Genomic DNA, 72089 nt, shown 5'->3' with positions numbered 1-72089 from the left:
TATTTTTTCTCCCAAAATAAGCAGTATTTTTCCACAGAAAACATTTTTTTAATTCAGAAAAATGATTTTAAAAAATCGACAGTTTTTTCCCGCAAAAAATTTTTATTCATGTATTTATTTTTGTAAAAATAAAAATACATTTTAAAAAATATTTTTCTCTGAAAATTGGCATTTTTTTCAGGAAGTGAATCTTATACTCACTTTTATTGCAAATGTTGATCCTCAAGCGAGCAGGAGGGCTTGGAGGGGGAGGAGCGAGCCGTGTGGAGCGTACGCTGGCGTCTCGACACGGGAGCGTTATGCACGTTTCGAGGACATGTGTGCATGTGGGCGGGTCTGCATGGCGGCGCTGTTATTAAACCCCGTAAGTTGTACGGACTTGAAATTTCTCACACAACTCTACATAAAAGCCACCGTAACTTTTGCGTGTTTTGCTCAATCAAGGCCAAAAAGTGTGCGCACAATTTGAGCCACATTGGTAGAAAAACAAGCAAATAATTGTCCATTTTGCGTAATGACGATGCAACGTTTGAGGGTTTGTGTATCACATGCATGCTAGCATGTCTTCTAAGCATTCCTAACACAACCCATAGGGGGCGCCGCTAATGCCTTTTGCAGTGAGGACTGGAAGAACCTTCCTTTCCAACCTTTTTAATAGAAAGCGTGCTAGCACGGGACCAGGATTTGTCACGCCGACGAGGACTCAACGATCGCAATCATCTCCGCTGCGTTATTTCCCGTCTTATCGACGCTGCCGAGATTTCCCAGACGACGCGGCGCGGTTTCCGTGTCTCGCGTCTTGCCGCTAATCAACAAAGTTAATTTGTTCCCCTCCGCCGCCGCACTTATTTTTGTGAACGTTGGCTCCGCGGCAGCGCGCCATTTCTGCTGCCGCCTGCTAACTAGCCAAAAAAAAAAAAAAGCAAAATCCCCGGCGGTTTATCAGATGGGCAAAGCCGGCTTATTACACGGCGGCGTTCTTATCTGTCGTATTTGCGCTGCGGTGCTTACAAATGGGACTTAGTCTATCTGGCGGGGAGCTGATGAAGGGGGAAATGAAATTATTGCGATTACATCTGACCCATATGCTTCGCTGCCGCCTCTCTGTGTGTGTGTGCGCTTTATCGTCTCACACACACACACACACACACACACGCACACACACACACACACGCACACACACGCACACGCACAGAGCGATGGATGATGGCGGCGGTGACGCTTGGCCCCGAGAAGACGGCTAACAATATAAGAGGCACTTTTCTTGAAATTTGCTAACATTCCGTTGAACGTCTCTTCCTCTCACTTCTCGTCCGCGTCCTTCTGGGCGCAGCCGGCAACGAAACAAGGCGCTGTTAGCAACAATGAAGCTCTTCAAACACGTCGAATTACGTCATGAAAGACGTTCAGCTTCTGTGACTGGACCGTTTGGGTTGTCTCATGCTCGGAGGCTCGATGACAAAGTGCATGTCAACATATGCGCTAGCTGGAAGCTAACTGACATGATCACGTACCACGCACACGCTAGCAATTAGCGATTTTACACGCCGATTTCAAACACCTCTAAATATGACCATTTAGATTCCACTGTTCCATTCACACAGCTGATATAAACACTTTGTAGGGCTCAACAAGGGACAGGAGCGGCACATTCAACATCTTCATGACAGTAGACTACTAACAAATGTTGTTGGGTTTCTACTCTGGCAGCAGGTTTCACTTAGCAAATAACTACAGAGCATTAAACAATATTAACCCCACAACATTCAGAATAAAAGTGCAAAACTATTTTCATGTAATATTTTCCCGCGACCTGCTGAAATCTTAGCGGCACGGCCCAAACATGAACGGTTCCACTCTTTTGTGCTGCAAAACGGCAGTCGTTAAGATTCGACGACCGTATCTAATGTTAAGTGTCTATGTAAGTTTATAACTGTGATGCTGACACGCTTACTGTTGACATGCTAGCAATGCTAACACTCTAACGGTTAGCATACTAACACCTAACATGAAAACTCTACGTGTCTATGTAAGATTAAACCTATGAAAGTGGTAAAAATGCTAACATGCAAACATCAGCATGTTAACAACACGAACACGCTAATGGTTAGCATGCTAACACCTAACATGAAAAAGCTAAGTGTCGATATAAGTTTAAACCTATGAAAATGGTGAAAATGTGGTTAAGAGGCTAACATGCTAACTGTTAGCATGCCAGCAATGCTAACACGCAAACGGTTACCATGCTAACAACTAACATGAAAACGCTACACGTCTATTTAAGTTTAAACCTATGAAAATGGTGAAAATGCTAACATGCAAACATTAGAATGATAACAGTGCTAACGTTGGTATGCTAACACCTAACATAAAAAAGCTAAGTGTCGATGTAGGTTTACACCTGTGAACATGGGAAAAATGTGGTTAAGATGCTAACCCTCGTCCGTTAGCGTGTTAGCAATGCTAACACACTAACGGTTACCACGCTGACACATAACATGAAAACGCTAAGCGTCTATGAAAGTTTAAATCTATGGTAAATGATAAAATTGTTAACATGATACTGTAACATTAGCATGCTATCAATGCTAACATGAAAATGGTAAGTATCAATGTAAGTTAATAACTGTGAAAATGGTTAAGATGCTACCATGCTAAGCGTTACCATGCTAGCAATGTTAACACCTAACATGAAAACGCTAAGCGTCTATGTAAGTTTAAACCTATGAAAATGGTAAAAATGCTAAAATGCTAACATTAGCATGGTAACACCTAACATAAAACACCAAGTGTCAATGAAAGTTTATAACTGTGAAAATAATTAAGATGCCAACATTAGCATGCTTGTAGTTGAAAAAATAAGCATGACTTTAAATGTGTTAAAACTGAATAAGGATGGAACAAAGTCATGGGGGCTGGACTGAATAAATGGGGCGCTCCATCCAACAGAATTGACTGTGTATGAATAATAAGTATAAGCACAGTGGTAAGTGCAGTGCAGAAGGAGAAGAAAGAAAAGGTTTGTGTGGAATTTGAATAATAAAGTGTGATTGTCTAGTAGAATCCGTCCATCCAGACCAGCTTCTTCTTTGCACATGTCGTGCTTTACGACGGCGGCAATTTATTTATCCCATCATTAAGATGCATGGGGGGGCACTGATGGTAAACGGCCCCCGCGCAGCTCATCTGCGTAATGCGCGGCTAACCCCGCGCTATTAGCCCAATCCAGGGACTCTTGCACGCACGGAATGTTTATTGCAAAAGGCGTGGATGCTTTATGATGCACATAAACACGCCATATGATCCTTAACTCCCTCGGTGGGCATGCCGGTGCGCACCGCAATGATGACGAATGCGAGCCTGCGAGGTGCCCGGGTGCTGCTGGGTAGACGGCGGGCCAAGCGCAGTGAGTGGATAACTGCATCCAGGCCTGGTTTTCACTTAACAGCGGCACTCGTGTGATGCTAAGCCAGTACGTTCTTACTGTAAATGGCCGCTACTGCCTCGTATGGAACGTGAGGGTATAGCATATAGCCTGTCGTAACTTCCCCTGACCTCACTTGTAAACAAACGAGACATTTTGCATGCTAGCTGTACCAAATTCTCTGCGAAGAGGGGAAAAAAAACCATCGCGCACACAAAAAACCTTATCAGCCACCGCAGCATTTGAAAAGTGCAAAATGTTTGCCAGAGACCTCCGGGGCATCACACCGGCTGCTTGGAGCGTGTGCCCGAAAACAGCGCACCTTGCTGGGCCACGTCTGGTGGCTCCTCCCGCTCTATACTGTGGTTCTCCTGACCTCCGTAGCGGCACACCGGCTGATCGGAACGTGTCTGAATACAGTGCACCTTGCTGGGCCACGGCAGGTGGCTCCTCCCCCTCTATACTCTGGTTCTCCTGGTAGTAGTGATGTGGTAGAAGTAATGTCATCATATTTCATGAGGACTAATCAACAGGTAGTTGCTCAAATCCTAATTTGTTCCAGTCCTTCTTAGGTCCAGGTGTGCACAAACTACACTTTCATCAAAATTTTAAAAGTAGAAAAAAGTTAGCGGATATCGGCACCATACGGGTCTTGAAAAAAAGATATGCATCTCTAGTGCTAAAAGTAAAATGTGTTTATCAGCACCAAAATCATTTCCCTCACTCGTTTGCTCCACGTTTGAGAGAAGAGGCGCTCAAACGCTCGCTTTTCATGAAGGACGAACCTCCTACCCCAGGCTTCGCTACACATCTTAAACTGCAGCTCTGCCAACGATCCTGTTGCTCAGCTAGAGACGCGGGCAGTTTGGTGGTGTTGCGAATAGGCTAACCTAGCAGGATGTCTCATGTTAGCATCACATATGCTAGTGTCGTAGTATGTGATGTGTGGCATACACTACGCATGGCATACACTACGCATGGCATACACTACGTATGGCATACACTACGTATGGCATACACTACGTATGGCATACACTACGCATGGCATACACTACGTATGGCATACACTACGTATGGCAACGCAGGCTGATTGGCGGCGGTAATAAAGATTAAAAAAGTATATTAGCTGAGATGAATGCCTGCATTAGAGATGGGGGGCTGCACTTTAAGCAGCTGGAGGAAGGTTGCTGAGGGGGTGGGTGGGCGTGGTTTCATGTGTGTGTGTGTGTGTGTGTGTGTGTGTGTGTGTGTGTGTCATCTATATGTCAGAGCATCTGGCAGCACTAAAAAACACATCTACTTAATATTTTATTAACTCTATTGTGTGTGTGTGTGTGTGGTGGTGATGGGGGGTGGGGGGGGTCAGACGGTGTCACCCTCTACCAGAAAATGGAGGATCATCATCATCATCATCATCATCATCATGTATCTCCAGCCCGTTTGTTCCCGTGCTTGGAAGGCTTCAGCATCCAACATGATGATGGATCATTACGTACATTTTTATTTGTATTTTTACAAATGATCTCATCGAAAAGGCTTTGTAAGACATGCTAGCATACACAAAGTACACGAATACACGCCACACGCACGCCATCACAGTTTTGACGTATGGACAATGAGATGCCACAAGTCCCGCCCACATTGCGCTTGACGGCCGCCATGTTTTTCTGGCAATCTTGGCCACGTTTGACGCACACGTGCGTGTCAGTCCCCTGGGGGGGTGTACCAAACACGGCGTAAAGTTGCAAAGGGTTTTGTGTGGAACTGTGGGAGAAATTTCAAGTCAATCCGACTTACGGGGTTTAATAACAGCGGCGGCGTGATGTGATGATGCAAGCAACACGGCAGGGGTGCGCATTTTGTCACTTTTCCATCAAACACCGAATGATGGATTTTACGGCGCGTAGCGAAGCCTGCTTTTTTTGTGTGTCCAAGTCGTCCCCCGTCAAGCGGCGGGCGTGAACGCAAAGCAGCGCTTCTTCGGAGCGGAAGAGTTAGCTTCCGCATGCAAACACACACACCGGGATGGGCACCTACCAACCCCCCCCCCCACGTTTGTGCCAGATGTGCGGGCCTGCTTTACGAGGTGGTGCCAACGTGATGGAGAGGCGCACGCCATTAATCTCCTCCTTGGGGGGGGGGGGGGGGGGGGGGGGGGGGCTAGAGTGCAGCAGCAGCAGTGGGCCCCTCCCGGCTTCGCACACCGTCCCATCAATCGTCCCATCTGCCACCTCGTAAAGCCCCACCTCAACACTTTCTTACTTGACTTCAACTCCCAGCTTCATGAATCCTATTCATGCTCACAGGGAAATATGAAGGAAATATGAAGGAAATATGAAGGAAATATGAAGGAAATATGAAGATGTGACATGAAAACAAGACATAAACACACATTTTTATTTACTTCATGTCATTTAATGCAGGACCTAATATAAGCAATAACATCCATAAGAATTGTCGTTCAAAATAAATAATAAAGTATGAAATAAAAATAAAAATACATATTATTATAGATATATACTGTATATATATATATTTCATATATACTGTATATTTAACAATAATATTTATACAAATCCACGAATTACTCTAATTTATAGTATTAGATGTAATCAATAGAATTATAAAATATATTAAATATCATACTTATAATACATGTAATAGTATATGATATTACATATAAATTATAATCTCTATGTTTTACATCATATAATAAATGAATGTATTCAATACACAGTATACATGCAAACATATAAACACACTACATTTAAAAGATCTTTTTTTTAGACGTGGTGGGAGGGGACAGGACCATCGCGATGAAAGCGTGCAGGAGCTGCCGGGCGCATGCAGGAAGTCGCAAGCCCTGCTTGGCCATCGGGACCGACCGCAGCTGGTAGCTTCTCTCTTTCAAATGTTTTGTTTTATTCGGCTATCCTGACAAACAAACAGGAAATGTCTTTCTGATTAAAATTCCGACACATGCGTGGAAAGAAATGAAGGAAGGTTTGGACGGCTCGCTCGGTGACAGCATGGTCTCATTTGCATAATTCACCGTGACGTCATTTTTATGAAAAATGAGCAAAAAATATGAAAAACAAAACAAATGTTTAGAAATACAAAATGAACTTTCTTCTCTTGCTTCTTTTTGTTGTTTTTTTTAAATGTCACAAACAAGACGGAGCCACCTGCGATTGCTTTTAGACGGGAGAAGATTGTGACTAATTCCACCTGCGGAGGCTAAACAACAACTCACTAGCTCAGGGGTCGGCAACCTTTACCATCAAAAGAGCCATTTTGCCTCCTCTTCCAGTAAAAAAAAAAACACTCCACTGCTTCCAAACTTGTAAAAATGGTCATCTTTTTCAAATGTTACCTGTTACAAGCACATCATTCAACAAACACAAGTGCGCCAACATGTGTAGGCGTACCCTGAAATAATATAAACACTTAACTCTGTGAGTCTTGCTGAGTGGGTCCCATATGTGGTTCCCATATTTCCTGTTTATTTTTTAATTCGGGGAATAGATGTGACTTCTTTCATGTGTGACGATTCTTTCAAGTATTGTCCATCTCACGTGCAGCCCAGTGTTGCCGACATGGCGATTTTTCTCGCTAAATCTGCCGACTTTCCAAACCCTCTTGCTGACTAATTTTCTCAAAAGCGACTAGCGACAAATGTAAAGACTTTTCTTGACGTCGTTGGGAGACTTTTCTGGTATTTGGAGACGTGAAAGTGAAAGCACATACTGTATTGCTGTGAGCGGTGAGCGGCACACGGTCTGCCTCTCCTGGAGTCACCACATGACGATGAGGCTCCGAGCACGTACAGTAGCTGCGGCGCGCTCTCCTTATAGCGTACATGCTCTCGTTAATTACACGGTTTTATTTCACGGCGCAGTAACTTGCTTCAGACCCAACTCAAAACTCCCTCGCCTTTTTTTTCGCCTCGCGCATACACTAGCGTACCTCCCCCTCACTTGCTCATCCAATCAGCAGTCAGAACGCAGTCTCGATGCATTCACGGACTTGCGGTGAGTCGGATATATCACATCCGTTTCGAAAACGCACATTTGCCCTACTTGGGGCTGCAAGGAGGAGGCGGAAGAGTTGCCGACCCCTGCACTAACCTAACAACTCACCGGATGCCAAGAAAAAATCACTTTTCATCTCCAATAAACAAACACCCGACCGCACAGCCAAGGTCAACTTCCTTTTCACACTCCAACTTTGGGATTGTGTCTTTTCTTCTGTGATGATGATGATGATGATGCACTCTTCAGGTCCCGAGACCCCCCACTGAGCACCTGGGCTCCTCACAGTTTCCTCCTGGGGTTTCCCCAGATGGGCCCGGAGACAACACACCCGTCTCTGGAGCGCCATCGCTGGCACGGCAGCCGCCTTGGCAAGGCCGCCATGGACACCCAGGACAAAAGTAGAACTTTTTAGAGGTCACAGCCTCGCACCCGCCAAGAAGACCGTCAATGACGCTCTAAAGCAAGGGTGTCCAAAGTGCAGCCCGGGGGCCAGTCAAGATTGGAGATTGAAGAGTTGTATTGTCATGTGCGCAGGAAAACAGGCGGTTGTACCAAGCAATGAAATTCTTCTTCTGTTCATTCTGCTTGTTCGGCTGTATTTGTATCAGGACATGACACATCGTAAAGTAATGATCCAACTCAACATTTATTTTTAAAAACAGCAAAAATGAAAAAAAAAGGACTGGCAATTTAACAAGATTAAAGATAAAATATGAAGATATTATTAGCATAAAGGTGAAATGTATATACAGTACATCTATATCTATATCTATATCTATATCTATATCTATATCTATATCTATATCTATATCTACGTATATCTATATCTATATCTATATCTATGTATGTGTGTCATCATATGAGAAACAAACCAAACAAAGAGCAATTTTTGGAAACGTTATGGTAATAAAGCCAAAATATTAGGAGAGTAAGGTCAGAATATCGCAACAAAAAAAATGTACACGGAGAAAGTTGTAATGTGAGGAGAAAAAGCTCATATGAATAAAAAACGACATAGGTTGCTTTACAACAGGGGTCAAGAGAGCCATGGAAGCCACTTAGTTGGAAACGTATTTCCGTGAGAGCCAAATCATATTTTCTCAACATGGAATACAATTCCAATAAATGCGTGCATTTTTAATAAAGAACAACAATTTTAGAATAAGTATCTGAATGTATTCTTTTTCTAAACATTGCGATACTGAAGCTATCCAATAATAAATCAAACACTTTTTCCCATAAATGTGACTTCTGGTGCTGCATGTGTTGTTTGCACCGCACTGCATCTTTCTTTCTTTTCGCCATCTTCTTCGCCAAAAGGCTTTGTGCTGCAGAATGAGCTAGCTGAGTATTTGATTTTTGATTGAAAGGAGGGAATTTTACTTCTAGACTTGTCAATGAGCCGGGTAGTAATAATGGAGTTTGGCTATCTAACCTGGAAACTGTTGTAAGGACAGCTGGCTGCGGCTTTGGCCAACCACATTGCAATAGAAATGGAGGGATTCACATGCTTAAGCGTGTTTTATATTTTTAACACTGTGATTTCTGTAATGTTTTACTTTAGAATGTCAGCAAAAGCCGTAGGTTCCCTACCCCTGCTTTAAAAGAATGTAATAACAAAACTTTTAGCAAACGTACGTGCCGTGTCTTAGCATTCTTTACTCGCCTATTCATGAATAGCAGTGCTTTTGGACAATAGAACATAAAAACAACGATAAAAGTCTGACAGCGGCGACTCATAACCGTCACGAGCGCAGCGTGGAGCGTGGAAAATGGCCAAATAAGAAATAAATATCACAGACGACGGTGACAGATAGCTTCAGCCGCCTGTGGAGTCCATTTCATAAGTACGTACGTGGCTGTGCGTCATGAGGGTAGCTAGCTGGCTAGCTACCACGCCTCCCAAATTCAAGAAATGTTTTTTCCTCTCTAAGACACCAGTTAGCACACAAATCTTCCTCATGATCAAATATGGGAGATCTAAAACGAACACAAACTAACACCTACCGTTTAATGGTGCCCACAAGGTATGCTGGGTAATCCAGTGGCAACCCCCGCCCCCCCGATGCTACAATATGGACAATAAACCACTGAATATGAAGCGCGTGTGAATGCCCCAGCTTGTTTACTCCACATGCGTTCAATCAAGCCACCCAGCATGATCGCTGCAAGGAAAAAGCTCCCTTCTGACTATTCGGACTATTTCCCGTGTGACTCAAACGCACCACATTAGCATTGCAAGCCGTGTCGCAGCGATCATTTTCAACAGAAATCATTTGGAAACATCCAGCGGGTCGTAGTTTGCCCACAAGGCCAAATTCTGCTCCACGTGTACACGCTATGCTTCCGCTCCACGGCTAGCATCAAACATGGCGTCTTACCCACCCGACACGCAACAACTGCACGGTTAAAAGATGACAAAACCTCCCTCAAGGTTTCTTCTTCCATTTCTGAGCAAGCGCTCGTGAAGGAGTGATAATGAAAGGCGTCTAATACGCTGGGGCGACGCTCTGCACTGTGAAACAGGCGGCATACGGAGCAGCCACACAACGGTAAACATTCCACCGACGACACCGAACGTGAACGGGGCCGTGGCAAAAACACGCCAGGCACACAGGCGCCAAACGCCGCTGAAAATATTTTACTACCACACTCACAAACGCTCACAATTAAAGTGTCAAATCGCCAAATTTAAGATGACAAAAACACACAAGTGCCAAGTGATGAAATTTAACTGAAAAGCAAATTGGACCCATTGGTGCCAAGTGGTGCCATCTAAAAATTTAAGAGGAATTCTTTGTCATTTGTACAAAAATTTTTTTAAAAATTGAAGCCACCAAACCACATTGAAATGATGGCAAAATCTAGAGTTTTTGTGACAAAACAGCACCGTACTGTACGTCCGCCATATTGCTTACTGAATCCAACAGGAGTACCGCGAAGCGAGCGGCTATGAAGAGTGGCTATGTTTTGGTCGCAGTTTGTCGGTAAATTGGTGAAATGTCACTTAAATGGCCTGAGCACCAAACCGCATAGAAATTATTGTCAAATCTAGAGTTTTGTGTGACAAAATAAACAGTTTTCATCACTTTATGTCCACCGTATTGCATTCTGTGTCCAATGGGAATCAAACAAGGCGTGCGGGTATGTTTTGGTCACCGTGGGTTGGTTAGTTGGTTAGCCGAATTACATAAAAACGGTGGGAAAGCGTGCAGATGAAAGGATTTACTGCAGAGTGAATGTGGGGCGAGCCCCAGCATCAACATCAATATGACAGCATTCATGAAGCAGGAGATGCTTCACGTATTTTTACACTCATGTGCCAGTCAGCAATATGGAAATGTTAGCTAAAACATTGCCTGTGCAATTAATCTGTCCAACCACCAAACCGCATTGAAAATGCGGCAAAAGCAAATGTTTTTGTGAGAAAAGATACTGTTTTTGGCGTTGTACCTCCACCATATCGGATGCTGTGTCCAATGGGACTCAAGCGAGGCGTGCGACAATGTTTGGGTTGCTTTTTGTTGGTTAGCCGCTTAGCACAATGACATAAAAACTGCAATAAAAGGTGCAGATCAAAGGATTATTGCGACGTAAAGTGGCGTGAAGCTAGCCTAGCTATCTCCTGGTGAAATATGTGGCATCCCGCCACCTGCAGGTGATCATCCACCTGTGTCACAATGCTGGTTTTCTCTGCCCCCCCGTCCCCCGCCCAGCCATGGCTGTGTGATTGATTCGACAGTTTAGAAGAGCGACAGAGGTCACCAAGCTTGGAGATTGCTTTAGCCCTTCCTGCTCCTCCTCTTGCTTTTGCTTTTTTGTTTCCGTTCTGGCTTTCTCCCCACCTGGAGTGTCGTGAACCCTGTCCACGCTCCAACATCGAATTATATCTGGGACGTGTAAACGGATTCATATTCATGAAGGCACAGATGCTGAATTAACAACCTGGAGGGGGGAAGGAGGATGCCGGAGGAGAGGACATGTTAGGTGACCAAAATGCGGCCCCGGGAGACACTGGCGACCCATTGTTACATTTTTATTGGCCCACGTCAGAGTTTCCAGATCTAAAAGAACCTCACCAAATTTATACATGCACTGAGAAGAAAAACAAAGAGAAAAAAAGGCCTCAATGTTATAGATTTAGGAATGTAAATACATTTTAAATTCATGAATTCAATGGATTTCAAATTAAACTACATTTTTTTAGAAGTCCCAAAAATTTAATAAATAAAAAAAAATTGTAGATAAAAAAAATGTATTCAACAAATTTTTTGTTGGTCACAAGTATTTGTTTATCAAAATCATAGGTTGAAAAATGTATAAAAACAAATGTTTTAAAGTCACAAATATTTGTCAATTTATTAAAATTGGAGGCTGAAACATTTATAAAACAACATTTCTGAAAGTCACAAATAAATGACTGTAGACTGAAAAATGTATAAACTCAATTTTATGAAAAGTCACAAATATTTGTTCATTTACTAAAATTGTCGGTTGAAAAATGTGTAAAACAACAATTTTTAAAGTCACAAATATTGAAATGATTACAATTCTAGTTGAAAAATGTATAAACAATACATTTTTAAAAGTCACCAATATTTGTTCACGTATTCAAAATGCAGTTTGAAAAAAGACATTCATAAATAACATGTAATCTCCATTTACATTTGAACAGTCAAAAACATATCTATTTTTGTTCCTAAAAATCAGGAACACTTGATGAATTCATTGAAATAATGGATGACACAACTATTTAAAAAATTAGGTCAATAATTATAAATGTAGACTGAAAGATCAGGCTCGACTCTAAAGTTTGTCCAACTAAATACTTGAGAAAATGCTTTTATTTTTGATAATAAGTGGGTGATGTATTAGTAACAAAATGATGCCACATCATTTGATAGAAATGAAAATGATCACCCTATAGAGGGGGGAAATCAAAGACACCCCAAAAATGAAAGTGAAAAAATGATGCAGCACACTGGTCCATTTTGCTAAAATGTCATTGTAGCAACTCAAAATGATTCTCAGTAGTTTGTGTGGCCCCCACGTGCTTGTACGCATGCCTGACAACGTGGGGGCATGCTCCTAATGAGACTACGGATGGTGTCCTGGGGGATTTCCTCCCAGATCTGGACCAGGGCATAACTGCGGTACCTGGACGCATGGAGGAGATTCCAGGAGACAGGTAGTTACTCCAGGAGAGCTGGACAGGGCCGTAGAAGGTCCTTCAACCCTCAGCAGGATCGGTATCTGCTCCTTTGTGCAAGGAGGAACAGGATGAGCACTGCCAGAGCCCTACAAAATGACCTCCAGCAGGCCACTGGTGTGAATGTTTCTGACCAAACAATCAGAAACAGGCTCCATGAGGGTGGCCTGAGGGCTCGACGTCCTGTAGTGGGCCCTGTGCTCACTGCCCAGCACCGTAGAGCTCCATTGGCATTTGCCATAGACCACCAGCATTGGCAACTACACCACTGGTGCCCTGTGCTCTTCCCTGATGAGAGCAAGTTCAACCTGAGCACATGCGACAGACGTGAAAGGGTCTGGAGATGCCGTGGAGAACGTTATGCTGCCTGCAACATCATTCAGCATGACCGGTTTGGTGGTGGGTCAGTGATGGTCTGGGGAGGCATATCCCTGGAAGGACGCACAGACCTCTACAGGTTAGATAACGGCACTCTGACTGCTATTAGGTATCGGGATGAAATCCTTGGACCCATTGTCAGAACCTACGCTGGTGCAGTGGGACCTGGGTTCCTCCTGGTCCACGACAATGCCCGACCTCATGTGGCTAGTGTATGCAGGTAGTTCCTGGAGGATGAAGGAATTGATACCATTGACTGGCCCCCACGTTCACCTGACCTAAACCCAATAGAACACCTCTGGGACATTATGTTTAGGTCCATCCGGCGCCGCCAGGTTGCTCCTCAGACTGTCCAGGAGCTCATTGATGCCCTGGTCCAGATCTGGGAGGAGATCCCCCAGGACACCATCCGTAGTCTCATTAGGAGCATGCCCCCACGTTGTCAGGCATGCGTACAAGCACGTGGGGGCCACACAAACTACTGAGAATCATTTTGAGTTGCTACAATGACATTTGAGCAAAATGGACCAGTCTGCTGCATCATTTTTTCACTTTCATTTTTGGGGTGTCTTTGATTTCCCCCCTCTATAGGGTGATCATTTTCATTTCTATCAAATGATGTGGCATCATTTTGTTACTAATACATCACCCACTTATTATCAGGAAACATATTCAACATCATTTTTCCCCCAGTTTAGATCTGATGTGTTCCTCTCATTTTTTTTGAGCAATATATATATATAGTATTTTATCTTGTTTGTTTGTATTTAGTTTGGTATTTTCTTTTAAGTGCTTTCAACTTCATGATGGGGGAAAAAAAGGGTGTATACTGTACTTCCATTTTTCTTTTTTCTTTTGGACACCTCTGCTTTAGGTGACTGGAAGCAAAAGAAGTGAATAGTAATATTAAAAATGAATAATGGATGTAGTGGGGGGTGGGGGTGTTGGGGGGCACCAGGAGATGTTTCTCAAGTGGTCACATAAGGTGGAGGTGACAAACCGCTCACCTGAGATACCATCCATCCATCTTGAAGTGGACATAAGTGACAAACAAAAAGTAAAGCTGCGAGCGTGGTGGCGGTGGTGCCTCGGCGTGGTGGGAACTCCCGGGTGTTGGTGGTGTAAGGGGTTGGGGGGGTTGCAGTGGTGCATGGAAGAACAGATGGCCGCTCCCCGACGTGATTTATGAAATGAATAATCTTAGAATTGACACAAAGCGGTATACATCACCTGCATTTTAATAACCCCATTTCATTTCCCTCCCCCTGCGGTGGTGGAGCGCCCCGAGCGTTTGCATGCCAATGACGCCTTCATAACCACCGCCACGGCGGCCGTGTTCACCTGGAACTTATTTGTGGATCACCTCCACGTGTCAGGTGAAGATCAGCGTGCAAGGACGAAAACAAACCAAACAAAAAAGGCGGTAATGCACCTGGCCAGTAGTGGGCGATGTCATTTTGCAGGAGAAGCCAGCAATGAACCGCCGATCTCCCACACATAGCCGCAGGGGTCAGGAAACATTAACAGCTGTGGCTGTAGGCAACCTCCTGATGTTGTGAACGCTGCTCTAGCTCTGCATGTGCTTCAAAGTCATGAAAGTTCTGCTTATTGCGTACTGTTGTCTCCAATTAGCTCATCGGCACTGTTAATGCTGACGAAAAGAGGTCCTTGGACAGATTCAGATGGTAGAGATGAGGGGCTGTGGGATGGGGGGGATAGGAGTTCAGTTCATGAACAGCTGAGGGGAAAAGCTGTTCCTCAGCCTTCCCGTACGGCACTTCAGGGCCCTGTAGCGCCTTCCAGAGGGCGGCAAAGAGAAGATGTGGTGGAAGGGGTGAGTGATGTCTTTGATGATCCTTCAGGCCTTGCTTTGGCAGCGTGACCTGTAGATGTCTTTCAGCAAAGGGAGGGGGAACTCTGTCATTTTCTGATGCGTGCTTCTGTGCAGTTCGCGAACCACAGCAGGATGGAGGAAGTCAGTACACTTTCTATGAAGCAGTGGTAGAAGGTTTTCGGCAGACATGAGGAGATGTTGTTCTTCCTCAGGATCCTTAAAAAGTACAGTCTCTGGTGGGCCTTCTCCACTGCAGCCATGGTGTTGACGCTCCATTTCAGTTTGCTGCTGATGTGGGTCCCCAGGAACTCGAAACTGGACACCTGCTCCACTTCCTGGTTGCCGATACTCATCGGCAGGTGCTCCTTCTTCTTCTTGCTGAAGTCCAGTATGAGCTCCTTATTTTTTTGACGTTCGGGGACAAGTTATTTTCCGCACACTAGCTAATTGTTCGAGATGAGACCTACTACAGGTGTATCATCCGCAGACTTTATTATGGTATTTGTCGAGTGCATGGGTGAGCAGCCCCAGGTGTAGAGGGAGTACAGGATAGTGCTGAGCACACATCCTTGGGGTGCACCTGTAACAAGTGTCAGGGCAGGTGAGGTACGGGGGGGCCAAGTCTCACTGTTTGGGATTGGTTGGTCAGAAAGTCTTTGATCCACAGGCTCAGATGTTCATGGTGGTCCAGATCCTGTAGTTTCTGGATGAAAATGCAGTACAACAGAATTAAAAGCAGAGCTAAAATCAATGAATGAAAGCCTCGCATATGCCCGCTTCTACCCCAGGTGGGACATTGCTATGTGGCGCACAGACTTTAAGGCATCCTCTGTAGATCTATCTGCCCTGCAAGCGTACTGGTCCAAGGTGGGCGACAGAATCGTCTTCAGGTGCCCTAGGATGAGTCTTTCAAAGCACTTTGAGACGATTGGGGTTAGGGCCACTGGTGTGTAGTCGTTGAGGGAGCTGATGTGGGCTTGATTTGGCACCAGGATGATGGTAGTTGACTTAAGGCAGGCAGGGATAGTGGCATGCACCAAGGAGAGATTGAAAATGTCAGTTAAAACCTCTGTGAGTGTTTGAAAGCAGTCTTTGACAGGACTCGTTCAACCTCAAATTTCTGTAGCTTCTGGTGATGGTCTCTCAAACCTGGCGAAGAAATTATTTAATTCCTCTGCCAGCGATGTGTTGATGTGTTGGGTCTCTGCTGCTCCTGCAGTTTGTTCTGTGATGAATTCCCTGCCATACACGTTCCGTGTCCCTGGTCGAGAAGTGGCTCTCAATCCTCCCTCTGTAAGATGCCTTGGATGTTTTTAGGCCTCTTTTGAGGTTGTCTCTGGCCAGGGCGTACTGCCCCTGACTTGTAGGCTGCATCGCGTTCCTCCAGGAGGAGCTGGACCTCTTTTGTCATCCTTGGTTTCCTGTTTGGGAAGACACGGATCTGCCTCTCGATGGTAACGGTGTCGACACAGCTCCTTACATAAAAGAGGACTGTTGATGTATATTCCTCAATATCCTGGGTGCGAAACAGATTCCAGTCAGTTGCCTTCTAAGTAATCCAGCTGTAGCTGTGCAGAAGCTCCCTCTGGTCAGGTTTGATTGTTTTAATGGTGGGTTGGAGCCGTCTGACTATGGCACGGTAGGCTGGGATGAGAAACAGTGACACAGGATCTGACTGTCCAAGGTGTGGGATGGCATTGGTCTGTATGCTTTAGGGATGTTTGTGTACACACAGTCCAATGTTTTCTCTCCTCTGGTGGTACAAGTCACATGCTGTTCAAACCTTGGAAGCACAGCTTTAAGACTCACATGGTTAAAATCACCTGCCATGATAAAAACACCATCTGGATAAGCACTCTGAAGTTTATCTACAGTTGCTAGCATGCAGAGCTAGCGTTAGCATCTGGTGGTATATACAGTAGATGGCTATAATAACTCCTGGGGCAAATAGCGGGGTCTACATTTAACTGCCAAGAGCTCTAAATCCGATGAGCAGTGTCTTTTAATAATGGCAGTGTTGGTGCTGCAGCTGTTTTTAATGTAGACAAACAAGTCCGCTGCGGTGGGTCTTACCAGAGTCGCTGGTCCTAGTGGCTAGTGTGGCCTGCTAGCTTTGTTAGCTGTGTCTGGAACTCCGGAGTGTAGCCAGGTCCCACGGATGACCGTAACACAAATTTCCTGGACGAATGACCGTGATGATAAGCAGAGGCGTAGTTCATCCATTTTGTTGGCAACAAACAGGCTAGGGAGCGGTGGTCTTTCCGGATGCCTCAACAGCCCCGTCTCTGCTGGCGCTCCCACCACCATCTTCACTGCCAGCTGCTCGGTATTATAATCCACGGAGACGCCGGTGGTATGACTATCTCATCTGAAATGAGGTGGTTACGTAGCAGCGGGTCCTGTACAGGTAGTCGATGTAGTGTTTGTGTCAGGGATTCACGACTGTACTGTACTCGGAAAGTGTCCCTGGAGTATGATCAGAATCACAATCCTCGCGCCATCTTGCACTGCCACATGTTGCGAAACTTGTTTAATCCCTTTGCAGTGAATTTTTACTCATGGAACTTTTCGCCTTAACCTTCAGAATATCTATGGGGGTAAAGTTGAGAGAAGTGTTCAGCATATTATCGACCTTTTGAGTTAGATCTATGTGAGTGGAGCTCATTTATCATCTTTAAGACAAAGTTATGCAAGTTATTATCCTTTTTATATTTGTACTGCTTATATGCCCTTGCCCCCATCATATTAAACCCTTTTTCTCTTAAGAGAGTCACCTGAGTCGTCTGTGACATCAAAGAGTATGCGGTATTGTTCAAGAGACTTGTTTTCAAGTTTTTGTTTACATTAAAAAACCTAACAGGTCCTTCTGATTGCTAAGAGATGAGTAAAGTATCCCAGGTCCTCACCAAAAGCAACAAACCAAAGCCGAGGGGGAGCAGCTTTAAAATAGAGGGTTCAGCGTTGAGTGCAGTATAAATGGGTTATTCTATTGTGACAGGGCCGTCTCTGTGGAAACCAGTTCCTCTCGCCCCTGACTTCGAGGTGTCGGCCTTTTAACGGAGTAGTCAGGCCGGGAGGTGCGCAGGTTTGAAACTACTGTAAGTGTGGTCTTGCACCCTCGGGGTAACTAGGGTCTCTGAAAATGAACATGTTATGACTTGAATATAGAAGCCATCCTCCTCCTCCTCCAACGTCGTTATGGGAGGGCAAGAAGAGCTCCAAGGTAGGTCCCAATCCACCACGGGGGTCCTCCCAAAAACAGACGGCGGCGGAAGTTGGCGAGGCGTGGCGCACACGGCGAGTGTTACTTAGCGCTCATTGGCGCGGTCGCACCGCGTCCCGTATGGCGGCGTAGCGAGCAACAGCATGCAAACACCTTCTGGCCGCACAGATGCCACACGCTCACTTTCAGGGCGCATTCCAAAAAAATACACACACAAAAAAAAAGAAAGGTAGAGACGGAGCAGGAGGGAAAAAAACAAACATGCTGCTTGAATTGGATGCCCGCCATCTTTCATTCCCATTTCGTGATTTGATTGTATTAATGTGTCTACGTCTCATCTTTTCTTTCTCAAACGCTTCGACTTTTAGGAGATTTTCAAGATAATTTGAACAGCAATGATGGAACGACTGGACTTCCTATTGAGAAAAATCATTCAGACGCGTAATAGCCACGTTTCCGTCTCACGCTACCGTTGCTCATATTCTTTTTATTTCTAAAAAGTAAGTCAAATTGTGAGGGAAAATTTGCAATATTACAAGAAAAAAACAACAAAATATTACAAGGACAAAAAATAGTGTGAAATAGTGTGAAAATATGACAAGAATTGCATCAAAAGACATTTACAATAAAAACATCTGAATATTAGCAACAAAAAATATGACATGAAAACAGTCTATGTGTGATTATATGACAAGAACTTTTGTAAAAATATTCCATCCATCCACTTTCTATGCCGCTTAATCCTCATCAGAGTAGCGGGGGTATGCTGGAGCCTATCCCAAATGACTTTTGGTGAGAGGCGGGGTACAACCTGGACCGGTCGCCAGCCAGTCTTTTTGCTACGCTTTTTTTGCTCCGCCAACATTGATTATTGACGTTTTTGAATCGATTAATAATCGTCAATGTCCGCATGGCGATGCATCTAAGAATCGATTATTTCCCCCACCGCTGGTGGCTAGGCACACGTGGCTGGCCGTGTATTATTAAGTATAGTACTCGAGAGTAAAAGTATGTGGATGGGTACACATAACTGGCCATGTATGATGTAGTACTAGGAAGTAAAAGTATGTGGCTAGGTTCACATAGCTGGCCGTGGAGGCGCCTGTTATAAAAACACACAAGCGGATGGCGGGCCGCTTCCTGCCACGGCATCACGTCATGCGTTCCTTCTGTTTTCACTCACTTTCTACTATTTTCTTTGCAACCCCCCCCCCCGCCCCCCCCCCAAAAGAACAAGACGTCCAAAACACACTTGGTGTCAGCCAATGATTGTTGACTTTGATGCTCATGAATCAAGAAGGACGACCAATCAAAAACAAGACAGCCAAGTAGAACCTCGGTCCAACTGGAGCGTAAAGGGAGCCAGATGGGCTGGGAGGACGCCACCACCACAAGCGGAGATGGATCCCGTCACTCAATGGCCGTGTGTGTGTTTCCTGCCCCCCCCCCCCCGTGTACAAACGACAGCGTCACCTCGTTTGATGGCATCCATCAAAAGCCAAGCTGTGATCTTCACACGCCATCTCATTTAGCTCAATAAACTCCCTGGTGGCCTCACATGTGACAAAAACACTAAACACAACACACTTACACCGGCTACTGGAAAGAACGCCAGTCAAAGATCCTCTATACGACAGGAGCGCTTTGTTCTTTTTAGGAATGAACTGCATGCCACGTGGACGCAGGACCTTGCTGGGCTAAAAACAGACGTATCGCCGCTAATGGAAGGTTTCACTCGGATGCTGCGTTCCCATCTTGAGTGCTTTGCAAGCTGCACACTGACTACTCTAAGTACATTTCCTAGTAGTGTCCCTTAGCAAGACAGTGTCATGAAAAGCTGCAGATAACTTCCAGCGTACGTGACCGTGCCGTGGGCTTTGTTGGCACGCCGCCTGCTAGCGTCCCCGCATGGAGCTGCGGCCTCTTGCTACAAGCAGCAGCTGTCACTTGAAATCCCGCAGACGTTTGTGGGGTAGAAGAATGTTTTTCAGTGTGACCCAGCTGGTCAAGATCAAATGTTTGGCTGCTCTTGACCTTTATGCTTTCAACTGAAGGACATCCCCTCTGCCGTCCTTCCACGTCCGTGCCAATGGAGGCTCTTTCTTTCCCCTGCGTCAATGTGCCGTGCTCAAATATGATTCAATATTATTACAAAAAGGTCCCAATATGATAAGAAAAACTAGTATTCCAAGAAAAAACTCAAAATGTAAGAACAAATTAATATTGCAAGAAAAAAAAGTGTTAATATCATAAGTACGCTTAATATTACAAGAACATGTGAATATTCAAAGGAAGAAAATAATATTATTACAAAAAAGTCAAAATATTTTCAGAAAAAATAATATTACAATAGAAAAGCTGTGATACATGAAAAAAAAACAATTACAAGAACAAGTCGAAACATAAGAAGCAAATAATACTACAAAAAGTCTTCCTATAAGAAAAAAAGGACTTATATCATAAGAAAATATTACAAGCAAAAAATATAAATATAAAAAAAGTGTTAATGTAAGAAGTAATTGTAATATTACAAGGAAAACTATAAACTTCCAGAGAAAAATAATTATACTACAAGAATAACATTAAAATATTATTAGATACTACAATAATTTTTTAAAATATTTTATAAAAAAAAGTCCTAAGATAAGAAGAAAACTTAATATTAAAAGAAAAAATCTAAATATAAAAAAGTGTTAATATAATAAGTAAATGTAATATTACAAGAAAATTACAAATATTCAGAGAAAAAAAATATATTACAAGAAACAAATCTAAAAATACAAAAGTGTTAATATAATAAGTAAATGTAATATTAGAAGAAAAACTATAAATATTCAGTGAAATAAAAAAAAGTCCTTATATAGGAAGAAAACTTACAAGACAAAAATCTAAATATAAAAAACGTTTAATATGATAAGTAAATGTAATTTAAAAAACTATAAATATTCAGTGAAAGAAAATAGTATTACAAAAAATCTTTATTCGATATTACTTATTAGATATTTTTACAAAATAGTGTAAATGTTTGTAGAAATTACAAAAAAGTCTAAATATTATACAAAAAATAATATTACAAGGAAGGTGTTTTTAGCTTCTCTTTTTTTTGTGGGGGGGCAGGTTATGGTCCTACAGTGGGCTTCTGGTTTTGTGGGCGTGGCCGTGAAACGCAGACGGTGACAGATGACGTGGATGTGGAAACTTCACGGAGGTTTATTGATCTTATTCTGACAATGTTGGGAAATATCCGTGTGACAGCATGGACATTAAAGTGCACTCGAACGCCTCCTCAGCATTCTTCAATCCCAAACTTACACGCCTGCAAAATCTTAAGCTCACATTTGAGGGACAGAAATCTACTGTATGTGACCATGGAGACAAAAAGGCCAAAAAGTCAAGAAAAATCAGCAACAACAGCAGAGAAGGCTTGCAAAGAGTGTCGGCGGAGTGCCACAGAGTGCACGAGTGCTGGTTCGTTTAAAACGTCAAGCGGATGTCAGAGCAAGAGGTGGTGCAGACGTGCAGCGACCAACATTGGCGCATGACATCACATGACTCCCTCACTACACACACACACACACGCACACGCACACACAGGACGGCATGCATGAGATAAATTAGCAATGTGTGTTGGAGATACCCGCTGAGTTAATTGATTCCTTTGACTGACTCGAGTCACTCACTGTCAGAGAAGTCACACAAGCATTCGTGAGTGAGTGACTCTCCAGTCAAGTACCCATGAGTCAGTAAAACTCGATTTGTTATCAACCCATGAGTCTGTGAAATCCATGTCACGTCGAGCACGGTGAGTCGGTCAAGTACCTGTGAGTCAGTGAGCCTTGAGTCTTCATTGAGTCAGTAAAACTTGAATCTTTATCAAACCATGAGTTGTTAAAACTAAAGTCTGACTCAGGTCTTCTTCAAAGAGCCATGAGTCAGGAAAATTTGATTCTTTATCGACCCATGTGAAACTCATGTCTTCGTCAAGTACCCATGCATCAGTAAAACTCAAACCTTAATCAGCCCATGGATCGGTGAAACTCAGGTCTTAACTGAGTCAGTAGACCTCAATTTTTTATCAACCCATGAGTCAGTGATACTCAAATCTTTGTTGAGTCAGTAAAACTCATATCAACCCATGAGTCAGTAAAACTCGGGTCTTTGACAAGTACCCATGAGTCAGTAAAACTCGATTCTTTGTCATCCCATGACTCGGTGAAACTCAAGTCTTCCCTGAGTCAGTAGACCTTGATTCTTTAGCAACCCATGAGTCGGTGAAACTTGATTCTTTGTCAACTAACCACGAGTCAGCAAAACTCAAGCCTCAATCAACCCATGGGTCGGTAAACCTTGATTCCTTGTCAACCCATGAGTCGGTGAAACTCAAGTCTTCATCAAGTACCCATGACTCAGTAAAACTCGATACTTTGTCAACCCTTTAGTTGGTGAACCTCGGGTCCTTGTTGAGTCAGTAGACCTTGATTCTTTAACAACCCATGAGTTAATGAAACTCGAGTCTTTGTCAAGTACCCATGAGTCAGTAAAACCCGATTCTCTGTCAACCCATGAGTTGGTGAAACTCGAGTCTTCACAAAGTGCCCATGAGACAGTAAAACCCGATTCTTTTTCAACCCATGCATCCGTGAAACTCAAGAGTCTTTGTTGAGTCAGTGAAACACGATTCTTTGTCAACCCATGAGTCTGTGAAACTCAAGTCTTTGTCAAGTACCCATAGTTCTGTAAAACTCAATTCTTTATCAACCCATGAGAGAGAAACTTGAGTCTTGGTCAAGTACCCATGAGTCAGTTAAACTTGATTCTTTGTAAACGAATGAGTCTGTGAAACTCAAGTAATTGCAGAGCACTGGTGAAGGAGTCGTTTGTGGCACATGTTTAGTGGTCGGCCGTCCATGCAGGAGTGCAGTGATGAGAGTGTGTATTTTGTGGCAGTGTAGCGCGCGTGTCAGCGTGTTGTACTGCAGGGATATTTATTGTGGCACAGCGACGGCAGCATTCCTCTCCTACCCAGCTGCAAAGTGACTCGTCTGCTCTCCGTCACCTCCAGCAGCAGCAGCAGCTCCTAATTTGCAGCCTGGACTTTACACGCCTGCAGTCTGGCTTGCGTTAAAGCAATGATAAGACCCAGAGATCCCACATCAGCTCCTTTGTTTGCACTGCGATGATGACTTCCACGCTTCCATGTTCTCATGTGACTCACACACACACACACACACACACACGCGCGCACGCACACAGCATCCATTACCTCGGAGCAGCAGATGACGTATGAGTGCCACTTCATGACAACATTTACCTGGCATCAATATTTATGGATACAAAACACTGTCATATTTCTGTTTCACAATGTCACTGCACACATTGCAATTGGTGTGAACCGCAGCTCCCACTGTTCCGGCAGCACTCGTGCCCGCTACCACCGGCATGCTTCACTTAGTTGTGTTGCCAGATATTTACACAACAGTGGCTGTTGCTTGCTATACAAGCTGTACACTGACTACTCTTGAACAAGATATAATAAATGCAGCATTTATGTTGCTTGTGCTTTAAAGCTTAATAATAATTGAGTTAAGTCTATTATGTGGACCAGCCAGGTCAATTCTTTCTTAGTGCAGCTTTAAAAGCAAAGCAGGGTCGAATCGTCGTCAGCGCCTCCCAGGAGTGGCTTGTTGTGTGTCTTTCCTTAGAGCGGAGGTGTGTGTGTGTGTGTGTGTGTGTGTGTGTGGGGGGGGGGGGGGGGTGTGCAGAGGCAGAAAAAGGCAGCAACATCTGCGAAGCTTCTTTGCGGGCTCGCACACGAGATGGAAACATATTGCAAAGGCATTAAGGGCAGCTTGGAGAAAGGCTGTATTGTTAATCCTTCAACAAATACGACGTTTTCACCAGCGGCCCCGCAGACGCCCTGACCTGGCAACCGCTCACAGGACCTGGCAACCTCAAGCCAAGACTTTACAACATGCCCATTTGCCAAGTTTGGGGGTTTAATATGCAACGCCTCTGCAACTGCTGCTAACAACTCATGCTAGCTCCAAAACAATGACGTGCTTGGCTACGTGGAAAACCATATGAAAAATGTATCATTAGAAAAAATTACAGAAGATCATAATACAGATATCATATAATAATACGAAATAGTATAGTCAATGAATACAGTATTTTTTATATGTTTTATTCTTTTAAATATATTATGTATATATATTATTTGATTATGATATACATTTCTTATATAAAATATAGACAAATATTAATTATTATATAATCATATAAAATAGTATATATTAAATATAATAACATTAATAACTCTATTGAAAGCTTAGTTTAATAATTTTTTTAATTTAACATTTACAGTACAGTATATGTTTTTATTATATTAAATAGATTATTTATTATAATATAAACATAAAAAATAATATTACATAAAAATATACAAACGTAATAATAAATATATCATGTAATAATATAAAATAGTATATAGTAAATATAATACAAATAACCATTACATGATTACAATATCAATTTTAAAATAATCTTACATAAAAATATACAAAAATAAATTCATGATTTAATTTGAATAAAAATACATTGATACTAATTTTATAAAAATAAAGGAATACATGTTTAACATTGCTGTCCATGTGACCTGGTGGAAGCCACAGGCGGCGCTACATAAATCCAAATTTAAATTAATTATTATTTGAATGATACAAATTTTAAAAAATTATCTTATATAAAAATAACTAAAATAAATTCATGCAATTTTAACAAAAATACATTATTTATATATTTTTCAAATGTGTGTCCATGTGTCACAGCAGAGGCCACAGGTGGCGCTATATAAATGTCAATTGAAATCAATTATTATTTTAAGGCTTCCTTTTTGGAGTGAGCGATAAATCAAGGAAAAGAGGACCCAATTATTGGACAGTTGAAAATCACATTTGACCATAAAATAACAACAAAAAAAGTAATTGAGTTGCTTTGATTTAGTTTAGTTTCATAGTTTTGTTTTTTTGTGGATGAAATTCCAAAGGAAAGTGATTAAATGTTATCAGGGGTTGGCGCGTATTGTCATTATTACGGTAATGAAGGGTCATAGGTCCCTACCAACCCACTCTGTCCGCCACCACGCTTCCAGTAGTCCAACTTTTAACATAAAAGCCAAACACGTGGGAACGAAACCCACCCCACACGTGAGTGGCGGCGCGGCCGACAGACGGCAACGCGCTTGTTTGTGATTAGGGGTGTGCCCATATTGTCATCATTACGGTAATAAAGGGTCATAGGTCCCTACTAGCACACTCTGTCCGCCTCCATGCTTCCAATAGTCCAAATTTTAACATAAAAGCCAAACACGTGGGAATGAAACCCCCGTTGGACGCGAGTGGCGGCGGCGGTGGGGGCGGGGGCGGCGGCGGCGCAGCAGACGGACGGCAACTCACTCATTTGTTCATTTTCTGGCTGAAAAAGCCAGCAGATGACGGCGTCTCCTTTCAGGCGCCGTGCCAGTCGTGTTTGGTGGCGACTGCAGCGGGCTTGTCGTTCCGCAGAACCCCGGCCAGCTGTCCCCCGAGCGTGGAAAGCAGGTGGGCTGGGTACCGCCGGCCCCCGACCACAAACCCCCCCCCCCCCCCCCCCCCCCTCCACCTCCTCCTCCTCCTCATCGTCTCCACGCGGCAGCGCCACGGAGCTGGCGGCGCTTCAAACCTGCTGGGTATAACCTTTAATTCACCATGCTGGCACGGCGGGCGGAGGAGTGCCATCTGCCCGCCCGTGTAGCTGCAAGTTTACTCTGCAGAATATTGTTGTGGTGCTCCATCATTTAGGAGGAACACCTGTCTCCCCCCCACGACCCCCTGCCCCGCCTGTTTCCTTTGGCTCTGACTGCTGTTATGCAACACGCTCTGTATGCTTTGTAAATGCCTAACCAGCAATTAGACGGCTCCGGCTTCCACTTAGTGGAAATAGAACATGAGAGAAGCCCACCCTGAACCACAAACGACTTTTTCATCCAAGTCCCATGTGATGCTAGTCTTCACCAATTTTGGCTACAGCTTAGTCATTTCTATAAAATACAGAGCGCCTTTTCATGACATCATAAAGGCAAAACCCTCCTTCCTTGTGGACATCAAGCCACCCCTAGCGAGAGGAGCCTGCCCCCTGTATACACCCACCACTTTGTAAAAAAAAAAAAAAAAAAAAACAGGCTTCGCTACACATCTTAAAATGAATGTCGGCCAAATACTCGGCAGTGGTTGGAGCTGTAACTTTGAGCATGTTTCTTTTTCCGGCAAATACTCTAACCTAGCAGGATGCTGCTGCTAAAATGTGACTATAATGTTAGCACTTTCGCCTCACACAGCTGTGCTAGTGTTGCTAACATTTGTGTCCTCCTGTATGTGATATATGACATTTATTACATTGGACAAGTGCCGAGTTACATTGTACGTGTCAGAAGTGGATCAAGTACACAATAGCACTTCTCGAGCTTTGTTTTTAAGATGTGTAGCGAAGCCTGAGGAAGGCCGTTTTTCCCGTATGATGTCACAAAAACCCGCAAAAACCCAGCAGAGTCCAGATCCTGGTCAGGTCAACAACAAATTGCGAGAGAAAGAGCTCAGGAGACTCACACAAGTGGTTCTATGTTCTATGTCGTACTACGAAATCATTCTTTATTATTATGAATGATTCTTTGTGCATCTTAGTAAAGAAGGTTGGAACACGTGCATGCAGCACAACAAGCAGTGCTAAAAGCTGTTTAACCATTCCAAATCCTGCCACCTCGAACCCCCCCAAGCATTACTACAGCATATACTGCACCATCATGACTACTATTGCTAGTGAAATAATAATAATAATTATAGTGTGAGTCGCATGTGAGCAATGAAATAAAAAAGGGAAAAAGACAAAAGAGGACGGATGGCGTACACGCCAGTGTGATGATGAATCCAAAGAAGAAGCCCGAAATAGACAGACTCGGGCGAAAGAGCGAAGCAGCATTGCGGCGCATGGCGGAAACTCATCATTAGCTAACTAATGATGATGACGATTGTCCCTGCAGGCACCGCCATGCTGCATGTGGAAAGCCATTGTTCTCTGAGTATTACAGTCTTAGCTCTTGCGATACAGTATTGATACACGCTCCAAATGGGGGTGGGGAGGGGGGTGGGTTTGTTTACTGTTGCACAACTCAGAGGAGCCACTTATGCGTGAAAGGCAGATGTGTTTGTGTTGTAAACAATGAGAGCGAGAGCGGCGCTGATGCCAAGAGACGCTCGCTCTCTGCCAGGAGGACGCTACGAGACACGGCGGACACCAACAACGTGCATTAGTGGATGCTTGTCGCGTTGGCACGGATGATAATAAGCTGCTAATGGACTAATAATAACACAGTGGTGGTGGGGTAGCGCTACGCACAGGACAGACAGAAGTAGTCGAGCTCAGAGCCAAGCAGCACCACTGTGGGATTATTTACCGCTCTTTTTATAGTCCACTGAATAGACACGCATTTCTTTCCAATGGAGTCCAGCAGGGAGAGTCAGTACACGCAGTCTGGGAAGGAAAGTCATTCAATTTGTAAATGTGCAGCTTTCCTTTTTAAAAACATCAGTTTCACAGCTCAGCTGGAGCTCATCGCTCCTAATCTTCCTCTTTTTTCCTGCCTGAAACATTCTATTAACAAACACGACTTTCATATTTACTGTGCACCCTAAACTGGTGCCACTAGGATATACGGGTGTGACTCTTGAATGAGTCGTTCAATACTAGCAAGTTTTTTTAGTAAATCGGGACTCATGGGTCCACTTAACCCGTGAGTTTCACTGACTCAAGGGTGCTCAACAAAGACTCGAGTTTTACTGACTCACAGGTGCTCAATGAGTTTCACTGACTCACGGTTGCTTGACAAAGACTCCAGTTTCACTGACTCACGGGTTGACAATGACTTGTTTCACTCACTCATGGGTGCTTGACAAAGACTAAAGTTTCACTGGCTCAAGGGTTAATGAAGACTCGAGTTTCATTGACTCACGGGTGCTCAACAAAGACTCAAGTCTCACTGACTCACGGGTTGACAAACACTTGTTTCACTAACTCACAGGTATTCGACAAAGACTCAAGTTTCATTGACTCACGCATGCTTAACAAAGACTCAAATTTCACTGACTCACCGGTTAACAAAGACTTGTTTCACTCACTCACAAGTATTCGACAGAGACTCAAGCTTCACTGACTCGTGTTGAAAAAGACTTGTTTTACTAACTCACGGGTGCTTGACAAAGACTCATGTTTCATTGACTCATGGCTTGACAAAGACTTGTTTCACTAACTCACAGGTGCTTAACAAAGGCTCAAGTTTCACTGACTCATGGGTTGACAATTACTTCTTTCACTCACTCACGGGTGCTTGACAAAGACTCAAGTCTCATTGACTCACGGGTTTACAAAGACTTGTTTCACCCACTCACACGTATTCGACAAAGACTCAAGATACACTGACTCACTGTTTGATAAAGATTGTTTCACTAACTCACAGGTGCTTGACAAAGACTCAAGTTTCACTGACTCATGGGTTGACAAAGACTTATTTCACTCACTTACAGGTATTCGAAAAAGACTCAAGTTTCACTGAGTCAGGGTTGATGAAGACTGGAGTTTCATTGACTCACGGGTGCTCAACAAAGACTCAAGTTTCACTGACTCGCCGGTTGACAAAGACTTGCTTCACTCACTCACAGGTATTCAACAAAGACTCAAGTTTCACAGACTCACGGGTTGACAAAGACTCGTTTCACTAACTCCCAGGTATTCAACAAAGACTCAAGTTTCACTGACTTGTGGACCTGCTTACGGTAAACCCCAGATCTGTTTGCAAACTATCATGAGCCATCTGTCTGGTATCCATGGTTCGGATTTGGGCTCATTTGGGTCAAAGTCTATAGGAGGAGTTAGTCACAAAACAAGCCCTGGTCTGCGAACTGAAACGACTGGTCCTGACCTAAATAGCCGATGTCCTGCGTGTTTTTAAACATGAGTTATGCTGACGTTTATGTTCATCCTGTCACGACGGACATCTACACCTGAATTCACGTCAATGCGTCTAACTGGTTACAGGGGCAAAGGTAGCAAAACGTGAATACGGACCGGTTCTGAGTGAGGTTTGGAGGTGTGAGACCACGCATACAAACGGGCCTTGGCACACTCGGGCCCAGGAATCAGTGGGTGTCAAATGCAGGGGGGAGAGTCTAATGACTTAGCCCCCTTTTTGCTCCTTTTGAGTGTTTTCTTCTTTTATGTGCGATGCACAAAGTGTAATTTGTCTGTAATGCATTCCACCTTTATTCCGCGCCAGAAAAGCACCGGCTCCATTTAGTGTAACAACAGAAAATGAGAGGAACGGGCCGTCAATCACTCAACAAGAGAAGCAACGCCGCGGGATGATTACACCAAAGTGCATCTGGCTTCCAATTGCTTTTACCTTTGCCTTCACTTTGTGCACTTGTCTTGTTTTTTTTTTTTTTTGTCCAATGAGGAAGTCATTGTCAATAAACGCCATCCGCTTCTTTCCTAATTCAGCCTGTGTTTGCACGGCATGATGGGCAACGCCGCTCCCACATTGGATTACACAAAAACCCAGCGGGAATCCTTTTTCTTACAATCGCAATTTTTGTTGATATTTTCTGCTTGTCAGCAGGTGACTTCATGCAGCCATTGGAGCGCAACGTTAACTGCTTTATGTAGGTCTCAAAGGTCCACGTTCCAATGGACAACATAAGTAGAATTAACATTTTGTTGGCTGCTTCAGCTACAAACACAAATTCATCCATTTTTTAAAGGTCACTTTCATGAAATTTACATCATTGGATTATTAAAATGTGCCCGCATCAATCACTACAATATAAACGCAGCACTTTTATTTTATCCTTTGCTGAGGTAATCAGCACATCAAGACAGCATGATAATAGCACAGGTGTGCCTTGGGCTGGCCACAACAAAAGGCCACGCAAAAATGTGAACTTTTACTGTATTGGATGGAAGGTAGAAACACATTCAATCCAGCGCAGACTATTGAGGATTATTACACAGGTGTACCTGACGCTGGCCACAATAAAAGGCCATTTAAAAGGTGCAGTTTTACTCTAATGTACGAAAAGTAGTAAGACATTCAATCCTGTACAATCTAATGAGGATTATTTCAAAGGTGTGCCTTAAGATGGCCACACTAAAAGGCCATTCCAAGATGTGCAGTTTTACTGTATCGGGGGGAAAGTAGCAAGATATTCAATCCTGCAGAAAGTGGTGAAAATTATTGCACAGATGTGCCTCGGGCTGGCTACAATAAAAGGCCACTCCAAAATGTGCACTTTTACTGCATTGGGGGAGGGTAGCGAGACATTAGCTCCTTCACAAAGTAATGAGAATAAAAGGCCACTCCAAAATGTGCACTTTTACTGTAAAGAACAGAAAGTAGCAACACATTCAACCCTGCACAAACTAATGAGGATTACTACACAAGCGTGCCTGAGGCTGGCCACAATAAAAGGCTACTCTATAATGTGCCTTTTTACTGCAATGGGGGAAAGTAGCAACACATTAGATCCTGCACAAACGGAAGAGGATTATTGCACAAGTGTACCTTTGGCTGGTCACAATAAAAGGCCACTACAAAATGTGCACTTTTACTGCAATGGATGCAACGTAGCAACACATTCAATCCTGCAGAAACTAGTGAGGATTACTGCACAGACGTGCCCTAGGCTGGCCACAATAAAAGACCACTCCAAAATGTGCACTTTTACTGCAGTGGGGGCGAGGAACAAGACAATAGATCTTTCACACATTGACAATCATTGCACAGAATAAAAGCCAAAGTAAAACTGCACATTTTGAAGTGGCCTTTTATTGTGGCCAGCCTAACCCTGTGCTAATCATATTGTCTAATCATTATCTCAATACGCCGTACGTTTCAGGTGGATGACTTATGAATGCTCGGATTTACGAAGAATAGTTGCTAGAAATAAGACTTTTGTGTACATAGAAAGAGTTTGGCATCTCATGAAAGATGGAAGCAAAAACAAAAGTGTTGTCTTTTTATTTGTGTTGCGTGTAGATACGTAGCTACTGCAATGGCTTTTGTTGTCTATCAAGCACTTGAATGAAACATTTAAGTGTCATTTGTAAATATAATTAAGGCCTTCATTGTGGAAAAAATCAAGCAAAAGTGTAAGATTTTGTGATATTTGTCATATTTTCTGCTGTCTGCGTGGCGGAAAAGGATGTGTAAGACGAGGAGGATATTTGTGGAGGTAAGCAGCTTTTGCTGGGATTTTGCTCCATTAGCGCCCCCCGGGACCTGCTGGTAACAGTCCTGAATTCATAAGCTTTTAAGGAGGACGATAAATTCTTGTAATTATTAATTCGGCCTCTTGGACGCTGGGATGCTGTTTTTTTTTTTCTTTTTACTTTTTCAAACTAAAAGCATGGCGAAAGTGGCTGCAAGCCCACAAATCAATACAAGCCCGCCTTTAGGGCCTGCATACATTAGTTGTTACTTTCCCTACGCTTCCAAAAGAAATAAAAACACAAAGAGTGTTTGACGTGGTGTATGTGGGGATTGTCTCCATGGCAACAATATGTCCTCCTCCAGGGAAGTTTTCTTTCATTTTCTACACCTTCCTGTCGATGCTTTTTGACATACACTGAAACCTCCCCCAAAGTCGTCAGTGTTTCCCGCAGGACTGCAATCTCCAAAAGTGTCCGATGAGACCAGAAAAAGTTGCAAGATTTGTTGCTTTTCTGAAAAAGACAATCTCGAGGGGTCTGAATACTCGCTAAATATGTCAACAAAGTTGTCACATTGACAACACTGATACTCGTACGTCCTACGAGGTCTGCATATTCTCTGGCAGAGCAGGTGTGCATGAGGTGTGTTACGAAGCAGAGTTAAGATGCTCTTTATAATGTGTTTATTTATAAGCAAGGGCCAACAGGTAGCACCAAATGTACAGTATTTGTGGCAAGCCGCCACAAATAAATCAACGTATGGGAAACTCAGGTTGTATGACTCTAAATTCAGCCCAAATTCTCCCCGACATAAATTCTTATTAATATTACAATATATATAATTACATGCGTTATTAACCTATATATATATATATATATATATATATATATATATATATATATATGCAGTCAAACCTGTCTTAGTGGCCACCTTTATAGAACGGCCACCTGCTTATAGCGACCACAGAAAAATCCCCCACAGCAAATGTACATGTTATAGACCCTGTGTATAGCAGTCACCTGTCCAACGCGGCCAGCAGCCACCCATTTTGTCTCCCTTGGTCAATATCTGACCGCATATAGCGGCCAAATTACCGACTCAAGTAGAAGCTTCATGCACCAAAAAGTTTTGTTTTTCAATCAATGAAGGCGTCGTGTGTAGACTTTAATTACTGAGTCCTAGCTCAGTCACAATCATTCACAAGATCCACACAAACTGTCAGTTGTTCCACATAAAAAGCCGTCTTCTTTTGGGCTTGTTATTTCCTGGTCAAACATGTAACTTTAAGAGCATTTGCACCAAAACATTACTGCAAAGTATGCTGGGAACAGGACGTGCTCCCAGCGACGCTACAATAAAAAAAAAACAACATACGCTAGCATGCATGCGGCAGCGGGAGCGAAACTGAGTTGGGTTGTACTTAATTGAAGTATTTTAGAATGTACTCACGTTATTTTTCATCAATCCTCATCCACAAATCCATCAAAGTCCTCATCTTCTGTATTCGACACAAACAAAGCCGTCTTCTTTTCCGTTCGCTACTAGTCTGTTAACTTGTCAGTGTTATTCAGCTCCGAAGCAAAGAAGGAAACTTCTCCTGTTGCTTCTGCCAACTTTATTTCTTGAACGCGGCCACCAGACAGCAGCTCAGAACACACACACATCTCTCAGCATCGTCTCTCCTTCCTGCTTGCCCACAAGCCAAAGTTTAAACAAGCCCCACTACATAGCTGTCCAGCCAATGCCTGTAAGAAATGACACCGTTTATTTCCTGGTGTGCACTGGTCAATACTGTAATGCCGCTTGTTGTGGGGAAGGAGAGACTCACGTCGCCGATGCACTTTAATGGCTTTATTAACAGCGGAGAACACTGCAGGACTTTACATCCACGCCAACAGGTCACAAAAGACCCCACAACAACATCCAAAGAACTGCAGGCCTCACTTGCCTCAGTTAAGGTCAGTGTTCATGACTCCACCATAAGAAAGACACTGGGCAAAAACGGCCTGCATGGCACAGTTCCAAGACCAAAACCACCGATGAACAAAAACAACATTAAGGCTCGACTCCATTTTGCTAGAAAACATCTTGATGATCCCCAAGACCTTTGGGAAAATACTCAAAAGTTGAACTTTTTGGAAGGTGTGTGTCCCATTACATCTGGCATAAAAGTAACGCCGCATTTCAGAAAAAGAACATCATAGCAACAGTAAAGTATGGTGGTGGTAGTGTGATGGCCTGGGGCTGTTTTGCTGCTTCAGGACCTGGAAGACTTGCTGTGATGAATGGAAGCATGAATTGTGCTGAAGCAGAATGTCCGGCCATCTGTTGGTGACCTCAAGCTGAAAGCAACTTGGGTTCTGCAGCAGGACAATGATCCAAAACACACCAGCAAGTCCACCTCTGAATGGATGAAGACTTTGGAGTGGTCTAGTCCAAGTCCTGACCTGAATCCTATTGAGATGCTGTGGCATGACCTTAAAAAGGAAAAGCCTCCAATGTGGCTGAATGACAACAATTCTGCTAAATTCCTCCCCAGCGCTGGAAGAGACTCATTGCAAGTTATCACAAACGCTTGATTGCAGTTGTTGCTGCTAAGGGGGGCCAACCTCTTATTAGCTTTAGGGGGCCATCACTTTTTCACACAGGATTTGTTTTCACCCTTAATAATAAAAAGTTTCATTTAAAAAGTGCATAAAGTGTGGAGTTGTGTTGTCGTTGACTAATATTTACATTTGTTTGATGATCTGAAACATTTAAGTGTGACAAACATGCAAAAAAAAAAGAAATCAGAAAGGGGCAAACACTTTTTCACACCACCGTATAACTTCTGAGCATCTCTCCGTGTTTTGCTTTGTAAAAGATCAAAGTGGCACAGTTGAATCCTTCCACAAGATTTGAAAAACACAAGTCAAGTGAAGACTGAGCAGTTTCTTATGACTTGATATTAACAGTGGCTAACACCTTTTAACATTTGTACAACAGTTAAAATGCTACTTAAATCTTTGCCTGTAAAAAAGAAGCAAGTGTTTTTTTACGATGGCCACAGTTTGACCTTGGAAAGGATGAATTCCATTCCAGTGATTTCCTTCGGGAAAACCTTGGTGGAGCTTAGACATTCTACTTTTGCTGAAATATCAAAAAAATGAAAACAATCAAGCAGGAAGCCAGCAAGCTCTATAAATTCTATCTAAGATACAAGCTATTCCCGGTGGGGGGTATAAACACGAGTTACAAGCGTGAGAGGTTAAAAGCAAAGGCACGGTGAAGTAAGCGGACGTCGCGTCCGCTTTTACAGCTTTGAAAGATGTGAATCACATGACCACGGCAGGTTAACGCGCGTGTGCCACGACGCTGCTAAACACAATCTCTTAGCCGCCACACCTGGGAGCTGTAAAGCAAACATCCATACACTCACACACACACACACACACACACACACACACACACACACACTCTATGGAACGCTGATTTACTTCATGGTCATCTGAAGGCTTTATCTGCGCGGCTGACACGGGTCCAGCTAATTAACCAGGATGGATTAGTGCTGGGGACGCCTCTCCTTTGGACACATAAAAGCAGACAAATTGCAAAAAAAAACATTTCCTATGCCGTCATTCGCTTGCAGTACCTAATCAATCGGCATGTACAGCCTACCTTTTCTTTTTTTGGAGCGTGATGTGATCTGTGTGAACATGATCTACGCTGACTGGCGCTCTGTCCCCTCTTGAAGAATGACTGATGGCTGCCTTGACCTGCGCTGACCCGTGCACGGAGTGGACGACACGGAGGGCGAGTGGTGCTCATAGAGACGCCAGTGTGTGGAGGAAATGAGAGAAACGCACCCCCCAACTCCTCTAAGAAAGAAGCGTGACCTTTGAAGGGCACTGATGACCCTCTGACGACTTTCAAAACGCCGCGGCTCCACTTAGAGCGCTCCGTTTAGAACATCGCCTGAGGAAAGATCACGTCACAGCGCTTGGCTCGGGCGTGAAGACACCAGCAGGAGGACTCAAAACAATCCCAAGACCTCCGCCAAGGCCTGAACAGGCGTCATCACGCAACAGACCAACCAGTAAACAGCAAAGGAGAGAAAATGAGGCGAAATTGACATCTAGCCAGCAACAACGTAGAAGAGCAACAACGTAGACGCTAATCTGACAGCAGCAGCAGTCGTGCGCAAACAGCCTTGGCAGAGGTCCTCGCTTGACTCAGTGCAAAATGTGAGAAAGTACAAAGTAAAAGAGCATTTTTAGCTCAGGTTGTCTGTCATGTTTGCAGGTTTGTGGTATTTTAACTTGGTGTTAGCATCATCTTTTACCATAAACCCTGTCACGCTTCGCAGGACAGGAGCGTGTACTTCCTGTCCTGCGCCATTATTCTGGCAAGCTATGCTTCCGGGGTGGTGGAAGGAACTGCCACTCCACGCCTGGTGGCCGCACAGCTGCGGTCAATACTAATCACTGACAGTTAAAAGACCAGCGCCGTCGTATGCGCCGCGCTGGTTCATTGTTGTTGTCATTTCCATCGTTGATTTTTCCGTGCTGTCACCTACCTGTGTATAGTTGATATTATTTTTCCCACAGAGTTTTTCCTCTGTTATTTTTAGTTTGTTCCTGTCCTGCGCAATAAAATTACTTTTATTTTTGCACCTTGCCGCCTTCTCTCTGCACCCTGGGGGTCAACCTGCCGACAGCTTCAACGCTCGTGACAGAATGAACCAGCCAGCAATGACCCCCGCAGAGACAGCTCCCCGCAGCTTCGCGGAGATGGACGTCTTTCTTGAGCGTTTGCTGCGGGAGCATTGGACACTCGGTAGGATCGTGGAGCGCCTGCGGGAGGTGAGAACCAGCAGTGATCAACGCAACCAGGTAGTCGGATGCAAGGCCCACCTCCAGCCCCCTCGCCACCCTTCTGGACCTCTCGGTGACGTCTGGAATCCGTCCCTTGAGGGGGGGGCTATGGTCGGCTGTGCGTTCCCATTCGCACAGCTTCTTGCGGAGCGGACCGCAGGGACGACGTTTCGCCAGGTTGAGGTCAGGTCACCTCTGGTGCCCGCAATTTTGTCCCGCGGGGCCGAGGTTGGATCACCTCCGACAGCCGAGAGCAAGCCGTCGCCCGCCGAGGCTCCTCCCTCGCCTCCGACAACCGAGAGCAAGCCGTCGCCTACGGTCGGCTGTGCGCGCTCAGTTGCACAGCTGCTTCCGGAGCGGATCGCAGGGACGACGTTTCGCCAGGTTGAGGTCAGGTCACCTCTGGTGCCCGCAATCCTGTCCCGCGGGGCCGAGGTTGGATCACCTCCGACAGCCGAGAGCAAGCCGTCGCCCGCCGAGGCTCCTCCCTCACCTCCGACAAACGCGAGCGTTCCCTCGCCCGCCGAGGCTCCTCCTCCACCTCTGACAGCCGGCGACCCTCCGCCGGTCCTCCCTCCACCCACCCTAGAACTCCTGGACTCATGGAACGTCTGGCATCCGTTCCGTGGGGGGGACGTACTGTCACGCTTCGCAGGACAGGAGCGTGTACTTCCTGTCCTGCGCCATTATTCTGGCAAGCTATGCTTCCGGGGTGGTGGAAGGAACTGCCACTCCACGCCTGGTGGCCGCACAGCTGCGGTCAATACTAATCACTGACAGTTAAAAGACCAGCGCCGTCGTATGCGCCGCGCTGGTTCATTGTTGTTGTCATTTCCATCGTTGATTTTTCCGTGCTGTCACCTACCTGTGTATAGTTGATATTATTTTTCCCACAGAGTTTTTCCTCTGTTATTTTTAGTTTGTTCCTGTCCTGCGCAATAAAATTACTTTTATTTTTGCACCTTGCCGCCTTCTCTCTGCACCCTGGGGGTCAACCTGCCGACAGCTTCAACGTTCGTGACAAACCCTCACATGATCACACACATTCAATCGCATTTCACATGAAAAAGCATGTATTATTATTATTAGGACATTAAAATAAATGAAAACATTTTTTAATGATTTTTAATTACCTAAAAAAATAATAATATAATTATAGTAATTTAATAATAATAATGTAATACATTTGTATTATATTAAATGATATTATTATGACTATATCTACAGTATGTATAGAAATATAAAAAGTAACACTGTATATTAATTAGTAGGGGGTAACCATTCATTCACTACATTGATGCATCAATTTATATTCCTACGATCGATCTGGGTTCTCAGTTTTCCATTCAGGACGACATACGTACGTATCCATCTAACACTGTTTCAAAGGTAATCAATCGATTCCACTGACAGCAGGAAAGGAAGCATTGGATTTAAGCACGGCAGGCTTTATATGGATGTGCTTTTTTGTTAGCGCTTTGAATGATAAAGACGTTAAAGGTTACAGTTTGCCGGTCGGCGGCGTCGTCGTCTTTCGGGTATGTGGTGGTCGCGGGAGTTGTCGTTGACCTGCTAAACACAGTTGATTCGCTTCTTCTTCTTCTTTTGGTTCGTTCACTGTTCATATTTAAAGGCATAGTTGGGATTTTTTCACATGAAGTTGTATGACGTCCCCACCAGCTGTGCAGTACATCAACCAGTTCTGGACAATAAGAAAAGGAATCACGTAAGTAGGAATGTCACAAATACAATCACCTTATTTTAGCCACGCAAAAATCTAACACTGTGCGTGTGCGCTCGATTAGGAGAGTCCGTGGGGACGTCCTTAAAAATGCAGTTTTTCCGTTTGCTATTGGGTGTATTTTCACTGGTATCCAGAAAAGTTAAGTCCAACTTTAAGCCTTTCAAACTCATGGATCATAGCTCCAGGACAAGATAAAAGGTTTGTAGGATATAAAAGTACTTGAATTTCTATCTGCAGATGAAATTGCATTCAAATCTGCCCTGGAACTACTGTGTACCGTACATGCAATTGGTAGTGTGGCCTGGAAACCAATGCAGCGTGCTGCTGCAGCATTTCTATTTTGATGATGAAAAACATGTAAAAGCTACTCTGTTGACTTTTAAAACAAATGTCACCGCCCAAGTTGTGATATATTTTGTAGTACGGTTGTACTTGCCAAGGTCCGTGGGTGGATCACAGCTTTTGTCTTGACTCAATGTTTGCGCTGCGAAATTTGCTCTAACTTCTTTAATACTTGGAGTAGAGAAGTCAGTGAGGTATCAAATTAAAGTTCAAGTCATGTTTTATTAGACAGACTTAATTTGACATATTCCAAACTTTTGTAAGATTCCTAACAGAGGTGCGCTGCAAAACGCCAGTCAGTGTATTCCTGCTAGTTGCTGCACCGTTCTGTCAAATGGCTGCTCTGATCAGGTGAGAAAGATTCAACACCTAATTGCCGTACCACATTCATTTGCTGAGGAATTTGCATAATGTCCCTCTTTGGGTGCTAAGTGCAGCTTTGCATTGCCCAATTTCAAGTAAATCATTCATCATGGCAAGCTATACCACCCTCTGCTCATCCTCATTTTCTATTGCATTTTTAACTTATTTTTTGCACTCATTGATCATTTATTCTGAGGCATGTCAGCATTATTGATAATTTATACCTGATTCCCTTACAAAAAACAACAGGAATCTAGGAAACGTCACCTGCACTGTCCAGTATCCAGGTATTTATGTCACAGGCACACTGCTTGAAATTTTTGGTTCAAAAGTCACCGAATCGATTTAAAGTTACTGAATCGTTTCCGATCGTGTCGTTCTAAATGAACCAATATCATCCTTGAATCGTATCGGCAACCACGAATCGTGATACAAATGAAATTGTTATTAAAACAAATTGTTACACCCCTAATTAATCGTAATAGAACTATTATATACGTTCATGAATAAATAGTTATCATTTACATGTTTTTTAATTTAAAAAACGATATTGTACACATTTTAATGGGATGATATTCAACCAAAACATTCAACTAAAAAAACACATTATTAACGTGTAAGACAGGAAATTGGGAGCATATGTTGAAGACCAGCTAAAAGCATATAGCTGATATATTTGCTTGAGGACAATATCAATATTTTTTTAATCCATTCTGTAATTTACTGATGACTATTTGAACCGCTGCATAATTTGTGTATTTTTTTTCGCATGCTGTGATTTTGTTACGGTTCAGCAGAAGCCGGAACTCGGATCCCAAGACGTGTGAGCAGGAGGTTGTATCAAGACTATTTATTACAAACAGTAGGGGGTAATAAATAGCAAAAGATGGAAAAAAGAAACACAAAATCACCCGGAAGCAAACGGGGAAAAAAGAGGAACTATCAACTAAGGAAGCTGCCGAAAACCGGGCAGAATAAAAAGCTAAACTCCACGAACAAAAAGACACTGCTGAAAACCAAGCAGGTAAGATGCAAAACAGAAAAACACTCACGCTGCCGGAGAAATCAACGGACAGGGAGATGGCAGGATTAGCAATCTAATGTTCTAGGATAGCAAGCCTGGAATCGAGGAGCACTACAGCGACGAGGCCGATAAGGCAAGTCTGGCAACAATCTGGCACCAACGGGTGTCTGCTAGAGGCTTAAGAGAAGGTGCCAGATGAGCTGCAGGTGCGTCAATTAGGACCCCAGGAGGTGAGGAGGATGAGCTGCAACGAAAAAACAGAAGGGGGCAGCAGAGCAGCAAGCTAATCCTGACAGTATCCCCCCCTCTCATAATGCGTCCCCTGACAGCATACCTGGCTTATTGGGGTGGGATGAGTGGAATTCCCGGATGAGGGACGGGTCAAGGATGCAGGAGCGGGCCACCCAGGAGCGCTCCTCGGGTCCATATCCCTCCCAGTCCACCAGGTACTGCACCCCCCTCCCTCTCTTTCTCGCATCCAAGATGGCTCTCACCGTATAAGCTGGCTGACCATCGATGAGGCGCAGCGGAGGAGGAGCCTCGGCCGGAGGACACAGCTGACTGGTGTTTACTGGCTTGAGGTGAGATACGTGGAAGACGGGATGAATCCTCAATGATGGGGGAAGCTTCAGCCTGACGGACGACCTGTTAATGATCGAGTCCACCACAAACGGTCCCACAAATCTTGGGGCCATCTTCTTGGGTGTCCCAGCCAGAGGTAGATCCCGGGACGATAGCCAGACCTCCTGGCCCGGACGGTAAGCGGGTGCCGGGATGCGGTGTCTGTCAGCCATCTGTTTATTGCGCTCCGCTGTGCGGGAAAGGGCAGCGCGGGTCTCCCGCCAGACGCGGTGAGCTCGCCGGAGGTGCTGGTGAACCGCAGGAATGGCGACCTCGGCCTCCTGGGAGGGGAACAGTGGTGGCTGGTAGCCGAAGGCAGACCTGAAGGGGGACATACCTGTGGCCGAGCTGACAAGGGTGTTGTGGGCATACTCGACCCAGGGGAGGTGTGCCGACCAGGAGGAGGGGTGTCGATGGCACACACAACAAAGTGCTGCCTCCATGTCTTGGTTTGGCCGCTCTGTCTGGCCATTGGACTGCGGGTGGTACCCTGATGTAAGGCTGACCCTGGCCCCCAGAGCCCTGCAGAAACTCTTCCAAACGCGGGAGGAAAACTGGGGTCCCCTGTCGGATACGATGTCCACTGGGATGCCGTGGAGGCGGAACACATGCCTGACGAGGAGACGGGCAGTCTCGAGGGAGGAGGGCAGTTTAGGTAGGGCGACAAGGTGGATCATCTTTGAAAAACGATCAACAACGTTTAGGATGACTGTGTTACCAGAGGAGGGGGGTAACCCCGTAACGAAGTCCAAAGCGATGTGGGACCAGGGTCGTGATGGCACCGGGAGTGGCTGGAGCAGGCCCGCAGGAGGTTGATGGGAGGACTTGTTCCTAGCACAGACAGAGCAGGCTGCAACATACTCCTTGACACTCGTGGACATGGATGGCCACCAGAACCTTTGGGCCACCAGGAATAGAGTGCGTCGGGCTCCTGGGTGGCAGGACACCTTGGCAGTATGGGCCCACTGCAAAACCTCAGACCGAAGATTAGATGGCACAAAAAGTCTACCTTGTGGGCAGCCCTTGGGTACCTCCGTGCCGGCCGTTGCCTTGGTAACACGTCTCTCCACCTCCCACTGGGCTGCCCCCAACACCCTGGCCACAGGTACGATGGGCTCAGTGCTCTTGTCGGACTCCGCCGGGCTGAAGATCCTTGAGAGGGCGTCTGGCTTGGTATTCCTGGATCCGGGCCTGTAGGTTATGGAGAAGGAGAATCTAGTGAGGAACAGTGACCAGCGTGCTTGTCGGGGGTTAAGTCTCTGTGCGGAACGTATGTATGACAAGTTCTTGTGGTCCGTGAAGACCACGAATGGCTGGGTAGTGCCCTCCAGCCAATGCCTCCACTCCCGCAGCGCCAGCACGATGGCCAGCAGCTCACGATTCCCCACGTCGTAATTATGTTCGGCTGGTGTGAGGCGACGCGAGAAGAATGCACACGGGTGCAGCCTCTGGTCGACTGGGGATCTCTGGGAGAGGACGGCGCCCACTCCTGCATCCGACGCGTCTACCTCCACTATGAACTGTAGAGAGGGATCAGGATGGGTTAATACTGGTGCGGATGTGAATAGTGTCTTAAGTTTAACGAACGCCCTCTCCGCTTCCGGGGTCCACACGAACGGTACCTTCACCGATGTGAGCCGAGTCAGAGGTTCCGCTTTGACACTGAAGTCGCGGATGAACCTACGGTAAAAGTTAGCGAACCCTAGGAACCTCTGCAAGTGCTTCCTTGTTGTAGGAGAAGGCCAATCGACCACCGCCTGTACCTTGGCGGGATCGGCTCGGAGCTTGTCCTTCTCCACTATGAACCCCAAGAAGCTGACAGAGGTGGAGTGGAATTCGCACTTCTCGGCTTTGATGAATAGGCGGTTTTCGAGGAGGCGTTGGAGAACTTGGCGAACGTGTTGAATGTGTTCCTGAAGAGAATGAGAGAAGATAAGTATGTCGTCCAAATAAACAAAGCAAAATTGACCAATCATGTCCCTAAGCACATCGTTCATGAGGCATTGGAATACGGCGGGAGCGTTTGTGAGGCCAAATGGCATGACTAGATATTCATAATGGCCTAACGGGGTATTGAACGCCGTCTTCCACTCATCCCCCTCCCGTATGCGCACCAGGTGGTAGGCACTGCGCAAGTCTAGTTTAGAGAAAAAACTGGCGGTATGAAGGGAGGAGAACGCCGAGTCCATGAGAGGCAAGGGATACTTATTCTTGACCGTTATGTCGTTAAGGGCGCGGTAGTCGATACAAGGACGGAGGGAACCGCCCTTCTTGGCGACGAAAAAGAACCCCGCCCCCAGGGGAGATGAAGACGGGCGGATGAGACCTGCAGCTAGCGATGCAGTGATATAATCTCTAAGGGCCTCTTGTTCAGGTCCGGAAACATTGTACAGCTTAGCGCTAGGAAGAGAGGCGTCACGAAATAATTTAATACTACAGTCATAGGGACGGTGAGGAGGCAAACTTTGGGCGGAGTCCTTACTAAAGGCTGCCCGGAGGTCATGGTAAACCTCTGGAACTCCCGACAGGTCTATAAGCTCAGCCCGAGGTTTGGGTAAGGAACTCCGGGGTGTAGCCGAGCGGAGGCAGCGGGCGTAGCAATTGTTACCCCAGGTAACAATCTTATTGTGGCTCCAGTCAAAAGTTGGATTGTGTAGGCGCAACCAGGTTAAGCCCAGCACCACCGGGGCAGACTGCGACGGAATTATATTAAAGCGAATGGACTCATAATGATTACCGGACAGTTGGAGGTTCAGGGAGTCAGTCTGGTGAGTTACCATGGCGAGTAGACGGCCGTCGAGTGAGCGTACCTCTTTAGGAAACTGTAGTCTTACCCTGTTGAAACTGTGTCTTTTAGCAAAATTGCAGTCCAAAAAGCTCTCATCAGCCCCCGAGTCCACTAAAGCCATGATAGGAACTTGTCTACCCCCTCCCTTAAGAGTTCCAGGTAGCTGAAGTCTTAACAAGTTCGGCGGTGAAGCCCTCTTAATTAATCCCATGCTCGTATACTCACAAACCGGCGAGCTGGATCGATTCCGCCCTGAGGGTCGATCCCTGGGTGATATCGGCTCCGTCGAGCAGTCCGTGTCTGGTGGCGACTTGGACCGATGCGATGGCCTGTCGGGGCACCGTGGCAGACGGTGATCAGCCCCTCCGCAGTAGAGGCAGAGGTGTAGGCGTCGGCGACGGGATCGCTCCGCAGAGGAGAGGCGTCGTTCACCAAGCTGCATAGGTTCCTCAGTGGATGTAGCAGAGGATTCCCGCTTAGTCTTATCGACCCTCCGATCCTCTCCGTCTTGGTGTATCGGCCTGGTGCGGCGTGAGAGCGTATCTCCGGATCCTCCTTGATACCGCTCCTCTTGGTGCTCGCGGTCCCGCTCCCTCAACCGGTTATCCAGTTGGACCGCGAGATCCAGGCTGATCCAGGCTGGACGTGGTGTCCCTTGCGGTGAGCTCATCCTTAACGCGTGGGTGAAGCGCCTTGCGGAAGATTCCGCGAAGGGCCGTATCATCATAGCCGCTCTCGGCGGCCAACACGCGGAAGTCAATAGAAAACGCCGCTACTGACCTGTTCCTCTGTTTCAGGTCGAGCAGCCTACTCCCGGCCTCAATGTCTTTAACGGGGTGGTCAAAAACCTTCCGCATCTCAGATAAGAAAAGAGAAAAGGAGGAGCGCACTGCCGGCTGAGCCTTGCTCACGGCTATCGACCATGCGGCCGCCTTGTCGGTGAGCAAGCTCATAGTGTAAGCAACTCTCGACTGGTCGGTGGCGTATGTGCTGGGCTGTTGGTCGAACACTAATGAGCACTTGTGCAAAAATTGTTCACAAGACCCAGACTCCCCTGAGAAGTGTGGTGGTGGAGGTATGCTGGGCTCGCAGTAATGCGCGGGAGGTGTGTTCGGTGGCAACGGCGTGTGGGCCGCCAGTAGGCTGGGATTCTGTCCTGTGCCTTGGGAGAGCCCCGGAGGGGGTACACCCTCCAACTGCTGCTGGAAGGCGTGCACGCTGGCGGATAAGGAGGCGAGCGCCTCCATGATCTCCTTTAGCGAGCGGGAGTGGTCGCCTAGGAGCTGTCCGTGGTGGGACAGGGCGGACCTAAAATGGTCGAGCTCCGCGGGATCCATGCGTGTGGCCAGATTGTTCTGTTACGGTTCGGCAGAAGCCGGAACTCGGATCCCAAGACGTGTGAGCAGGAGGTTGTATCAAGACTATTTATTACAAACAGTAGGGGGTAATAAATAGCAAAAGATGGAAAAAAGAAACACAAAATCACCCGGAAGCAAACGGGGAAAAAAGGGGAACTATCAACTAAGGAAGCTGCCGAAAACCGGGCAGAATAAAAAGCTAAACTCCACGAACAAAAAGACACTGCTGAAAACCAAGCAGGTAAGATGCAAAACAGAAAAACACTCATGCTGCCGGAGAAATCAACGGACAGGGAGATGGCAGGATTAGCAATCTAATGTTCTAGGATAGCAAGCCTGGAATCGAGGAGCACTACAGCGACGAGGCCGATAAGGCAAGTCTGGCAACAATCTGGCACCAACGGGTGTCTTCTAGAGGCTTAAGAGAAGGTGCCAGATGAGCTGCAGGTGCGTCAATTAGGACCCCAGGAGGTGAGGAGGATGAGCTGCAACGAAAAAACAGAAGGGGGCAGCAGAGCAGCAAGCTAATCCTGACAGATTTATTGGTTATTTTTTATTCACTTTGTACGTTATTGTTTTTTTTTGTTAATCCACTCTGTAATGTACTTTTCTTTTTCTTTTTTTGAACTACGGCTTCTCTCCTGGCCCGTGCAACAACTCTCCATAAGTCACTGTTTGCGCTGAAATAAAAATAAGAATCAGTCAAGTGTTTGTTTCTTCTAAAAGTGAATACATCAGCTAAGAAGAAGAAGGGAGCCCCCAAAATAATAATAATAATAATAATACATACTTTTTCATGTGAAATGCTACTGAATGTGTGTGACCAAATGAGGGTTTATGGTAAAAGATGCTGCTAATACCAGGTTAAAATACCACAAACATGACGGACAAGCTGTGTTAAAAATGCTCTTTTCGTTTGCTCTTTGTCCTATTTTGCACTCAGTCAAGCGAGGACCTCTGCCAAGGCTGTTTGCACGCTGCTGCTGCCGTCAGATTAACGTCTGCGTTGTTGCTCTTCTACGTTTTGCTGGGACAATTTCACCTCATTTTAGATTTGATATATTATATAAATATATAATATTCAAGTTTGACTGGATTATATTCGACCAATAGGATAAAAAAAATACTGTAACATTGTGCTGTTGTTTCTAATCAATTCATCTGACTCGGCAGTGTGCGCCGGAGTGCTGTTACAACATTGGTTGTGATGCTGCTGTGTTCTACAATATGCTTGTTTATCAATTGTGGTCAACGAGAGCCTAGTTATTATTCCACTGTCTGACGTGGAAACACGCATTAACAAAAATAATCCTCAACCAAACGCGGACGTGCCTTTCTTTCCGACGGGTGCGCTTGTTCCTCGTGTGTCACGCGCGGATGCGTGCAGGTGCTCCACAGGTGTCCTCTGGGAATACCCGTCGCTCTCCATTTGCGTCGTGTCCGTCCCCGCTGTGTTTGCACACGTCCATTGTGTCGCTCATAGAGGGAACACCTGTGCTCTGCTGCACCTGGGCTTCTTGCCCGCACACACACACGCACACACACACACACACACACACACACACACACACACACAGCCAATTCCTGTTGCGGGATAAAGGCAGGAAGCAGCAGCTGACATCCTATACGCCAATTCCCACGTGACTTCACACCGCGAGTAAAGCAAACCCCCGTCCATCTCACCTGAGGAGCAGACCGGCGCCCAGCGTCCACCTCGTATTTCACATCCCGTCTTTTGTTCTTCTCTGCTTGTTCGCATTCGGTGCATCTGTGGAAATGCACTTCAGTCAGAAATTGTAGAAAGGAAAAAAAAATAATAATTTGCATCCCTGGTGCTAAAAAGAGTACCTACACCCCAAAAATACTGGAATATTTCCAAGCAAAATGAAAACAGCCAAGGTGGTTCCAATTTTCAAAAAAGGAGACAAACACCAATTTACAAATTATCGACCAGTTTCCTTGTTACCACAATTCTCGAAAATTGTGGAGAAGCTATTTAATAATAGGTTGGACAAATTTATTAATAAGAATGAATTATTGGCAAGTAGTCAATATGGTTACAGAGCCAACATTTCAACTTCTATGGCACTGATGGAAATCACGGAGGAAATCACTACTGCCATAGACAACAGAAGATGCGCAGCTGCAGTATTCATGGATCTGACAAAAGCTTTGATACAATTAATCACACTATTTTAATTTCAAAATTAGAAAGGTACGGAATTAGAGGTTTAGTCTTAAATTGGGTTAAAAGCTACCTAGCAAAGAGGAAACAATTTGTAAAGCTAGGAGAATATACATCTGGGAGTCTACACAATACGTGTGGAGTACCACAGGGGTCCATTCTGGGACCAAAACTGTTTAACTTGTACATTAACGACATTTGCAAAGTAACTAACAACTTAAAATTGGTCTTATTCGCCGATGATACCACCGCTTTCTGTTCTGGTGAAAGCACACAAGAACTCATTAAAAAGGTCAAGGATGAAAAGGTCATATTAAAGTCATGGTTTGACAAGAACAGATTATCTCTGAATTTAAGTAAAACTAAAATAATGCTATTTGGTAATAGTAAAAAGGACACGTACGACCAAATACAAATTAATGGAACGGATATTGAAAAAGTGGAAGAATATAAATTCCTTGGGGTTATAATAGATGAAAAAATGAGTTGGAAATCTCATATTAAATATATACAGCAAAAGGTGGCGAGAAATATCTCTATATTGAATAAAGCAAAATATGTTCTTGATCAAAAATCACTCCACACTCTGTACTGTTCCTTAGTATTTCCATATCTAACGTATTGTGTGGAGATATGGGAAATAATTACAAAAGCAATCTTCACTCACTCACTGTACTGCAAAAAAGATCTGTGAGGATAATTCATAATGCCAAGTATAGAGAACATACAAACCCTTTATTTTTAAAATCACAGATATTAAAATTCGCAGATTTAGTACACTTTCAAACCGCTAGAGTAATGTATAAAGTTAATAATAACTCGTTACCCAAAAATCTAATTAAGTATTTCTCAATCAGAGAGGAGAAATATGATCTTAGAGGAAAATTAAACCTAAAACATTTATATGCGAGAACAACGCTGAAAACCCACAGCATTTCCGTGTGTGGAATTAAATTATGGAACGGATTGAGTAAAGAACTCAAACAATGTACAGAGATGAGCAAATTCAAAAAACAATACAAGCAGTTGATGTTTGCTAAATACAAGGCAGAAGAGTCCTGATTGTTCTGTCAGGTTTATTTTTTTTTTTTTAATTTAATTTAATTTTATTTTTTAATTTTTAATTTATTTATTTTTTATTTTTTTTTATAATTTTCTTTGTTGTGTTTAAAAAAAAAAGCTTTGTTCTTATTTATTTATTTATTTATTTAGTATTGTCATCATTATTATCATTATTATGAATGTTCTCTCTTTTTTTTTTGGGGGGGGGGGGGGGGGGGGGGAGGGTTATCTCACCGTTATCTATTATGTGTTATCCTGACTATCACTGAAAACATGACATGGAATCCAGGAAGTGAACCACATGTACTGTACTAGATGTAGAATGGATGGGGGGTAGGATTAAATAAGCTTTGCTTCTTCCTACTCCTTTTGGACATGTGGAACTGTCAAAGAATGATTCACGAGATGTATTCCATTGGAACCTTCATGTTCAAATAAACTAAACCAAACCAAACCAAAAATATACAAACACAACAGACAAGCGCCACAGATAATATTTGCTATTTTACGTCCTTGTTATTTTTCTTTTGTGTTCAGTCGAGCTTCATCGTAATAATAAGAACGCATTTTATTGATAGCGCGCTTTTTAAAAACTCAAAGGCTTTCAAAGCAAACAAATGCACGTGTACAAAATAGCAAAATAATAGCAGTAGAAAGTGAAAACCAAAAGGCAGCGTTAAAAGTGTGACGTATTACTAAAGATGCACCTTTTATACGCACGCTTCGCACAACAAAAACTTTTTCAACCCCGTAATGTATCGGTCATTTTTAAACCACTCCAATTTGCGTTGGTTATTTTTTTAGCCACGCTGTTTTTGAATCACTTTGTTATTTACAGATTTTTTTTTTTAAATCACACCGTAATCAGCCACCGCGTAATTTATTGATTTTGTTTAATCACCGGAATTTGTTCCTTTTTTTATTTCGCCAATTTACTGATTGTTTTTTAGCACTCCATAATTTATTGGATATTTTTTATTGACTGTAATTTACTGCCTATTTTATTATCCACTCCATAATTTACCGATTTATTTATTTTTTTAACCACTCCGGAATTTGTTGGTTATTTTTATCCATGCTGTGAGAACTTTGATTTTTTTTTTTGCCACTCCAGAATACATTGTTGTTGTTTTTTATCCACTTCGTCATTTACAACCTCTTTTTTTAACCACGCCATAATTTATTGGCTATTTTTTTATCCACTCTTTCATTTATTGAGTTTTCTTAATCCATTCCGTAATTTAGATTCTTTTTTGAACCACTGCCTAATTTCATGGTTCTTTTCTAGCAAGATAAAAAGTACAGTAGTATAATATAAAAATATACATTATAGTATCATAATAGAAGTATTATTTACATTCAGGAATGAATCATTATTATTGAACTCTTTTAAAATGAACATTTTAAAAACAATATTTTACAAATTTTAATGAACAAATGAGGACTTGGGAGCATATTTTGAAGAAGAGCTAAAACCACATAGCGTGATTACAGTGTAAAAATCACTCATATTTGGTTGAGGACAATATGAAGTTTTTAATTCGAGAATTTAACAATTATTTTTTTTGAACCACTGCGTGATGTTGGTTATTTTTTAACCGCTCCGTAATCCACTGTTGTTGTTGTTGTTGTTTTTGAATCCACTCTGTAACGTACTGATGCTTTTTTCAAGCACTCCGTCACGAAGCACAACACTCCATAAATCATGAGCAGCCATGAGTCAGTTTCTTGGCTATGCCGCAAAGCAAAAATGCAAATAAATAAAATAAGAAGAAATCCTCAAAACAATAATAATAATAATAAAAGTATATATTATTATGTGTATTATTATGTGATTATGTGTAGATTATATTTTCAACAAAAATATAATTTTAGATATTATAATATATATATATATATATATATATATATATATATATATATATATATATATATATATAAATGATACTAAAATGACTGTAATATAATTTAATAGAAATATATAATTACATTTTTATTAGTAAATTGCTATAACTCTATTATCAATATCAATTTTGCAGGACATAAAAAATATTTTAAAAAATATTTTCATTTCATGTATATATTATAAAATGAATACACATAAATATGTTCTAATTATATCAGTGGAATATAATCAGATTATATGTAGATTATATTTGTAACATTTTATTATTAAATTGCTATAATTGTATTATTAATATAAACTTTGCAGGACATCAAAAAATATTTTAAAAATATGATCATTTCATGTATATATGATAAAATGAGCACACATAATAGAGTATATATTTTTCATTCATCTTCAACTGTAATTCTGCATGCTTCCTCGCCCTATCAAGTGCGACTTGGCGCCGGTCTGCTGTGTTTAAGCCGTACAGTTTATTTCTGACGCATGATTGGTCCAAAGTGTTGCTTTTCCGATGAAATATCGTGCAGTAGCTGTCGAGTCTTTGGTCCTAATGACATTTTAAGGGTGTGCAAAGATTGTAAAGGCGTAAAAGACAGGAAAAGAATGGACTGCAGAACTTTGTGACACGCATCATCAGTTCTGAAGCTCTCTAATGGGACGCACAAGCCTGAGTGTGTGTGTGTGTGTGCATGAGAAAGCGATAGGGCCTAAATGAGCTCCTGGCGGGACTGACCCTTCCTTCTCGCTTCTTCACGTCTCAGTTGGAGACTGAGCGCTTCACTGGAGCATGGACGCACGCGCGCACACACACACACACACACACACACACACACACGCACGCACGCACGCACACTGGAACATAGCAAGGCACAGCAAGCGTGCACCGTCGTGCCCACTGAGATAAAGAGTGAGGTGATTTGTGTTGGCATGATGCAAGGTAGAAGGTGTTTGTAAAAGTCCAAGCTAAAAAAAATCGAATCAAATCAAATCTTTATGCTCACGCAAAAGCTAAACAATGTAGCTCATGAATTTGTGGCGTAAAATCAGGAAAGCCAAAGTACACCGCAAGATAACAAAGCCTCACTTACATGTTTACGCGTTCGAAATGAAAGCCAAAAAAAGAGAAAAAGAACACTGACAAGCTCTAAACGCCCGTAAAAGAGCAAACAGACGCAGGCGCTTGTTCCATCCGTTCCATTTTAAGAGCAACGAGAACGACCACGTCTGCTTTTAGCAACCCGATAGAAACCACTAAAACCACGAAAGACACATAAACACACGAGCCATCATCGGCATCATCATCATCACCGTCGTCGTCGCCGTGGACCCCGACCTTTAACACCTTCCTCCCCAGGAACCAAACATTCATAATACACTTGAAATATTACGAGCAGAAAGTGGAACATCTTCTAGCACAAATATATTACAATATCTATAAGACAATACAACAATAAAGTTGAAATATTACAACAAAGTGAAAAATTGGACAAGAAAAGTACAATATTAAGAAAGAAAAATTGGAAAAATAAAATAAAATAAAGTTGAAATATTATTATCACCGAGTAAGAAATGTTCCAGAAAGATATTACAATATTTAAGAAAAAAAACTATAAAGTTGAAATATTATAAGAAAGTCAAAAATTGCAACAGAAAATTATTACACTATCCAGGAAAATAAAGAAAAAAAAACAACCTAATACAACAATAAAGTTGAACAAATTATTTTAAGTAAGTGAAAAACTGCAATAGAAAATTATAATAATATTAAGATAAAAATAATCGAAAAAATAATAGCATACATTTAAAATATTATTATAACAAACTGAAACTTCTTAAAGATAGAAAATGGAAAAAACAATAAAACAATAAAGCTGAAATATTACAATAAAGTGAAAACATTTACTAGAAAATTATTACAATAGTAAAGACAGAAAAATGGGGGGAAAAACAACTATAAAGTTGAAATACTACAGTGAAAAAATACAACAATAAAGTTGAAATATTACTATACTAAAGTGAAAAATTGCACTAGAAAAAATATTACAATAAAGTAAAAAAAAAAAAAGAATAATAGTGCTACAAGGATAAAGTGTAAATATGAGGCTGAAGTAACAATTTTTACAAGAAAAGTTATTAAATATTCTGCAAAATCAAATGAAATGTTAAAATGAGAAAAAAAGCATTTGGTTACTTGGAGTTTTAAGCCCTGCATTTTTAAATGTGCAATAGACACAACAAATATTGTGTCACTTACAGCCTTGTTTTCTCCTGTTATCTTGATTATTCTTCTGGAAAAAAACATGTCAAAACCTGACTTGTTGCTTAGGATTGTACTATTTTATTCTTTGGTCGTCACTGCGGGGTTCTTGTTATTCTTGTGGTTTATTTCAATAAATCCCTCGCTGACAGCGTTGTGTGAGGGTGCAGGTGTACCTAATCAGGTGTCCAGTGAGTGTGCATCCAACGAGGAAGCCAGCGGTACCAAATAAAAGCATGAAAGGCAAAGGAAGAGCGTCTCTCCTGGCTAGAGTGGGTAAAACATCGCGCGGGTCCTCGGGTCTGTGCCGATGGCGGCGCCGGCGCTCGCCGTGACCTTTCGACAGCGGGTGTCACGTGTGTGAAGGTCTACTAAGGTCTATTGTTGCACATGTGAGTGAACAGGAAGAGGCGTGGCTTATCATAATGCTTTCTTTCACATGCTGTCTTTCACTAGAGGTCAGGGGTCATGGGAGCGCTGAGATGGATGAAGCCTCGCGTACTGACGTCCACCGTGCTGGAATGGGGAGACATTCCGAGATGTTTGGGATGCAGGTAGCAGAAGAGGAAGATTTGTATTCGGCGCACACGCGCCATCAGAGCATCCGCGGATTCTAATCTCACACTTTGTGATCCCCGCCGGGATCGGGAGGAGGAAGAGTTTGTGATTGTCTCCCTGCGACGGCAGGCTCGGGATCAGATTTACATTTCTCCTATCAGCGGACGTGACTGCCATGATTTACCACTGCTTTGGAAGCGTCTGCCACAATATTAGGCACGCCTGTGCAACCTAAACAGCGCCAGTACAAGAGCTCTATCTCTTTTCGTTTGGACAGGGTCAGCTATTTTTATTTTTTTTTGCACCACCAGATAACCAGTGCTTCCCAAATGTTCCATTTATTTGTAATTATTTTGTTCTGTTTTAATTTTTTTTTTAATTATTTGTATTTTTTATTACATGTTTATTTTATTTTTTTAATTTATATATTTATTTATTTTATTAAAAAATCTCAGTATGATGCACCAGATGCTAAAGCTAGTGCCTATGGCAAGGTAGCACGAAGCACCAACAGCATCATGCCATGTAAATGTATACTATTTAATATGAGGATATTGGCAAAAATATAAACAAGCTTGGTAAAATACAAAAGCTCAATGTGATGCGCCAAATGCTAAAGCTAGCGCCTATAGCGAGATAGCAGTGCTAAGCACCAACAGCTGTAGTTTGCATCCTGCTATGTAAATGTATGCAATTTAATATGAGGATATTGGCAAAAATATCAACAAGCTGACTGAAGCTCAAAATCTCAATGAGATGGGCCAAATGCTAACATGCTAAAGCTAGTGTCTACAGCGAGATAGCGGCGCTAAGCACCAACAGTGCAGTTTGAATCATGCAATGTAAATGTATGCAATTTAATACGAGGATATTGGCAAAAATAGCAACATGCTACTAGTTAGCATACTAGCACCTAGTAAGCAGGCCCATAATCAAACCAAATTGTTATCTGGTTGCTAAAGTTCTTGAACGGGTTCTCTTTACACTGTGCAGGCGGTGGGGTGACCAAAGTGTGGTCCGGGGGCCATTTGCAGGCCACAGCTTGTGTTTTTATGGGCCTGCAGCGCACAGGAATGTAGAAATAAAATGAATGCAGCAGCAAGAATGGAAATAAAGAGGTGTAATGTAAGGAGAAATGTTGATACCAACAAGTAAAGTTTCTCTTGAAATATTTGCTGTGAATCATTTATTTTTGCATGCTTACTAAATGAAAAACATTAAAATGGCGTCCTTTGACTTTTCAGTGGGACAAGGTTGGACACCCGTGCTCTGTCTGCCAGATCTTACGCAAAGCATTTCTACACACAAAAACCTTGTTGTTCTTCTGCTGGTCATGTGACACTGCCTGCCACGCCTCCTTGCGCTCCCAAAAGTCCCGCTTTCAGTCCACGTCCACGTCCATGTTAATCTCGTTGCTCAGGTTGAGGTAGAAAAAAGCGTAGACGCAGACGACGAAGAACGCGATGGCCACGAGCACCAGGAAGCCATCCTGGGAAGATAAAGGAACATTTGTAGCAAAGCCGGGGGCGGGGCTTGGTGCTGCTGACACTCTTCCAGGTGCGGGGTGTACCATAGCGACCTGCTAACTTGTAAGTAATATATATATATTACAATATTCAACAAATACATGTGTAACAATGCATAGATTCTGGAAAAAAAATGAGCATCATGTAGGTCACTGAGTTCACGTTTTGTTGTTAAATAAGCTTTTAAAAACGCCACACATTTGGTACAGCACAAAGCAAAAAGCTGTTTTACCCGTCCACACGCACAAATATTACAGGTCAATGTGAGTCAGCCTGGACATGCAGTCTAAGCATGGATATTAGTACTAGTATTAGTATGGATATTACTATTAGTATGGATATTAGTATTAGTGCTAGTATTAGTATGGATATTACTATTAGTATGGATATTAGTATTAGTACTAGTATTAGTATAGATATTACTATTAGTATGGATATTAGTATGAGTACTAGTATTAGTATGGATATTACTATTAGTATGGATATTAGTACTAGTACTAGTATTAGTATGGATATTACTATTAGTATGGATATTAATATTGGTGCTAGTATTAGTATGGATATTACTATTAGTATGGATATTAGTATGAGTACTAGTATTAGTATGGATATTACTATTAGTATGGATATTAGTATGAGTACTAGTATTAGTATGGATATTACTATTAGTATGGATATTAGTATGAGTACTAGTATTAGTATGGATATTACTATTAGTATGGATATTAGTACTAGTACTAGTATTAGTATGGATATTACTATTAGTATGGATATTAGTACTAGTACTAGTATTAGTATGGATATTACTATTAGTATGGATATTAGTATTAGTACTAGTATTAGTATAGATATTACTATTAGTATGGATATTAGTATTAGTGCTAGTATTAGTATAGATATTACTATTAGTATGGATATTAGTATGAGTACTAGTATTAGTATGGATATTACTATTAGTATGGATATTAGTACTAGTACTAGTATTAGTATGGATATTACTATTAGTATGGATATTAGTATGAGTACTAGTATTAGTATGGATATTACTATTAGTATGGATATTAGTATGAGTACTAGTATTAGTATGGATATTACTATTAGTATGGATATTAGTACTAGTACTAGTATTAGTATGGATATTACTATTAGTATGGATATTAGTACTAGTACTAGTATTAGTATGGATATTACTATTAGTATGGATATTAGTATTAGTACTAGTATTAGTATAGATATTACTATTAGTATGGATATTAGTATTAGTGCTAGTATTAGTATAGATATTACTATTAGTATGGATATTAGTATGAGTACTAGTATTAGTATGGATATTACTATTAGTATGGATATTAGTACTAGTACTAGTATTAGTATGGATATTACTATTAGTATGGATATTAGTACTAGTACTAGTATTAGTATGGATATTACTATTAGTATGGATATTAGTATTAGTACTAGTATTAGTATAGATATTACTATTAGTATGGATATTAGTATTAGTGCTAGTATTAGTATTAGTATGGATATTAGTATTAGTACTAGTATAAGTATGGATATTACTATTAGTATGGATATTAGTATTAGTACTAGTATTAGTATGGATATTACTATTAGTATGGATATTAGTATTAGTACTAGTATTAGTATAGATATTACTATTAGTATGGATATTAGTATTAGTGCTAGTATTAGTATTAGTATGGATATTAGTATTAGTACTAGTATAAGTATGGATATTACTATTAGTATGGATATTAGTATTAGTACTAGTATTAGTATAGATATTACTATTAGTATGGATATTAGTATTAGTGCTAGTATTAGTATTAGTATGGATATTAGTATTAGTACTAGTATAAGTATGGATATTACTATTAGTATGGATATTAGTATTAGTACTAGTATTAGTATGGATATTACTATTAGTATGGATATTAGTATTAGTACTAGTATTAGTATTAGTATGGATATTAGTATTAGTACTAGTATAAGTATGGATATTACTATTAGTATGGATATTAGTATTAGTACTAGTATTAGTATAGATATTACTATTAGTATGGATATTAGTATTAGTACTAGTATTAGTATAGATATTACTATTAGTATGGATATTAGTATTAGTGCTAGTATTAGTATTAGTATGGATATTAGTATTAGTACTAGTATAAGTATGGATATTACTATTAGTATGGATATTAGTATTAGTACTAGTATTAGTATGGATATTACTATTAGTATGGATATTAGTATTAGTACTAGTATTAGTATTAGTATGGATATTAGTATTAGTACTAGTATAAGTATGGATATTACTATTAGTATGGATATTAGTATTAGTACTAGTATTAGTATGGATATTACTATTAGTACTAGCATTAGTATGGATATTACTATTAGTATGGATATTACTATTATTACTAGTGTTAGTATGGATATTAGTATTAGCATGAATATTACTATTAGTATGAATATTACTATTAGTACTAGTGTTAGTATGGATATTAGTATTAGCATGAATATTGCTATTAGTATGAATATTACTATTAGTACTAATGTTAGTATGGATATTAGTATTAGCATGAATATTGCTATTAGTATGAATATTACTATTAGTACTAGTGTTAGTATGGATATTAGTATGAGCATGAATATTGCTATTAGTATGAATATTACTATTAGTACTAGTATTAGTATAGATATTACTATTAGTATGGATATTAGTATTAGTGCTAGTATTACTATTAGTATGGATATTAGTATTAGTACTAGTATAAGTATGGATATTACTATTAGTATGGATATTAGTATTAGTACTAGTATTAGTATGGATATTACTATTAGTATGGATATTAGTATTAGTACTAGTATTAGTATTAGTATGGATATTAGTATTAGTACTAGTATAAGTATGGATATTACTATTAGTATGGATATTAGTATTAGTACTAGTATTAGTATGGATATTACTATTAGTACTAGCATTAGTATGGATATTACTATTAGTATGGATATTACTATTATTACTAGTGTTAGTATGGATATTAGTATTAGCATGAATATTACTATTAGTATGAATATTACTATTAGTACTAGTGTTAGTATGGATATTAGTATTAGCATGAATATTGCTATTAGTATGAATATTACTATTAGTACTAATGTTAGTATGGATATTAGTATTAGCATGAATATTGCTATTAGTATGAATATTACTATTAGTACTAGTGTTAGTATGGATATTAGTATGGGCATGAATATTGCTATTAGTATGAATATTACTATTAGTACTAGTGTTAGTATGGATATTAGTATTAGCATGAATATTGCTATTAGTATGAATATTACTGTTAGTACTAGTGTTAGTATGGATATTAGTATTAGCATGAATATTACTATTGGTATGAATATTACTGTTAGTACTAGTGTTAGTATGGATATTAGTATTAGCATGAATATTGCTATTAGTATGAATATTACTATTAGTACTAGTGTTAGTATGGATATTAGTATTAGCATGAATATTACTATTAGCATGAATATTACTATTAGTATGAATATTACTGTTAGTACTAGTGTTAGTATGGATATTAGTATTAGCATGAATATTGCTATTAGTATGAATATTACTATTATTACTAGTGTTAGTATGGATATTAGTATTAGCATGAATATTGCTATTAGTATGAATATTACTGTTAGTACTAGTGTTAGTATGGATATTAGTATTAGCATGAATATTACTATTGGTATGAATATTACTGTTAGTACTAGTGTTAGTATGGATATTAGTATTAGCATGAATATTGCTATTAGTATGAATATTACTATTAGTACTAGTGTTAGTATGGATATTAGTATTAGCATGAATATTACTATTAGCATGAATATTACTATTAGTACTAGTGTTAGTATGGATATTAGTATTAGCATGAATATTACTATTAGTATGAATATTACTATTAGTACTAGTGTTAGTATGGATATTAGTATTAGCATGAATATTACTATTAGTATGAATATTACTGTTAGTACTAGTGTTAGTATGGATATTAGTATTAGCATGAATATTACTATTGGTATGAATATTACTATTAGTACTAGTGTTAGTATGGATATTAGTATTAGCATGAATATTAGTATTAGCATGAATATTACTATTAGTATGAATATTACTATTAGTACTAGTGTTAGCATGGATATTAGTATTAGCATGAATATTACTATTAGTATGAATATTACTATTAGTACTAGTGTTAGCATGGATATTAGTATTAGCATGAATATTACTATTAGTATGAATATTACTATTAGTACTAGTGTTAGTATGGATATTAGTATTAGCATGAATATTACTATTAGTATGAATATTACTATTAGTACTAGTGTTAGCATGGATATTAGTATTAGCATGAATATTACTATTAGTATGAATATTACTATTAGTACTAGTGTTAGCATGGATATTAGTATTAGCATGAATATTACTATTAGTATGAATATTACTATTAGTACTAATGTTAGTATGGATATTAGTATTAGCATGAATATTACTATTAGTATGAATATTACTATTAGTACTAGTGTTAGCATGGATATTAGTATTAGCATGAATATTACTATTAGTATGAATATTACTATTAGTACTAGTGTTAGTATGGATATTAGTATTAGCATGAATATTACTATTAGTATGAATATTACTATTAGTACTAGTGTTAGCATGGATATTAGTATTAGCATGAATATTACTATTAGCATGAATATTACTATTAGTACTAGTGTTAGTATGGATATTAGTATTAGCATGAATATTGCTATTAGTATGAATATTACTGTTAGTACTAGTGTTAGTATGGATATTAGTATTAGCATGAATATTACTATTAGTATGAATATTACTATTAGTACTAGTGTTAGTATGGATATTAGTATTAGCATGAATATTACTATTGGTATGAATATTACTATTAGTACTAGTGTTAGCATGGATATTAGTATTAGCATGAATATTACTATTAGTATGAATTTTACTATTAGTACTAGTGTTAGCATGGATATTAGTATTAGCATGAATATTACTATTAGCGTGAACAAAAGCTTTGTGGATTGTGTCAAGTGCTGCAAGAGAAGCTGTTTTTTCAGAGAAGTGTCCTATTTTGCTTCTGGATGGTTTAATCGTCCCCGGCAGATGAAGGAGCGGCAGTCAAGTTGAAAAGTGGATGTTTGGAGAGCTCGTTCATTAAGCGCACAACAATCTTCATCAGCTGGAGTTTCATTAGGACCACTCCGACGCGCCACTTTTTTTTTTTTTTTTGTTCTTTATCCGGCGGGGGAAGTCATTAGCAAAGAAAGTTTGTCATCAGCAGTGGAGAGCTCGCTTGGAGGGTTTAAGAGCGCGGCTGATTGGAGGTTACTCAAGAAGAAGAAGAAGAAGAAGATGCATGAAAGCAAAGTGGGACACAGCAGCAGCAAATCTTGTTGGACTCTTATCATTGGAATTGGAATGCTTCATCTGAAGTTGCCAGAGCAACTCCTCATTTCATTTTCAGTTCCTTCTTCACGCCTGCAAAGATGCACACCTTCACGTTTTACTATTTCCTGTGGTTAACTTATCATTTGTATACTTAGATATTATCATACACTTATATACTATTATACACTCAATACACTTAAAAACTACCAATACTTTCAAGTGGAACAGTGGTTAACTTATTTTTACACTTACAAATTATCCCAGAAAAGGGGAAAAAAGGAAAAAGGGAAAAAAGAAAAAAAAGAAAAGAAAAAAAAGAACAAAGATAATATGTTTTTTTGTGTTTTTGTGTTATTTAAACACTTAAAATGATCAAAAAAGGGAAAAACAAAAAGGTTAAAAAGGAAAAAGAGAAAAGAGTAAGAAGAACGGGGGGGGGAAGACAAAACAAGAAAAATGATCATTTTGAAATATTAACCGTGATTGAATTGTTTTTACACAAATAAATGATTTTTACAAAAAGGTGAATGAAGAAAAGGACAAAAATGCAAAAAGGAAAAAAATGGGGGGAAAAGCAAAAAAAAGAAATACAAAAAAAAAGAAAAACGAGAGAAAAAAAGATTTTTTTCAAATATGAATAGTGGCTTTATTCTTATCAATACACTTACAAGTAAAGTCACAGTCTCCTGTTGTATTGTTGACATATTTTTTACAGCCAAAAATACATTTCAAACCTGTTATATCGTCAGATTATTATTCCATTATTTTTATCATGTATTTTACACTTCAAACTAAGCATATTTTTAAAGGCAACAGTGACTGACTTACTTTTACACTTAACAATACATTTAAAATGGGTCATATTGTCACATTAAGCCCCCATCATGCCCCCCTAGGGCACAGAAATGCGCCACGCCGCCACTGAGAAACTGATCACATCGATTTATTTATCTGTACTGTGCAGGAAAATGCAACCAAGTGTAGAGCAGTGAAGCATGCAAGAGCATTCAAGACTCAAACTGCACGCCGAGTACAACAAATTTGTACATGTTGGCAGGTCGCTCACGCTCCGCCTGACAGTTCACCCTTCGCGCAGGGCACGCCCCACTATTTGAGAAGCACTGCATTAAGCCATGGTTAACTTATTTTTACACTTAACAATACATTTAAAACGGGTTTCACCCTTCCAACGTTATTCAACATATCGATAAGGTTTGTTTTATTTTCAATCATCCAAGGGAATGATTGAGGAAATGGATTTCAGTTGGAGCTTTAAGGTTGGAATGGAAGCAGCAAGTGAGATGAGGCGACTCCCATCCAGTACGTAACGAGTGTGTATGATGCGAGATGCAGCGTCGGGGCGTGCGTGGATGAGAAATGAATCAAATGCAGCGGCGTCGTGGGAGCTGCAGCCTATTAAAAGGACGCCACGGCGAGCATGAGCGCTATCATCAGCCGCGCTGCTCCTCATTAGCCGCAGCTACATTTATCTCCATCCTCCAAACTGCTTCGCTTTAATTGGAAAACTTTTACATTTCGCACACTTTACTTTCAACTTCATCAACATTTTTTTACTGTCTTTCTTTATTCCTTTTCTTGCGTCTAGGGAGGGGGGAAAAAGACAGGAGAGGTTCTTGGGGTGAAAACACTTTAACACCTGCACTTGATTGAGATCATTGTTTTGGAGGAGAGCAGCCCACTGTGTGCACGCACACACGCACACACACACACACACACACACACGGTGATGTACGAGCACATTCTAGAGCTACTCGGCATGCTGGGAGACGGGGCTCCGTCACCGTGGCGACGAGGAGGCTGAGCAGACATCACCTCGTCTGGCCCGCCCTGTCGCTGCTTCCCCTGGTGGCTTTAGCGTGTGCAACTCTAGATTGATAAATTGGTCAGCTTAACGCGCGTTTAAGCACCATTGAATAGAATATTCCAAGAAGAATGCACAAAGAAGCCAAAAAGCGCAAACTGAAGCTCCGAGCTACAAATTCTTGACATTGAAGTCCTCCTGAAACATGTGAGCACGGTCTGATGACAGCTGTTACCGTGGTAACCAACCTACAGTCTTATAATGTGTTTATGAGCCAGAGCCAACAGGTAGCATCAAATGTATTTGTGCCGGTCCAAATGTATTTGTGGCACACCGCCACAAACCAATAAACGTTTCCTTGATGACAGTATGGCAGCTTTTTTGCAAATGTACTACAAAAGTGAGTCTAATGCAAATAAAACAAGTCAGAGATCCTCTATATGGACGACAGGGATGCTCAGTGGTTTTCGAGGATTTACTGCAAAAAAAAAAGCTACTAAAAAATTCTCTATATGACAAGCGTGCGCCGTTTTTGAAAATCTATAACAATGAATCTTCTGCTGATAAAATGTAGTCAAAGATCATCTATATGGATGATGGGGGAGCTCATTTGTTATTGAAGATTTACTGAAAAAAAAAAAAGATTGCACTGCTGTTTTTGAAAATCTTCCACAAAAAATGCTAGTCAAAGATCCTCTATATCAGTGATTCTCAACTGGTTGGTTGTGACCCAAAAATGGGTCACAGAGCGGTTTTCAGTGGGACTCGGTTCCTTGCCTAAGAAAAAAAATGCTGCAATGACCCGATATCCATGAATGCACCTTGAGTTCTTGTCTGTGCTATTCACTCGCCTTTTTCAAGCGGGAGGGGACGTACATCGAGTGGGGACTTAAAGTGCCGTCCGTCTGACTGCTCTCTATTGGCAGGAGTGTTCCGCAGTTTTGAAAATCTATTACAAAAATGCTTCTCAAAGATCCTCTATGTGACAGGGGTGCTACTACTCCTTTCTTTTCTCCTATCCCTCGCCGTGCCAACTTGTCCAGACGGGCCCGCTAGCAGCCCAGCCGCCAGACAGGCTGTCCTGGCAGCTGCCGTCTCCTCGTGCCGCGTCGGCATGTTGGCTCTGCTGAGGGAGGACAGATGCATCCCACAAGAGGAGATGGAGAAGAAGAGGAGGAGAAGAAGGCATGGAGATGCTGGAGTAAGGAGCAGAGGAGGACACCTTTGGCTGCCAGCTGTGAGGTGGAGAGAAGATGAGGCAGGGATGGAAAGGAGATACGGGAGGAGGCAAGGAGATGAGAAAGGAGGCAAGAAGAGGATGAAAGTAAAGCAAAATTCACGCTTATGGTTCAGTACTCTGGTCCGGACATAAACCTTACATAAATATATACTTGGTGGACACTGTGGTGAGGTTAGCGTAGCGTTTACGCTGAGATTTGTATCATGTGACCAAAGGTTGTACTGTAAACAACATAAACATAAAGGATTGGACAGCTCCTGTCACATAACTCAAATATTCCAAACCAAAATGTCGTCTGCCGGGTTGATTACCTAGGTTATTTTTATATTCTGATATAATTACCATCTCAAATCTCACCAACAGCTTGTAAAACATACTTCTAAAGACCTTTTGTGACTTATTATGTAACATAACTCAAATATTCCAAACCAAAATGTCGTCTGCCGGGTTGATTACCTAGGCTATTTTTATATTCTGATATAATTACCATCATAATTTCACAAAAAGCTTGTAAAATACACTTTTAAAGGCCTTTCGTGACTTATTATGCCACATAACTCAAATATTCCAAACTAAATATCATTTGCTGGGTCCAGTATGTCGTTTATTTTCATATTCTAATATATTTGCCAGCTTAGATTTCACAAACAGCTTGTGAAATATACTTTTAAAGAGCACACACACAGAGGGAGAGCACTTCCAAAGGCATTCAGCAGGGTTGGGATGGAGGTGCTCACACGTGACCAAACGAACCGTACGAGTAGAGCAAACACTCCAGAGTTCCTTTCAACTGATGCAAACATGACAAGTGACCGCGGCGCTAGCACGCGTGTGTTCATCCTGACGTCAGTGAACACATCATCATATATTAAAAAACAATATATTCAGCATTAAAATGCGTGAGCAAACACATTTTGAAACATTTCTACCATCATAACTCCAGGCCAAAAAAATAAAAATAAAAAAGCGACTTTTAATATCTTCCTCCCTGAGGTATTTTTAATCCGACCCCTCTTGTCTTGCCGCTTGAATTATTCATGAGCAATATCAATATTTCAAGACGGCGACTAATCTAATTGGATTACAGACGTGCTTAATGAGGCCGCGCGTGTCGTCGTCTCCGAGACGCATATTTTAAGAGATGACCGTTTCGCAGGCGGCGCTCCGTCTTGGCGAGGAACGACAAGAAACTGTAACGAGCGACGCCAACCCAGGACTCACAACACAATGCAGCAACATGACCACACTTGTACTGTACCACATTCACACTGGCGAGTGCAGCCGTCAATTCCAAAGCGAGTATTTGCAGAAACATTGCAGAAGTTATCCACCCTCATCATACTCATAATGTCACACAAAGGGGCGTGGCTTACATCCTAATGCGACACAAAACTCACAGTGCAACACTGACGACACGCAAGTTGCATAAATCAAACCAACAAATATTTATCAAATATACAGTATATATTGAACAAATATTAACGCTTATAGTTAATACGCTGATATGTATTTTACGAGAATTAATATTATTATTTTTATAAATTAATAAATTAATAAATTATTTTTATACTTCATTACAGTCAATAGAGACATAGAGAGTATTAAATCGATGATAATAAATACATAATGCATAATAGCATTTTTTTTCCCAAAATATACTTAATAAGCATATAGATCAGGTCCAAACTTTTCCCACCGAGGGCCGTATGCTGACAAATCACAGGATGCGGGGGCCACTCTTCCATTTTTATGTAAATATGCAACTGAGCTTTGTGTTATCGTGACAAAGCGTATTATTAAACATTCATATAATATGAACTTTTTCACCTGTGTTACTTTTTCTTGCAATATTGTGTCTTTATTGTGACAATATTTGGACTTTACTGTCGCAATAAAATACCTTTTACCCAGCCACATTTTCTTAAATTGCAGTTGTATTTTTGTTTGTTTCTCATCATATTGCAACTTTTTAAACAATTACATGTGTTTTAATCTTTAATATGTCAAACTTATGCTACTTTTCTCTTATTATGGACTTTATTCTCCTAATATTTTGTATTTATTCTTGTAAAATTACATCTCTTTTCTCCATTTTTGCAGTTGTTCTTTTAGTTTTCTTTTTGAATTGTATTTTTGGGATGTGCCAAGGCCCAACAAAAACATGCCGTGAGCCGTAAATGGGCCCCGGGCTGCACGTTGGACACTCCTGATACAGATCACTGATGATATTATCATTTGATTCCTTATTTGTATTCCTTAGCATTTGTCTTTTTAATTTTTCCAAAGCGTTAAGCTATTATAAATATGTATGAATGAGTTATTACAGTATGTCTGTTAGATCCTATAGTCCTTATGTGTGTTAGTAAAATACGAGAGATTTGCTTTCCAACTCTAACACGTACACTTACTGCATAGGTACTGTGCAGCTAATTTGCATTACTTTGAAAAAGTGGTATGGCCAACTGCTGGTCTGCCATTCATATTACAGCAGGGATTGCCAACATTTTAGACTTTCCTCCGAACAGTAGAAAGTTAGCATTTAGCATGCATGACAAACACAAAACAAAACAGCATCAGTGAGTGAATTTGCATGCGATTTTGTTGATCAAGAGACATGCAGGCCATGCGCGACACGGAGACATCGGTGCATGCCGCTTTGCTAAAGTCATAGAAGCAGGACATGAGAACAAGTGTGGGAGTGGGTAGTGCGGGGGGGACTCACCCTGAATCCAGACGAGTTCTTCTTGGCTTCAGCTTTGAGCCGCGTGGCCTTTAAGACTGACTTTGTCTTCTTGTAGTCTTGCTTACCTTCAAACACACAACACTTCGATTGTCATTTGTCATCAACGCTTCATGTATTCCTCATCACATTTTTCAGGAGGGGGCGTCTGGCACTTTTATATAATTTATTTTTATTTTGTAAAAAGGCTTGTTACATGACGCCTGTTGCTTAATTTTTTGGGATATTTCTTTTCATAATATTAAAATGTAAAAAAAATGTTTAAGTAAAAATGTAAAAAAAAAAAATAAAAGTAACTTTTTTTTCTTTAATATTTCAACTCTGTGCAACTAAAAATGACATTATTTTTCCTCATAAATTCTTGTACATTCTCTTCTCATATTTAGTTTAGTATAGTAATACAGTCAAACCTGTCTTAGCGGCCACCTTTATATAGAAGGGCCACCTGCCTATAGCGGCCACTGAAAAATCCCTATAGACCCTGTGTATAGCAGTCACCTGTCCAACACGGCCAGCGGCCACCCATTTTGTCTTCCTTGGTCAATATCTGACTGCATATAGCGGCCAAATTACCGACTCAAGCAGAAGCTTCATGCACGAAAAAGTTTTGTTTTTCAATCAATGAAGCCGTCGTGTGTAGACTTTAATTAGTGAGTCCTAGCTCAGTCACAATCATTCACAAGATCCACACAAACTGTCAGTTGTTCCACATAAAAAAGCCGTCTTCTTTTGAGCTTGCGATTTCCTGGTCAAACATGTAACTTTAAGAGCATTTGCACCAAAACATTACCGCAAAGTAGGCTGGGAACAGGACGTGCTCTCAGCGACGCTACAATACAATACAATACTGCTTGCACGCTAAACACGCTAGCATGCATGCTATCGTATGTTTTTAAAAAGGCAGCGGGAGCAAAACTGAGTTCGGTTGTACTTAATTGAAGTATTTTAGAATGTACTCACGTTATTTTTTATCAATCCTCATCCACAAATCCATCAAAGTCCTCATCTTCTGTATTCGACACAAACAAAGCCGTCTTCTTTGGAGCTTGCTACTACAGTGACACCGTTTATTTCCTGGTGTGCACTGGTCAATACTGTAATGCCGCTTGTTGTGGGGAAGGAGAGACTCACGTCACCGATGCACTTTAATGGCTTTATTAACAGCGGAGAACACTGCAGGACTTTACATCCACGCCAACATAAACACACTTCCCAACTCTCTCCAAACTCACAGCTAGCACTGAGCCTAGCTCTCCTGCTCGGGACGCCCACCGTCACTTCCCGTCACTTCCTGATGAACTAAAGCTGTAATGACACTCTGCTGTACAGGTATATATAGCCCACGAGTGAGAGAGGGCGCTATTGAGCCATTATTCCATCCACTGTTAGAACAAGTGGAATCACAACAAGTAAACCTGTTACATACACACAAACGTGTACAGTAGTTTGCAATTGAAATTTGTTAAAAAATAATAATAAACACATTTGAAACAAGAAACATGTACTGTAATAATGTTTTAAATGTAAAGATTATATTAAAACTTTTTTTTATTTCAACTAAAATTTTCTTCAAAAAAAGTTTAGGATCAGCCAACCAAATCCAAATTCAAAAACAAAATATTAAAAACAAACATAACAAAAGACAATAGTAGCACAGCTTTGTTCTCTGAGTGGTGGAGAATAACAAGCCTAGTAGGTCTTTACAACTTTTATCCGCAGTCCCACAGTGCCCTCTACTGGTCAACATTCAAAATGGCCACCAACCTGTCTATAGAGGCCACCTGTCTATAGCGGCCACTTTTGCAGTCTCCCTCTAGTGGCCGCTATAGACAAGTTTGACTGTATTTTGAATTTAATCCCATAATATTATAACTTTTCCCTCAACCTAATCTTCCAAAAATCACAGCTTTATTTTGTTTTCTTTGTTTTTCACATTACAACTTTAAACAACTACTACTACAACTCTGTGCTACTAAAATAATTTTATTTTTCTTCATAAATTGTGCCATTTTTGTCATTGTAATCCAACTTTTTTCTCTTTTTTAAAAACTTTATTCTGGTAAAATTACAGCTGTTTTCCATTTCATTTTTTCTTTAATATTTCAACTCTATGCTACTAAAATGACACTATTTTTCCTCATAGTTTATTCTGATAAAATTGCAACTTTTTTCACTTAGTATTTTGTTCTGAAATTCCCAACTTTCTACTTTTTCTACTTTCAACCTTGTTCTTGTAAATTTTCTTCTTGTAATTGTACAATACAATACAGTACAATACAATACAATACAATTACGAGAAGAAATTTTCTTTCGTAATTGTATTGTATTGTATTGTACAGTTATGAAAAGAAAATTTACAAGAACAAATCATGACATTGTTGTCATAATATTCTAACTTTTCCACAACTTTCAATTACTTGTCATTACAAATTTTTAGAAAGGCTTTCTTTAATATTTCAAATTCATGCTCCTATCTTTCTTAATTTTCCTCATAATATTACAACGTTACTCTCGTAAAATTACTGCTGATTTTTCCAGTTTTGCCGTTGTTTTTTGTTTGTTTTCATGCAAAATTAGGTTTTTAGAATGTGCGGCGGGCCAATAAAAAAACAGCCGCGGGCCGCAAATGGCACCCGGGCTACACTTTGGACACCCCTGCCTTAATCCCACGATTATGGGGTAGCATTCCACCCGTGTCATTCAGCGACTGTGCAAAAGTGCTTCCACTTACCGATTTGCTTCCTGTACTGATCAACTGGTAGTTTGGTGGCGCTGGCATCCTTCCTCCCCATTCTGCTTCCTCAGCCTGAAAGGAGTCATAAAAGTAAATAAATGCATGTGTGATGTCAGCAAAGACGGATGCGGCTCACTTTCTGCCGCCTGCAACGGAGAGAGTGGATTTGTGTCGCTTTCCAATCATATGGTGAGAAAACAGACAGATGGCTCATCTTCCTCATGCATCTGCTCGCTGGGATTGCGTCCATTCTCTCACCGCCTTCCATCTCATCCAGTCTGACGCCATACTTGCCTTCACACCGTGAGCTTGCTTTCATTACCTTGACAGGCTAAAAATACACAGAAGCGGCCTCTAATTAGCCACATGTGTGACCGTGTCGGCGTCAGAGTCATTTTTTTAAGTGTTTTTTTTCTCCCCACCCCACGTCAGTGTGACTAATGTTGCTCGAAAGTCAAGACACGCTTCCCAACATTACAATCAATAGCGCAGCCTTTGGCTCAAAATAGTGGAAAAAGCAAGTGTGAGCTTGTGACCTTTCCCTTTAAACTCAAACATTGTGTAGCCGCTCACCATAACTGACAAGTACGCGCTCCTAAAATCAAAGATCCTCTATACCACAGGAGCCTCTGCTGTTTTCAAGAACCAACTGCAAAAACACTAGATTGTAGACATGCACAAGACTGGAATTGACTTCTAATCCCAACTCATTATGTGGGCAAAAGACACCTGTCATACAAACACTATCTTCCATTCAAACCTCTCCATCACCATGGGCAAGACCAAAGAGCTATGAAAGTATCTCAAATTGTAGACCTGCACAAGACTGGAACAGATGTCTCATCTCAACTCATTATGTGGACAACAGACACCTGTCATACAAACACTATCTTCCATTCAAACCTCTCCATCACCATGGGCAAGACCAAAGAGCTGCTGTAGAAGAACCTCACATTGTAGACATGCTCAAGACTGGAATGGACGCCCAATCTCAACTCATTATGTGGACAAAAGACACCTGCCACACAAACACACTCAAGACCAAAGAGCTGTGGAAGTATCTCATTGTAGACCTGCACAAGACCGGAATGGACTAATGGAACCATTCTGCTGAGGGGTTGTTTCTCTGCTAAGGGTACAGGAAGATGAGGGCTGATGGACATGGCCATGTACCATAGGATCTTGGATAAGAACCTCTTGAAGATGGGTCGTGTGTGGGTCTTTCAGCATGACAATGACCCACAACATACTGCCAGAGCAACAAATGAGTGGCTCAAGAAGAACCACATGAAGATCTTGGAGTGGCCTCGTCTGGTTCCAGACTTTAATCCCAGAGAAAATGCTCACCAGCGAAGATTTTTTTCTGAATTCTTTTGACATTCTCTCGGTTACATTAAAACATACCATAAAAATTATAGACTGTTCAATTCTTTGTAAGGTACTAAACTTACTGAATCATTGAATAGTCATTTGAATACACCTAGGCTACAAAAATGCCTTTCCAATGATAATAACACAGATATTGCATCATAACCAGGCTGCAAAACGTACCGCTAAATGACTTTATTGGACGCCTCACTTACTGTTCTGTGCATCCCTCATACAGCTGTTAATCATTCCACTGAAACGCCGTTTGCATCCCCTGTTTCTCTTTGCAACTTGCTCTATCGGCACAAATGCATTCTGTGTTTTGCATCATTTAAAAATAAACACTCCAGTGGAGTTGTTTGTTTATCCAATGAATTCGCGGATATACTTACACCGTTCGTGTTTGTTGTTTGTTTCAAATAAAGTAGATGGTGTGGGAAACAGCGACGAAGACTAGCGAGTGGAGAAAAGAAAAATAGTTTTATTTGCTCTTTGCTCTTTAATCCTTCCCTCCACGCCAGTGTAGCACTAGTTTAATTTACTTCCGGGTCCACGTAAACACCGGTTTCGTCCAATCAGAAAAAACAAATAGCTGTCATATCCACCAATTACAGGCGGGTAGGGCGGGGCTATAGCCAAGTTCGGTTTTTAAGCTAAGCTATTGAAAATAGTGGAGTAAATGTTAAAAGTTGATGGTGTGGTAAACAGCGGCGAAGACTTGCGAGTGAAGAAATATAAATACAGATTTATCGTACTTTGCTCTTAAATCCTTCCCCCAAAGCTAGCGTAAACCTACTTTCGGGTTTCCACTAAACAGCGGTTTCGCCCAATCAGAAACAACAGTGTGCTGTCATTGTCCACCAATTGCAGGCGGGCTCGGTGGAGCTGTAGCAAACAGCTGTTTTCAAGCATAACTACAAGGTATTGTAATTACCCGCCACCCTAATGAGGAGAAGCGGTATAGAAAATGGATAGATGGATGGACTATTGAAATTAATGCACTAAATGTTAAATTGTTAGCTTATTTAGTCTTATTAAGTCTACGGTACGTTCTGTTAAATACTATATTGATTTCAATAAAGTTGGCTTAAAGTCAGCATTCACTCTTTAACAACATTAAACGTCACACTTCACCATAAATTGTATTGGGGCAAAAAAAAAGGCTGCAAAGCTCATCAAGGCAGGAAGATTGCCTTGACACAATATTCATTTCTCATCCATTCGTCTTTTTTCCATGTGTTGTTTTCTTTACAGTGTAGAATTGTATTTCCTTCCAACTGCATACAGTCTGCCTACCTGCCTGGGGGATTTGTGCAGATTAAGGATAGACTTGCCACCACTTCTTTATTTTAAAGTGATTTTCCACTCTCCCGTGGGCACAACATTAGCATTCGGCGCAGTAGTGTTTATTATAGATGTCGTGTAATCTGGTTGAGTTGTGATGAATTTAGCTTCATTTTGAACAGTATGTAGCTTTTAAATGTGAAGGAAAGTGTAAAGAAGCATATTTGGCAAAATAAATTGAAGTAAAAGTCTAAAAAGGCCGCCACTCACCTCAGTATCAGACAGTAGGGCCTCCCAGCCAATCAGGGAAGAAAGGTAGCGATAATAAAGAAAAGGTTGTCATTAATATAATGCAGGAAGTGGTATTACAGTGGTATATCGTGAAATAAAAATATCCAATACAATAGTTCTATGAGAAAATGCATTTTTAAATATTAAAAGTACAGTGTTTATTTAAAAACGTATCTGTAGTTGTAGTTGTAGTTAGTCAGTGGTGTACAACTGTGTACTGCAAACAAAAATTTCCTCTCTCCTCCTTCCTCCCCGGCACAAGCAGGGGCGCGCCATTTATTGCTTACGCGTACGTACGTGCACGCACCCACCTGTGCCCACGTGACCACACCCCTCTACACCCGTGCAGACTAAATACAGAGCTCTCCACCAAACTTACAACCTGTCTCCTACAAGCAAGAATACACAAATGACAGACGTTTCGCAGGGCACATATGTGTTTTGGCCTGGACACGCCGCACTGGATAATGACGTCATGAAGCGTCACTGCTGGCAAACTAGCATCTAGAGGCGTACAAAACGTCCTTACTTGCATATTGTCCCCATAAAAGTCACTCAAAAGGAGTTTCAAATAAGGACAGATGCATTCAATGTTGTAGTGGAATCATAGGAATATACATCGATGCATCCATGTAGTGAACAAATCGTTACACCCCTCCTACAAACAATCAAGAATGAGCATTACTTGCTTTGAAAAGGCATTTTTGGGATTGGATGCTATTGTGTTGTACTGGTGTGGCTCAATTGGAGTCCCGTGGGTGTCTATGATGTACTAGATGCAGACGTGTACTGTATAATGGCGCCCGCTGAAGTTGTCGCGGTGGCCAGGCTATAAGTTAACAAACACGCCGAGCCTTGAAGGTGTTGTCGTAATGCGGCCATCAAGCGCAGCGTGGCGGGGAAGTTAATGCACACGTCAACGCTTCCCTTGTTAGGCTTAAATGCGTGATTAATTTCTCCCGTTGAGTGAAACAAACCACCGCGCTGTGCCTGTCACGCATGCTGATAGACATGAAAAAAAAAATTGCATTAGCGTCAAGAGACTGGAGGCTGCGTTGCTTTTATTCTTAAAGTCCGTATTTCCAGCCCCCGAGGTTTGAAGCCTTCAATGTTTATTGTTACTGCTGATTATTTTAAGCACACCA

At 41.7% G+C, this 72089-nt stretch overlaps 1 protein-coding gene across 3 annotated transcripts; it reads right to left on the bottom strand.

Annotated features, from left to right (window-relative positions):
- Window positions 1–44759: 44759 nt before the first annotated feature.
- Window positions 44760–69911, bottom strand: triqk (triple QxxK/R motif containing). Of its 3 annotated transcripts, XM_054764443.1 has the most exons (5): window positions 69762–69911; window positions 67999–68073; window positions 65250–65335; window positions 46173–46257; window positions 44760–46002 (listed from the first exon to the last, which is right to left on the bottom strand). In XM_054764443.1, the coding sequence occupies exons 2-5, from the start codon at window positions 68057–68059 to the stop codon at window positions 45857–45859; spliced, it is 378 nt and encodes a 125-aa protein (XP_054620418.1). In that variant the 5' UTR covers window positions 68060–68073; window positions 69762–69911; the 3' UTR covers window positions 44760–45856. The 3 variants fall into 3 exon arrangements, with proteins under 3 accessions (XP_054620418.1, XP_054620420.1, XP_054620419.1); XM_054764445.1 differs by lacking the exons at window positions 44760–46002; window positions 46173–46257 and adding an exon at window positions 51321–53949; XM_054764444.1 differs by lacking the exons at window positions 44760–46002; window positions 46173–46257 and adding an exon at window positions 60041–62522.
- Between the last annotated feature and the right edge of the window lie 2178 nt (window positions 69912–72089).

This window comes from Dunckerocampus dactyliophorus, chromosome 20, assembly GCF_027744805.1.
Source record: "Dunckerocampus dactyliophorus isolate RoL2022-P2 chromosome 20, RoL_Ddac_1.1, whole genome shotgun sequence".
NCBI lineage: Eukaryota > Metazoa > Chordata > Actinopteri > Syngnathiformes > Syngnathidae > Dunckerocampus > Dunckerocampus dactyliophorus.
This window is presented reverse-complemented; position numbering and strand designations above follow the sequence as displayed.

Coding starts and splice junctions, on each gene's coding strand:
- triqk (XM_054764443.1), bottom strand. CDS start 68,059: ATGGGGAGGAAGGATGCCAGCGCCACCAAACTACCAGTTGATCAGTAC. Junction 46,258..65,249: donor AGAACTCGTCTGGATTCAGG/GTGAGTCCCCCC, acceptor GCATTTCCACAG/ATGCACCGAATGCGAACAAG. Junction 46,003..46,172: donor GGCGCCGGTCTGCTCCTCAG/GTGAGATGGACG, acceptor GCGGGCAAGAAG/CCCAGGTGCAGCAGAGCACA.